We start from the raw sequence: 72,089 nt of genomic DNA, 5'->3' as shown, positions 1-72,089 counted from the left end.
ATATTCCATCAGAGGAGCAGAAAAAGAGAAACAAATCAAGAGCTGAATCCGTTATGTGATGGATGCCAGTTACTCCCGACAGACACCCTATGTGGCGCCAATGGTTCCGGATGGCTCAGTTGGGATTCTATCTGTCATTCCTAATGAAAGAAAAACTGCTGCATGCTGGGCTATTATTCCCATCAATAAAGACCCATAAAGTGCCTTCAACAGAAATGTGAACCAAGCCTTAGATGGACCTTGTGATGATCCCATGAAACTTCAATTTATTGACTCTTTATAGCTTTGTCTTACTTGTTATGTCTTTTGTATCAATTGTAAATGATGGACAGGTAAATCCATTTCCAAAAAAAGTAGTTTTATAGACGTCTCACGGTTTTGTATAAGATCAAGATTAAAGGTCTAGCAGTGTCACTCCAATAAGGAGCTGGTATATAACTTCTATACGTTATTCATACAATATACTTTCCTGGATCTTAGGCTTTGCTCACATTGGTCCCATTCCATCATTTTATGTTGTCTCCGATGAGAAGTATAGCAAAAGCCCAAAAAAGTGAAATATAAAGAAGCAAACCTAACACGCTCACAATACCATTATGAATGTCGGTTCCTCTCACCTGTTATAGACTGATATCTGTGTCCATTCCATTGACTCTAAAGTAAAAAACAAACAAAACACAACACAAGTTTTCTTCCATCATATTTGTTTACTTTGTATCAAAAGAAAAAGTCCTGACTTTTTAATTGGTCAAAAAAACGTAACAGAAGAAAATTTCAATCATAATTTTTCAATGAGGGTGAATGGAGACGGACACCAGATGGAGGATGCTCCATTTGCATTGTCACAATGTCTGTTGTTCTAATCCTATGATGCATGAGAATAACAGAAATTAATAATAGTAGCGTGAACCTACCCAAACTTACATTCTGTGAATTGAAAATTAAATTTTTTAACCTAAACTTTGTGTTGTCCATCAGGTATAGATATTTCTACAAAGAGATCAGGAGTCAGGATGGACATCTAGGTTATGGACGAGTATGATGTCACAGCACAAAGGCTTTGGCCATACTTATGTTTCTCCCATTCCATCTGTAATTCCTGGATCCCATCTGTCATAGCTACCGTAGCTCTGCTATGAACAGAAGCCATATTGCTAGCGTGAACAGAGTCAAAGTAAACCGTAAACTTAAAGAAATGGATTGTTTGTTTATTGGTGTACTTGATGTAAAGAAGATCAGACAGGTTGGAGTCTATCTACTCAATCCCTTAGTCTTGTAGGATATAAGTGTCCTTAGAAGTCACTGAAGCTGCTTCTCTCGCACTCCCCTAGAGAACGGAATATGTATACTTCACTTTTTCTGTGCATTTTTGATGTAGAGTTTGGCACTGTCCCCATTGTTCTGCCAACAATAATCTCAAGTCTATGACCAGTTATAACCATGATTCAGTAATTCCGACACAATCACTTTTCCAATAACATCGGGGACCCGGACTGTAAAGTGTTTTACCATACATTACAGCCATATACTAGGAGAACATTCAATGTAACTTTTATATTTAGAAGCCTTCCTTTTCTATATAGGAGAATGGACACCTAATGTTTTGTGTGTGTCCTGTTCCATTTTTCGGACTTAAAGGGATTCTACCACTAAAACACTTTTTTTTCTAGTTACCACGTCGGAATAGCCTTTAAAAAGGCTATTCGTCTCTTACCTGTGGAAGTGCTCTCCGCCGCGCCGTTCGTTCAAAATACCGGTTTGTACCGGTATGCTAATGAGTTCTCTCGCAGTGATGGGGGCGTTCCCATCGCAGGAGCAGCGATGGGGGCGTCCCCATTGCAGCTCGAAAACTGACCGCAGCGCCGCCTCTCTGGTCTTCGGTGTCCTCCCCTTGCTTCTTCAGCGTACTGTCGGACGCCTGCGCAGTACGCTCTGTTCGACGAAGATTGCTGAACGTACTGCGCATGTGCGAAATTGCGATCCCAGCCATAGTGCGGGCACTAAACTTTCGTGCATGCGCAGTACGTTCGGCAATCTTCGTCGAACAGAGAGCATACTGCGCAGGCATCCGACAGACGCTGAAGAGGCAAGGGGAGGACACTGAAGACCGGAGAGGCGGCGCTGCGGTGAGTTTTCGAGCTGCAATGAGGACGCCCCCATCGCTGCTCCTGCGATGGGGACGCCCCCATCGCTGCGAGAGAACTCATTAGCATACCGGTACAAACCAGTATTTTGAACGAACGGCGTGGCGGAGATCACTTCCACAGGTAAGAGACGAATAGCCTTTTTAAAGGCTATTCCGACGTGGTAACTAGAAAAAAAAGTGTTTTAGTGGTAGAATCCCTTTAAGTTTTGTAACAATTTTAGTAAGCCTTTCCTTTTCCACTTTTTGAATTATTTTTATTAGATGGTGTCAAATACCAAAAGATATACTGTATAGCTAAACCTCATGTCCATGATAAGGAAAGATGAAGAAAGGTCATGTAGCTGTGATAAGAGAACTGACATTGGTTTGGTCCCCAGTAGATGCCATAGACAGTCCCTCCCTCTAGAGCAATAGAGAGGACAATTATGGTAAGTAATGGCTTTTTGACGCCTGATGCCATTATAGTATCTGTTAATGACCACAATCAGAGAACAGTAGCAGAAGGTTGAGGAGACAATGTTTGTACATCTACCATCCAGATAAACTCATTGTTGCATTTTATACTGTCTGTAGATGGTTCCACAGATTTCTTAGGGGTGTTTATTCATGAAAGATGTTCTCTCACTTTTTATCTCACGCTGGTGTCATGTGTTTATCACCTAGATCAGTATAGATGGATTCTCTCATGTGGTGTTTGGAACCAAGCTACATTCTCAGGTGGTGAGGTCTCTACCTCTTCAGGGTGACTTAACACACGTACTGATGTTGGATTGCTACAAAACTCAACATGCTGTTATGTTTCAGGCAGATATAGAGACATTAAAGTGCTTCCCTACTGCCTTGTAAATAAGCTCTCAGATACTACTTTTGGGTAGTGTACCTCTTGGTGAGAGATATTTGACTGCTCGACATACGTCTATGATGCACTCAAAAACATTTTGACTTTGAGAGGAGCCAACTCAAATAGACAACGTACAGCATAGACCAGAGAGGATTATTTCATCCACCCATAAGCATGGGCAGCCCCAGTTTCCATGTCCACCACTCATACACAGATGGCACCTTTATTATATCATCAACCGTCGTTGCCTTTGTGTGCAGTGGTGTTGTAAACTAGACTAGAACTACATTGTCTTGCAATGTGTTTCTACACTAGTTGCTATTTATATAGAATAAAGGTGTGCAAACCCCTTAGGATTAAGGGGCCACACGGTGGCTCAGTGGTTAGCACTGCAGCCTTGCAGCGCTGGAGTCCTTGGTTCGAATCCCGCCAAGGGCAAAAAACCATCTGCAAGGAGTTTGTATGTTCTCCCCGTGTTTGCGTGGATTTCCATCCCATACTCCAAAGACATACTGCTAGGGAAAAATTGTGAGCTCTATGTGGGCTCACAATCTACATTTAAAAAAGAAAAAAAACAAACAAACCCTTAGGATTCATTTAATTTCAGGTTCGGCTGGTTTGGGTCCAATGTTTATTTTGGGTTCATCACAAACCACACCTTAAATTGGCTTAACCCCTTAAGGACCAGGCCATTTTTTGGTTTCGCATTTTCGTTTTTCCCTCCTCACATTTCAAGAGCCATAACTTTTTCATTTTTCAGTTCACAGAGTCACATGATAGCTTATTGTTTGCGGGACAAATTGTACTTTGTAATGGCACCATTCAATATGCTGTGCAATGTACTGGGAAGCTGGAAAAAAATTCAGAATGAGGCGCAATTGGAGAAAAAATGCATTTGCGCCATTTTCTTATGGGTTTAATTTTTACAGCATTCACTGTTTGGTACAAATGACATGTTACCTGTGTTCTACGTGTCAGTACAAACGCGGTGATACCAAATTTATATAGTATTTGAAATTTTTTGATACTTTTAAAAAAATGATAAACTTTGCAAAATAGAAAAAAAAATTTGTGTCATCATGTTCTAACACCTGTAACTTTTTCATATTTCCATGTATGGAGCTGGTTGTGGTGTCTTTTTATGCGGGACAAGATGACGTTTCTATTGATACCATTTGGGGAAAGATCCGATGGTTTGATCACTTTTTATTCAATTTTTTATAGGAGGCAAAGTGTTGAAAAAAACGCTTTTTGGCGGTTTTTATTTTTTTTGCCGCTACGCCGTTCGCAGTATGGGATAAATGTTTTAATATTCTAATAGTTCAGGCATTTTGGAGCGCAGGGATACCTAATATGTTTATGTTTAATGTTCTTTAATTACTTTTATAGCTAATCTAGGGAAAGGGGGGTGATTTGAACTTTTATATTTTTTTTATTTTTTTAATACTTTTAAAAACTTTTTTTTTTCTTGTTATACATTTATGATCAGACCCCTTAGGTACCTTGAAACCTAGGGAGTCTGATCGCTCATACTATTCACTGCAATACTACAGTATTGCAGTGAATAGGAAAATCGCAGCACTTCTATTAGAGGCTGCCTCTGGCATCGTCTAATAGATCTCGTGCAGAGACAAGCCTGGAAGCCTTCAATAGGCTTCCGGCTGTCATAGCAACCGATCACCGCCCTCTTGTGACGTTCAGGAGGGCGGCGATCGGCAAAACATGGCGGCGCCCATGCCGCCTGCGCTGTTTACACACTGCGGTCACGTTTGACCGCAGTGTGTAAAGGGTTAACAGCAGCGATCGGCTCGGGCACCGACCGCTGCTGTTAGTGGCAGGTCCTGGCTGTATTATACAGCCGGCATCTGCCGTGTATGGAGCGAGCTCAGCGTGTGAGCTCTCTCCATACAACCCCATGCGACCCATGACGTACAGTTACGTCAAGGGTCGCTAAGGGGTTAAACATAGTGTAAAACTCTCTTAGGTCTTCTAGGAACCTACCTATCCATTTTCTATCTTTCTGAGGCAAACACAGCCAAATTTATGTCATGGGCTCATGGTCACCGCTGAGGCCTGTGATTGGGCCTCCAGTGGTCACCAGTGAGCATTATTGATGCTTGATCTGTCTATGTCACCACTGAAGCCCAATCTCAGGCCTCAGCATTGTCCCCAGGCCCATGACATCACAGAAGAGCGTTGGACATCTCCAAGAGAGAGCTGAATGCTGCAAGGAGGCCCAAAAGCACAAAAGATGTACTGTAAGGGAAGGTGAATATGAATGTTTTCTTTTAAGAGACCCCAGAGTAGAATATGGCAGCTATTTTAGTCCTTCCAAAACAAATCTCCTTTTGCTTGGTTTTGAACAATCTACGATATTTGGGATAGTGGGTCGAATCCAGTTTGTTGCAAACCAATTCGCCCATCTCTAATACAGAAATATTCTTCCCAAGACGTATTGCATCTAGGGTAAAATATCCCATAATATACAGTCTGGCACCTGACAAAGCAGGCCATGACTCCGGACTGGTTTCTCCACTGCTGTATCTGTTGTAATATGTAAACTTTCCATATTTCACACTATTAATAAATGCAGATTAGACTGTGATATTGGGTGAAGGATTATATTTCATCTCTGACAGCACATGGTGTAAACTTTATGTCACACATAGTTTGTTCCAAAATCCAGGAATATGCGCTTTAAGGAATACGCATCCCGTACAACATGTAAGAAATACCGTAATTCTGAACACATTTCAGCCTGGGGTACTTCATAATGTAAAACACAGCTGGATTTCCCAGTAGACGCTTGGCACTACCACTGAGTGACCTGTCTACAAACCAGCACAGGGTATATTTCAAAGCAAGTTCTTCAGTTGTTCTGCCTGGAAAATTCTTTATGACAACTACAAATGCGCCCAGTTATCTAATAAATTATAGTTGTGTGACTTACGGGGAGTGCCATGTTATTAAAGGGGTTGTCTGGTTTGGAAAATCTATTATAGGGAATGAAGTGTTAACAAGGGGGATTCCGGATTCTGGACCCTCACGTATCTGTCAGGGAGGCGAGCAAGTTTTCATCTGGAGGACCCAACGCATTCACGTATTACATGAAAAGCCTATTGGATTCTGTGTAAAGCCTCCTATGTGAGAATAAAACATGAGCCAGCTTACGTATTATAGTTGATCATCACCTTTAAATATGATTTCTTTTTCCCTAAAAGGGGTTTGCCGCAGTACAATGCTTGCCAATTTCCAATGGTCCCGTAGTATTGACTGAAGCGATGTGTTTATCGTATCACCAGTCCATTCCGACATCCTCATGTCACATGCCACAATGCTTATTTTACCAATGTCCTGGGTGTTGGATTGATCACATATAAGGATAGTTCACTCACATGAAACCTGTTTAATGGTAAGTCCGCACCTAGCAAACGGCAGCCAAAAAATGCTGCGGAAAAGACAGAGGTGGAAACGCGTTGTGTTTTTTCCACATCGCTTTTCAAATAAAGTCCGCAGAGTTTTCCTCTGCAGACTTTCTACTTCTATTATACATATATGGAAAACCCCAACATTTCTGATGGTATAATGGACATGCTGCGATTTTCCAAAACATGGGAGAAACGCTACATAATCGCTATATGGGGCTCCAGCCTAAGGCTGAGACCCCACGTTGTAAAAACGCAGATTTTTTTGTTGCAATTTTTTGAGCCAAAGCCAGGAGTGGATTGAGCAGAAGGTAGAAGTATAAGAACTTACTATATATTTCCTTTTCCCTTTGTAGCCATTATTTTACTCCAAAAAACGCTGCAAAAAAGCTGCATTTTCGCAATATGAGGCCAATTTGTCAACCCAGTGCTGCAGATAGACAGGTTGGGATCACCTGAATCAAACAGTATTCTCAGCTTGTGAATGGCCAAGATATCACTAGTTTTGTCAATATGCAAATGAGCACTTTGGAGCAACGAGCCCTTACCTAGTGACCCTATCTGTGGGCTGGCTTGATATGTTGGGTTCTGGTGGCAAATTTCCTTTCATGTTGAACAAGTAACCTTTATAGATTATTAGAGATGAGCGAGTAGTATTTGATCGAGTAGGTATTCGATCGAATACTGCGGTATTTGAAATACTTGTACTCTATCGAGTACCACTCGCTATTCGAATGGAAAAGTTCGATGCAGAACCAGCATTGATTGGCTGAATGCTATACAGTCGGCCAATCAACGCTGGTTCTTCTCCTACCTTTAGAAGTCTTCTCCGTGCAGCTACCCCGCGGCGTCTTCTGGCTCTAAATTCACTCTGCCAGGCATCGGGCCTGGGCTGAGCCGACTGCGCATGCCCGCGCTACAAGAAAATGGCCGCTTTGACTGTAAGCGGCCATTTTCTTGTAGTGCGGGCATGCGCAGTCGGCTCTGCCCAGGCCCGATGCCTGGCAAAGTGAATTCAGAGCCAGAAGATGCCGCAAGGAGAAGACTTCTCGGAGGATCCAGCCCGACCCTCACTCGTGGACTTGGTAAGTATAATTTGATGGAACGTTGCCTACCCCTGAAACGAGCATTTTCCCCCCATAGACTATAATAGGATTCAATATTCGATTCAAGTAGTCGAATATTGAGTGGCTACTCGAAACGAATATCGGACATGTTACTGTTCGCCCATCTCTATAGATTATGACATATGTTCTCTTATATCGCTGGGCAAGGTTGTGTATTATTTCTGCTCTGTCCTCATCCATTTTCCAACATATGTGGAACTTACACCAATTAATGCGATTTATGCCCATAATCAATAATTGCATCTCATTTCATCATACTTGATACTGAAGTGACACCCAATGGCGTAAACCCATTGATAGGTCTGCCCCATTGTACGTAGACTTGGAGGATAGAAATAATAGGTATGTGTTTTCCTATCCAGTGATAACAGAAAAACAAAACAACTGCTTAAATAAAGATAACCCTACACATATCCATCACCCATGTGCCAAACCTGCCTTGTTCCAGTCATTACATTTACACCTTTAGGTTTGCTCTGTACTTCGTACGTTAAACCACCTTTAAAAAGAAATTAACACCCCCTTGACTTTTTGTGTATAGGGCACATTGGCACCATCTTTCTTTTCCAGGAGACAGTAGTAAATTCTCAGCACCCCATTATCTCTCAGCAACCCCCAGGAATCTGTCAACAGCTACTGTATCTCTCAACACTATACTAGGCGTCTCATCTGCCCCATCTGTCTATCAGTTGCCCCCCATGGATGTGAAGAAGGAGAATTAACAGGCAAGAAGAATGTGGTCTACGGTCATGAGTCAGGAGATATTTGTTGTCCCCCATCGCTTCCTAAACAGCCTGGATCTTGTAAGTGGTAAAATATCAACGTTATAAAAAATGTATAAAATTATAAAATAATTTAAAAAATTTGTAGAATGTAGAATTGTATGACGTTACTAACTATGATACAAGATGGTTTACCACGGCCAGGACATAAAGATTCTAATATATGATACAAGTTATATAAAGGAAATAAAATACATCTAATAAAATAGAATAAAATTCAGAAAAAGACAGCCATCCCTATTCATCGACATGCTGATCACCATCCGTTCCAGAACTGGGAAGGTCATTAAGAGGTCACAGAGAAAGGCAATACTTCAATGGAATACAAATGACCCCTTGAGACTTCATGATAGAGAGCATTGGCTTACCTGCTGGACACTGATGGATGGTGATAATGACTTATAAAAGCCACCAATGCCATCCTTATTTTTTAGGTAGGTGCTTACATTGCTTACGTGTTTTCAGGAGCCTGAGATAATAGCTGAGCAAACAGAAAACTCCGCTTCCATGTGTTGTCAACTTAATGCTTAAACAAACACCGTGGGAACTAAAGCTTTCCATCCTGTCGCATCGCCCCACCATTCTAGAGAAGGATACCATTTATGATGGTCTATAGGTTTATCTTTTGGTATCTACCACCACCTTTCGCTAATGTTCTCAATAGGACAGAAATACGGAAACTAGAACAAAGCAGAGTAGCATGGATCTGAAGCAAAATGTAATATTAGACTTCATGTACATGGACCTGTGCTTTGTCAGTAGACCACACGTTTTTTGCTGGCCCATGGCCATAAACACAAGGCCGAGTATTATCATGGGTTTATGTTGGTGGTGGTGAGCTCTGGGAAAAACCAGAACAGGTCCTATTCCTGTGTGTGTTGCGGCTCACTGAAGGAAATCATTGGGGTTCATGGCGGTACAGGTAGCACAAGGATATTACTCTCCACATTCGGGGGTGGTATGGTGTACATTATTGATCCATGACTGTGAAAAGCAGATCATCTTTTCCCCATTTATCAAAGCCTTGGTCAATGGAAAATGGATGAGACATGGATGCGATTTTAATCCACATCAGTGAAAAAAAACAAAAACCTACTTCCGTTTTTTTCAATGGATCATTGGATTAATGGCCATATCCTTGTTCAGCCAACAGACATTTCTCCCTACTGCTCCACACATATATATCCTTGGCTATGTCTGTAGGTGTTTTCCATGGCAGAGAAGGAGATAGCCACTGCCTGCACATCTGGCAAAATAGCTAGGAACTAGGAATATAGTAGGAGTAGGAGAAGTAGAACAAAGTTTAGCCAGATTTAATAAATTACAGGCAGTTAGTGGTAGAAATCATAGCTAACGCTAGGTTCACACCTGCGTTCAGGTCTCCGTTCTGTGGTTTCCATCTTCTGCATGCAAGAAGACGGAAACCACAGACCGGGTCCGTCCGTGAGCGGCGATGAGCGTTTTATGCTCTCCGCCGCAAAACCAGTTTTTTTAAACCGGACACATGTCCCCGGAGTACTGCATGTCCGACTCTGTGTCTGGATTAAAAAAAAACGGTTTTGCGGCGGAGAGCATAAAACGCTCACCGCCGCTCACAGCCGGACAGCTTTCAAACCCATTCAAATGAATGGTTGAGAAAGAGTCCTGCAGGTTTCCGCCTCCTGCCTCTGTTTTGTGCAGGAAACAGAAACCTGCAGAACGGAGACCGGGCGCAGATGTGAACGAACCCTAAGAGTGATGGAGAGGATCTGTGTTGTGTGAGCTTCTGCTGCAATAATACAGACAGGCAAAGGGTAGGTAACCCTTCCATTGCCAATAATCTAATTTTGTCTAAATCTGTTTTGTAACAGAGCAGTTTGATCTGTGACTGTCACAGAGTGTTGTACACATTATTGTTACATACAAAGTCAGCCCTGTAAAGTCCTGTGGCCACAGCTACCACCACACAGCATACCTTCCAACCATCCCAGATTCAGCGAGACGGTCCTGTATTTCAGGTGCTGTCCTGCAGTCCCAGTTGGTGGGAGGTGCGTCTGCTCCCTGCTTCACCATTTGGCTCCTGTTCATGCTCTGGGAGCAGTAGGTGTGATGTAGTGACGTCACTTACATTGTGAAGACAGAAGAGAAGAATAGCAGGGGAAGGGGTCAAGGTGAGTATAACTTTTTTTGTTTGTTTGATACTGTTAGGACATGAGGAGAGAGACATTATACTGTGGGGGCAACTGCAACTTAATACTGTAGAGGCAGCTTGTAGGGGACATAATACTGTGCGGCAACTGGAGGGGGGCATTAAATTGTGGGGGAAGCTTAAGGAGTACACTATACTATGAGGGCAACTGGATGGTGACATTAAACTGAGGGAAACGGGAGAGGGACATTATACTGTGGGGGCAACTAGAGCTGGACATTATGCTGTGGGGACACCAGGAGAGAATGTAGGGGAAACTGGAAGGGGACTTGATATTGTGGGGGCAACTGGAGGGGTACATTATTTATAATGTGGGGGCAAACCAAGGTGATTGTAGTGGTATTATACTGTGAGGAGGCACAATGAGAAAAGAATGGGAATGGGTAGAGTTAAAACAGAAATTGATGGGGCTAAATTTTCACAGCTATCATCACTGCCATCACCATATGATGGCGATGGCCTGGTCCATCACATTCCACTATACCACTCTGTTGGTGCCATAGTGTTTGCATTAATATACCCCAAACCATTCTGGTTTCACATCTGCTCCCATGAAGGGATAATATGTGATGGCTTTTTCTTTTGAAAAGCCACTTCTTCATCATCACTTTTCAACTAGGCACACAGCCACAAAAGAACAAGACTGTAGGACTTGTACCAAACTTGTTCAAACTGAAAGGAATCTTGGTCCGAAAACCAAAATGAAACAAACCTTGTAAACCCTTGCTTATGTTCCACTCTACAGTAAAATCAAGATTGACTTCATATTCATACCTGACCCAAACAGAATTTGGACTCATTAATAAAGATGATACTATAGCAGTATGTAGCAGTCCCGGATCTTCATTCACGACACCTCTGCAAATGAAAGCCATGGTGGATTGTCAATGGCAGGACATCTAATAGGTGTTGTGGCACCAAATTTCGTTCTCTTAAGAGTCTGGAATGGTCTTGGCAGAGACAGTGGTGCATAATGAAGGTGTCACCTGTATCGGGATGGTTGATAAGGGAATTGTGGGAGCTGCTTGTGCTTGTCAGCAGATCATACAATCATCTCTACAGGCGATCTGTCTGGTCTATCTGAAGCCTCTTTGCTCTATGTACATGCCCTCACATACCCACTGCTTCCAACACCTTCTAACAACTAGGTCAGAACGGCTTAGATGGGGGGCAGTTTATTGCAATGACCATTCTCTCAGTTCTCTCAGCAGGACCAAATATCATTGCATGCACCATAGAAACATACCTAGCAGTCAATGACCTCTCATCAAAGGTACACTACCCAAAAGTAGCCTTAGAGTCTTTTTTCTAGAGTAGTAGTGGCAAACACCTTTACGCCAATCTTGTGTCTAATCAGACTGCACTTTTAGTCATTTACATATGAGATATAACTACATGCCAATTTTTGTAGGAATCTGATATTTCTATCTGGTTGTGTTATTATTTTTGTTATCTTTTTGGGTCTTTTGGTAAATAACGTGTTAGACATAGACTTGTTCTACAAAGATGATTTGAAACCATTTATTTATGTTGGATTTTTTCTACCCATAGGAATACATAGCTCCAGAAATATGCTTTGTGTGAATCCATCCATACCTGTGTTCCAAATTAAATGGACCTTGAGATGCAATTGATGATAGCGTCAACCGATCCTTTGGGTCTCATTCCTTTCATCCTCCTATGAAGCCATCTCCACTGCCTTTGCCTAAGACGCTCTACCTCCCTGAAGTTGGAAACAAGATCTCATACATACTTCTCATAAAATAATGGAAGGAAGTGAAAAAAAGAAGTCAAACACTTACGTGAAAAGACACTTTGACTAGTATTTTGATTGACAGGGCTAGCTTCTGTAAAAAATCCCCTGTCCATCATCCCAGACCTGTCACACTAGGGAGCTGGAGTGAATACAGAGACCATAAGCAAACAGCCCATCTCCAAGAAGGAATGTTTTAAGGAGAAAAAAAAGCCTATTAGGATTCTCCTGACAGCCACACACATTGGATACAATGTTACTCTCCTTTAACTAAACTACTTAAGATACCACTATAGGGCCCTTTTGTTGTCTCTAAAATGTAAAATGTGTTTAATCCTTTAAACCTACACATTCTCTGTGACCTGCGGGCCCAGCTGGCTCCCTCCTGACAACTAAAACAATGATGTTCAGAGACAGGCAATAAATCCACAGATTAACAGTTTCTAATCTGGGCCAGAGAGCAGCTTCTTCTCTACTCATTTTGGGGTCTTTGATCTGCTCTTTAAGCGCTGTCACTGATCCAGAGAGGAAGAACTCTTTTAGTATAAGAAGGTAGGATGCTCTCATAAGGAGGATGATTTCTGAATATCCATATCCAATCGTGTCTAGCCTCAGGTTTCACCTTGGATGTTTAAAGAAGTGAGATGTCTCAAGGTTCTGAGTTGAACTCTCCAGCGAACAGGTGGATGTCCAGTCTGAAGAGGTCATATGTGGTCATAATGGATGTGCAAGCCCACATGAATGGGAATGAACGACGTATAGGTCCAAAATTAGGGCTCATTCAAAGCTGAATTACAATTCTGCACAACCTTTGACATGTATGGAGCCATGATACATACTTGCTGACCTATTGGGATAGCCATTGGTGGGCAAAGCAGATTATTTTTTCAGTATAGCTATGCCTCCGTTCTCACTGACCATTCCCGATTTAAGGGTGGTGCTCTCCCCAAGAATGTGAGTTTGAAGGCTGGGACCATCTCTAAAAAGTTTCATATACATATTCAAGGAGTTTTGGTTCCCGTGAGGCTTCTCCTTGCTTGGGAAATTTCTTAATTTCTTCTGGAAAGCTAGGAGGTCTCATCTTTTTCCAGGAGTCTCCCAGATGTTCTGGGAAAGTTGGCAAGTATTCTTCACCTCCGCATTACTCTGATTCATACAAAGATTTTTTTGTCTGAATTTATCATTGTTGTATGGGAGATATACAAGGATCTCCGTGGTGCAGCTTTCCAGAAGAAATGAAGAAATTTCCCAAGCAAGGAGAAGCCTCACGGGAACCAAAACTCATTGATGTGACGTTAAAGTGGCATGAACCACTAGAGTTCCATTCTTGGAATGGCAGCCTCATAGCACACAGCTCAAAAATTTCAACCTCCGGCATAAATGGGTAGGTACTGCACGTTAACAAAAAGTTGTTGAAGAAATGCTTAGATGGCTGACAGATATTCCTCCCAATTCTCCCCATACATATGCTTACTTCATTCAACAAGTCTCCATGTCTTCTCAATGGGGAGAGGTAGTAAGCCTCTGCCAGACACCTCTTTTAGCGTCTTATCTTCTGACAACAAAGGATCAGACATGTTGAAATTAAACATGCCTGATTCTTCTTTCTCCTGATATCATCTATCATGGGTGAGGATATCTCCATACTTATAAGTCTGGTACCACAACAATCTTCTGTTGTGAGAATGGGAACCTGTTTTTAGGGCACTCATTTTCTTTAAGCTTTGGATTTATTAGGATGGACTGTTCCTTGAACTATATTTTTATATGGTATAGGCCCCTCTAGACTGAAGAGAGATGTTGACAGATAACCACTGACAAGTGTTGTACTGATTAGCGACATGGAAAGCAGAGGGAAGCCACCTAGTGGGTGGTAAGTGATCGGTGGTTGGGATTTGGGATGACCTATGTGTGACTGTACGACAATGCTCTAAAAAAACTGCTGGACGTTTTATGGTCATATTTTCTATATCTTACATTTTTTACATACATTTCTATATTTAGTGGACAATATCTCAGGACTAGAGATGAGCGAACACTAAAATGTTCGAGGTTCGAAATTCGATTCGAACAGCCGCTCAATGTTCGTGTGTTCGAACGGGTTTCGAACCCCATTATAGTCTATGGGGAACAGATACTCGTTAAGGGGGAAACCCAAATCCGTGTCTGGAGGGTCACCAAGTCCACTATGACACCCCAGGAAATGATGCCAACACCTCTGGAATGACACTGGGACAGCAGGGGAAGCATGTCTGGGGGCATCTAACACACCAAAGACCCTCTATTACCCCAACATCACAGCCTAACAACTACACACTTTACACACTCAATACCACCTCTCTGACAGTAGGAAAACACCTTGAAACATGTGTATTTGGCACTTGCAGTGAGGAGAGCTTGTCACCAGCAGTGAATTTGGCCCTTGTAGTAAGTTGAGGTTGGCACCAACATTTGTTTTGAAAATCAGGGTGGATTGAGCCTCTAACCAGCAGAGTTTGGGCAAATTCATGGTGGAGGGAGCCTCTAAAAACCCCAGTTTGGACCAATTCATGGTGGAGGGAGCCTCTAACCAGCCCAGTTTGGGCAAATTCATGGTGGAGGGAGCCTCTAAACACCCCAGTTTGGGCAAATTCATGGTGGAGGGAGCCTCTAAAAACCCCAGTTTGGACCAATTCATGGTGGAGGGAGCCTCTAACCAGCCCAGTTTGGGCAAATTCATGGTGGAGGGAGCCTCTAAAAAACCCAGTTTGGACCAATTCATGGTGGAGGGAGCCTCTAACCAGCCCAGTTTGGGCAAATTCATGGTGGAGGGAGCCTCTAAACAGGCCAGTTTGGGCAAATTCATGGTGGAGGGAGCCTCTAACCAGCCCAGTTTGGACCAATTAATGGTGGAGGGAGCCTCTAACCAGCCCAGTTTGGACCAATTCATGGTGGAGGGAGCCTCTAAACAGCCAAGTTTGGACCAATTCATGGTGGAGGGAGCCTCTAAAAACCCCAGTTTGGACCAATTCATGGTGGAGGGAGCCTCTAACCAGCCCAGTTTGGGCAAATTCATGGTGGAGGGAGCCTCTAAACAGGCCAGTTTGGGCAAATTCATGGTGGAGGGAGCCTCTAACCAGCCCAGTTTGGACCAATTAATGGTGGAGGGAGCCTCTAAACAGCCAAGTTTTGGGAAATTCATGGTGGAGGGAGCCTCTAACCAGCCCAGTTTGGACCAATTCATGGTGGAGGGAGCCTCTAAACAGCCCAGTTTGGGCAAATTCATGGTGGAGGGAGCCTCTAAAAAACCCAGTTTGGACCAATTCATGGTGGAGGGAGCCTCTAACCAGCCCAGTTTGGACCAATTAATGGTGGAGGGAGCCTCTAACCAGCCCAGTTTGGACCAATTAATGGTGGAGGGAGCCTCTAAACAGCCAAGTTTTGGGAAATTCATGGTGGAGGGAGCCTCTAACCAGCCCAGTTTGGACCAATTAATGGTGGAGGGAGCCTCTAAACAGCCAAGTTTTGGGAAATTCATGGTGGAGGGAGCCTCTAACCAGCCCAGTTTGGACCAATTCATGGTGGAGGGAGCCTCTAAACAGCCCAGTTTGGGCAAATTCATGGTGGAGGGAGCCTCTAAAAAACCCAGTTTGGACCAATTCATGGTGGAGGGAGCCTCTAACCAGCCCAGTTTGGACCAATTAATGGTGGAGGGAGCCTCTAAACAGCCAAGTTTTGGGAAATTCATGGTGGAGGGAGCCTCTAACCAGCCCAGTTTGGACCAATTCATGGTGGAGGGAGCCTCTAAACAGCCCAGTTTGGGCAAATTCATGGTGGAGGGAGCCTCTAAAAAACCCAGTTTGGACCAATTCATGGTGGAGGGAGCCTCTAACCAGCCCAGTTTGGACCAATTAATGGTGGAGGGAGCCTCTAAACAGCCAAGTTTTGGGAAATTCATGGTGCAGGGAGCCTCTAACCAGCCCAGTTTGGACCAATTCATGGTGGAGGGAGCCTCTAAACAGCTCAGTTTGGGCAAATTCATGGTGGAGGGAGCCTCTAAAAAACCCAGTTTGGACCAATTCATGGTGGAGGGAGCCTCTAACCAGCCCAGTTTGGACCAATTAATGGTGGAGGGAGCCTCTAAACAGCCAAGTTTGGACCAATTCATGGTGGAGGGAGCCTCTAAAAACCCCAGTTTGGACCAATTCATGGTGGAGGGAGCCTCTAGCCAGCCCAGTTTGGGCAAATTCATGGTGGAGGGAGCCTCTAAACAGCCCAGTTTGGGCAAATTCATGGTGGAGGGAGCCTCTAAAAACCCCAGTTTGGACCAATTCATGGTGGAGGGAGCCTCTAACCAGCCCAGTTTGGGCAAATTCATGGTGGAGGGAGCCTCTAAAAAACCCAGTTTGGACCAATTCATGGTGGAGGGAGCCTCTAACCAGCCCAGTTTGGACCAATTAATGGTGGAGGGAGCCTCTAAACAGCCAAGTTTGGACCAATTCATGGTGGAGGGAGCCTCTAAAAACCCCAGTTTGGACCAATTCATGGTGGAGGGAGCCTCTAAACAGCCAAGTTTTGGGAAATTCATGGTGGAGGGAGCCTCTAACCAGCCCAGTTTGGACCAATTCATGGTGGAGGGAGCCTCTAAACAGCCCAGTTTGGGCAAATTCATGGTGGAGGGAGCCTCTAAAAAACCCAGTTTGGACCAATTCATGGTGGAGGGAGCCTCTAACCAGCCCAGTTTGGACCAATTCATGGTGGAGGGAGCCTCTAAAAAACCCAGTTTGGACCAATTCATGGTGGAGGGAGCCTCTAAAAAACCCAGTTTGGACCAATTCATGGTGGAGGGAGCCTCTAAACAGCCCAGTTTGGGCAAATTCATGGTGGAGGGAGCCTCTAACCAGCAGAGTTGTGGGAAAGCAGGGTGGAGGGAGCCTCTAACCAGCAGAGTTGGTGGAAATCAGGGTGGAGGGAGCCTCTAACCAGCAGAGTTGGGGGAAATCATGTTGGAGGGAGCCTAGTATTAGCAGAATTGTGCAACGCTTATGGTGGATGAGTATGAGGATGCGGAGGAATTGGAGAGGTTGAGTACAGACATGGAGTTTCATGTTGAGTGCTTTACACAGGTGGGCACAAAAATGAAGGCTCTATCCAGTGGTGGTTCATTTTTATCAAAGTGAGCCGGTCGGCACTCTCAGCTGACAGACGGGTGCGCTTGTCAGTGATGATGCCACCGGCTGCACTGAACACCCTCTCAGATAGGACGCTGGCGGCAGGACAGGACAGCACCTCCAAGGCATATAGGGCAAGTTCAAGCCACAGGTCCAACTTCGACACCCAATACGTGTAGGGCGCAGAGGGGTCGGAGAGGACAGGGCTGTGGTCGGAAAGGTATTCCCGCAACATGCGCCTATACTTCTCACGCCTGGTGACACTAGGACCCTCCGTGGCGGCACTTTGGCGAGGGGGTGCCATCAAGGTGTCCCAGACCTTAGACAGTGTGCCCCTCGTTTGTGTGGACCGGTGAGAACTTGGTTGCCTACTGGAGGAACTGCCCTCCCTGCCGCCAACGTCACATGCTGGAAACATCTCCATCATATTCTGCACCAATTGCCTGTGGCAAGCATTGATGCGATTGGCCCTCCCCTCTACCGGAATAAAAGACGAGATGTTGTTTTTATACCGGGGGTCAAGGATAGCAAAGATCCAGTACTGGTTGTCCTCCATGATTTTGACAATACGCTTGTCGGTTGTAAAGCACCCCAACATGAACTCAGCCATGTCTGCCACAGTGTTAGTTGGCATGACTCCTCTGGCCCCACCGGAAAGTTCAATCTCCATTTCCTCCTCATCCTCCATGTCTACCCATCCGCGCTGCAACAATGGGACGATTCGAAGTTGCCCGGAAGCCTCCTGTATCACCATCACATCATCGGACAACTCTTCTTCCTCCTCCTCCTCCTCCTCCATTAAACGCAGTGAAGCGGACAGATGTGTGGACCTACTCTCCAGCTGTGACGGATCGGATGCTATCCCTAACTCCTCTGTGTGATCTGAGTTATCCCTGATGTCAATCAGGGATTCTCTCAGAACACACAAGAGCGGGATTGTAAGGCTCACCATCGCATCCTCAGAGCTCACCCTCCTTGTGGACTCCTCAAAGACCCGTAGGATGTCACAAAGGTTTCTCATCCATGGCCACTCATGGATGTGAAACTGAGGCAGCTGACTTTGTGGCACCCTAGGGTTTTGTAGCTGGTATTCCATCAAAGGTCTCTGCTGCTCAACCACTCTATTCAACATCTGAAACGTTGAGTTCCAGCGTGTGGGGACGTCGCACAAAAGCCGGTGTTGTGGCACATGCAGGCGTTGCTGGAGAGATTTTAAGCTAGCAGCGGCTACTGTCGACTTGCGAAAGTGGGCGCACATGCGCCGCACTTTCACCAGTAGCTCTGGAACATTGGGGTAGCTCTTTAGGAAACGTTGCACCACTAGGTTGAAGACGTGGGCCAGGCATGGAACATGTTGGAGTCCGGCAAGCTCCAGAGCTGCTACCAGGTTCCGGCCGTTATCACAAACGACCATGCCTGGGCCCAGGTGCAGCGGCTCAAACCATATTGCCGTCTCATCGAGGAGGGCATCCCTCACCTCGGAGGCAGTGTGCTGTCTGTCCCCCAAGCTGATCAGCTTCAGCACAGCCTGCTGACGTCTACCAACGCCAGTGCTGCAACGTTTCCAACTCGTAGCTGGGGTCAATCTAACAGCGGAGGAGGAGGCGGTGGCGGAGGAGGAGGCGGTGGCGGAGGAGGAGGCGGTAGAGGAGGAGGAGGAGGGGGGTGTTCTTCTCGTGTCCCTGCCAGGAATGTTAGGCGGGGAGACGAGGTACACCGGGCCAGTTTGGGAAGCAGTCCCAGCCTCAACTACATTCACCCAGTGTGCCGTCAGTGAAATGTAGCGTCCCTGTCCGCATGCACTTGTCCACGCGTCGGTGGTCAAGTGGACCTTTGTGCAAAGCGCGGAACTAAGGGCCCGCCTGATGTTGAGTGACACGTGCTGGTGCAAGGCGGGGACGGCACACCGGGAGAAGTAGTGACGGCTAGGGACGGCATAGCGAGGTGCCGCAGTTGCCATCAGGTCCAGGAAGGCGGGAGTTTCAACAAGCCGGAACGCCAACATCTCCTGGGCCAGCAGTTTAGCGATGTTGGCGTTCAAGGCTTGCGCGTGTGGGTGGTTAGCAGTGTATTTCTGCCGCCGCTCCAATGTCTGAGAGATGGTGGGTTGTTGTAAAGAAACGCCTGATGGTGCCTTTGATGGTGCAGGAGAAGGAGATAAGACAGGACCAGGGGAGGATGAGGTAGAAGTCAACAAAGTGGCGGAGGCAGATGAAGTGGTGTCCTGGCTCGTCCTCTGGAGTGCATCGCCAGCACAGTCAGCAGTGGCAGTGGCAGAGGCAGAGGCAGTGGCAGAGGCAGTGGCAGTGGCGTGAACGGCAGGCGGCCTTTGTCCTGCCGTTGCTGCCTGCCACTGATTCCAGTGCTTGGATTCCAAATGACGGCGCATTGAAGTGGTGGACAGGTTGCTCTTCTCAGAGCCCCTAATCAATTTCGAGAGGCAAATTGTGCAGACAACACTATATCTGTCCTCGGCGCATTCCTTGAAAAAACTCCACACCTTCGAGAAACGTGCCCTCGAGGTGGGAGTTTTTCGGGGCTGGGTACGAACTGGAACATCTTGGGAGATTCCGGGTGTGGCCTGGCTTCGCCTAAGCTGCTGACCTCTGCCTCTGCCTCTAGCTACCCTTTTTGGTGCTGCACCTGCCTCAACATCCACACTACTTTCCCCGCTTGACATCCCCCCTGTCCAGGTCGGGTCAGTGTCCTCATCATCCACCACTTCCTCTTCCAACTCCTGTCTCATCTCCTCCTCCCGCACAATGCGCCGGTCAACTGGATGCCCTGACGGCAACTGCGTCACATCATCGTCGATGAGGGTGGGTTGCTGGTCATCCACCACCAAATCGAACGGAGATGGAGGAGACTCTAGTGTTTGAGCATCTGGACACAGATGCTCCTCTGTTAGGTTCGTGGAATCGTGACGTGGAGAGGCAGGTTGAGGGACAATGAAAGGAGCGGAGAACAGCTCTGGGGAGCAGGGACAGTTTGGGTTATTGTTCTGTAAAGCTTCGGAATTTTGGGAGGAAGGAAGACAAGACTGTTGGGTAATAGGAGGAGAGGAGGCAGAGTCTGACTGGCTGCTGGACAATGTGCTGTAAGCGTTCTCTAACAGCCATTGCAAGACCTGTTCCTGGTTCTCGGGCCTACTAAGGTTTGTACCCTGCAGTTTAGTTAATGTGGCAAGCAACCCTGGCACTGTGGAGTGGCGCAATGCTTGCTGCCCCACAGGAGTAGGCACGGGACGCCCTGTGGCTTCACTGCTACCTTGCTCCCCAGAACCATTCCCCCGACCTCGCCCACGGCCTCGTCCACGTCCCTTTCCGGGAGCCTTGCGCATTTTGAATTCCTAGTTAGAAATTGGCACTGTATACCAGTAGTAAAAATTGTGGGTGCACGTAACCCCAATATATTCTTTGAATTCCCAGTCAGAAACTGGCACTATATGGCAGTAGCAAGAAATGAGGGTATTTGTATTCCCAATATACTCTTTGAATTCCCAGTCAGACAATGGCACTGTATACCAGTAGTAAAAATTGTGGGTGCACGTAACCCCAATATATTCTTTGAATTCCCAGTCAGAAACTGGCACTATATGGCAGTAGCAAGAAATGAGGGTATTTGTATTCCCAATATACTCTTTGAATTCCCAGTCAGACAATGGCACTGTATACCAGTAGTAAAAATTGTGGGTGCACGTAACCCCAATATATTCTTTGAATTACCAGTCAGAAACTGGCACTATATGGCAGTAGCAAGAAATGAGGGTATTTATAACCCCAATATATTCTTTGAATTCCCAGTCAGACAATGGCACTGTATACCAGTAGTAAAAATTGTGGGTGCACGTAACCCCAATATATTCTTTGAATTCCCAGTCAGACACTGGCACTATATGGCAGTAGCAAGAAATGAGGGTATTTGTATTCCCAATATACTCTTTGAATTCCCAGTCAGACAATGGCACTGTATACCAGTAGTAAAAATTGTGGGTGCACGTAACCCCAATATATTCTTTGAATTCCCAGTCAGACACTGGCACTATATGGCAGTAGCAAGAAATGAGGGTATTTGTATTCCCAATATACTCTTTGAATTCCCAGTCAGACAATGGCACTGTATACCAGTAGTAAAAATTGTGGGTGCACGTAACCCCAATATATTCTTTGAATTCCCAGTCAGACACTGGCACTATATGGCAGTAGCAAGAAATGAGGGTATTTGTATTCCCAATATACTCTTTGAATTCCCAGTCAGACAATGGCACTGTATACCAGTAGTAAAAATTGTGGGTGCACGTAACCCCAATATATTCTTTGAATTCCCAGTCAGACACTGGCACTATATGGCAGTAGCAAGAAATGAGGGTATTTGTATTCCCAATATACTCTTTGAATTCCCAGTCAGACAATGGCACTGTATACCAGTAGTAAAAATTGTGGGTGCACGTAACCCCAATATATTCTTTGAATTCCCAGTCAGAAACTGGCACTATATGGCAGTAGCAAGAAATGAGGGTATTTGTATTCCCAATATACTCTTTGAATTCCCAGTCAGACAATGGCACTGTATACCAGTAGTAAAAATTGTGGGTGCACGTAACCCCAATATATTCTTTGAATTCCCAGTCAGACACTGGCACTATATGGCAGTAGCAAGAAATGAGGGTATTTGTATTCCCAATATACTCTTTGAATTCCCAGTCAGACAATGGCACTGTATACCAGTAGTAAAAATTGTGGGTGCACGTAACCCCAATATATTCTTTGAATTCCCAGTCAGAAACTGGCACTATATGGCAGTAGCAAGAAATGAGGGTATTTGTATTCCCAATATACTCTTTGAATTCCCAGTCAGACAATGGCACTGTATACCAGTAGTAAAAATTGTGGGTGCACGTAACCCCAATATATTCTTTGAATTACCAGTCAGAAACTGGCACTATATGGCAGTAGCAAGAAATGAGGGTATTTATAACCCCAATATATTCTTTGAATTCCCAGTCAGACAATGGCACTGTATACCAGTAGTAAAAATTGTGGGTGCACGTAACCCCAATATATTCTTTGAATTCCCAGTCAGACACTGGCACTATATGGCAGTAGCAAGAAATGAGGGTATTTGTATTCCCAATATATTCTTTGAATTCCCAGTCAGACAATGGCACTGTATACCAGTAGTAAAAATTGTGGGTGCACGTAACCCCAATATATTCTTTGAATTCCCAGTCAGACACTGGCACTATATGGCAGTAGCAAGAAATGAGGGTATTTGTATTCCCAATATATTCTTTGAATTCCCAGTCAGACAATGGCACTGTATACCAGTAGTAAAAATTGTGGGTGTATATAGCCCCAATTCTATTGCTAGGGGACTTGCAGGGTATTTCTGGGGTGAAGGTGGGGGGGCACACCGTTGGAACGGGTATCGGGGTATATATCGGGTATACGGGAATACACTGACAGTGTATTCCATTCAGGATCCTGGGAAAGCTGGGTTGCGGCGATTGAGCCCGTCAGTGCCACGTTACACTGACAAGCTTCTCCCTGGAATTTAGCTCTTATAAGAGCTGTTGGTTGTCTTCTCCTTCCTATCCTAGCCTGTCCCTGCCTACCCAGAATCTAAGCCCTAGCTAGCTGGACGGAAACCTCCGTCCTCGGTGAATTGCAAGCTCAGAATGACGCGAAGCTGGGCGTCGCTGTTCTTTTAAATTAGAGGTCACATGTTTTCGGCAGCCAATGGGTTTTGCCTACTTTTTTCAACGTCACCGGTGTCGTAGTTCCTGTCCCACCTACCCTGCGCTGTTATTGGAGCAAAAAAGGCGCCAGGGAAGGTGGGAGGGGAATCGAGTAATGGCGCACTTTACCACGCGGTGTTCGATTCGATTCGAACATGCCGAACAGCCTAATATCCGATCGAACATGAGTTCGATAGAACACTGTTCGCTCATCTCTACTCAGGACCAAAAATAGGGGTCTGGAAATTACAATGGTTTTTTCAAAAATCCATGTCAAAAATCCATGTTGTCTTCATTATATCATATTTTATTTTCTTAAATTTAATTTATTTTTTTGTTCAAATGAGATAATTATTTTTGAAAGTTTTTCTAGAAGTGAACTTTTTTTTATTTTTTCCCCCCAAAACTACCATCCGATCCATCTAGGTCTTCCTCAAAAATTAGGAACTGGAAAGAGAACCATAAAGCTTTCAATTTTACCATATTATATTATACAGTACTATACCATGGCAGGAAATGGACCACAAACTGGGGAAATTCAACAAATATTAAAATTTTGTTTCCATCAACTATGAGGGCATACATTAAAAAAATCATTCCATCAAATCCAACTAAGCCTGGGTTCACATATATCACGTATGTCCGGCCAGTTGTATGTATAAGTTGAAGACAAAGTTGTGCATTTGGACCATTGGAAAGCTGGCATTGGAGCGGTGGCGGATCTATGGCATGACACAACTGTGGCAAAGTATACAAAGTACTGGTGAGGATCATCGAAAGGTTGGCATCTAAATGGCAGGGGAGTTAAAAAGTGATTTTTTTAATTTATATTATTTTTTTATGTAGATTGTGAGCCCCATATAGGGATCACAATGCATTTTTTTTTCTCCTATCAGTATGTCTTTGTAGAATGGGAGGAAATCCACGCAAACATGGGAAGAACATACAAACTCCTTGCAGATGTTGTTCTTGGTGGGATTTGAATCCAGGACTCCAGTGCTGCAAGGCTACAGTGCTAACCACTGAGCCACCATGTTGCCCCCTAATTTTATCACATTTTGTGCTGTTAGGATATTTTTCGTTAAACTCCAGACAACTCCTAATGACCATTACTCAACCCAACCTCCCCCCATGAGAAGCCGTCTACTAAAACATCAATTACCTTTTTCCGTAGGTCATGTATTTTCTAAAAAATGTTTCTTTTTTGTTGTTTGTGCCTACAGTGTTATGTAGATAGAAGACAACAATATCCAACCCTAAGTAAAAGTGAGACAGATGCAATGGGGGCCAGTATGGTGCACTCCCCATGACCTATTAAGCCCTTCACACATCAGTAGGAATAGGAGTTATTGCCTCTCTGCATATGTATGCATTAGGATTTTTGGTCTTGTGCCTTTGAGCAAGTATTAGTGAGTTCCAATGACCCAGGGACAGACATCCTGATCACACTTCTGAGATCACTTTGGGTTGGCTGATACCTATAATCCATACTTGTCTGTTTGCCACTGGTATTTAAAATAAAAAGGATTGTGTTTTGAACTCTCCCACTCCACCCCATATCCAAACAAGGCGACATTGCAAACCGAATGTGACCCTGCTAATCCTCAACTCCCCATTATTGTGTGTATGTGTCCCTCTCTCTCACACACACAGCTCACTGATTGTAATCTGTGCATTTAGCCTCTAATCCATGTGTTTTTGAGATTAGTCGTCAGAAATAGGGTAAACACCAAAACGGCTACGGGTGATTAAATACCTTTTGCATATTTCTCTATAAAATGCAAATTGGAAGACCAAAAAGGTCAACTTGAGAACCACAAGGCAATTCATGTCTATAAATATCTTAGAATTGAGTGGAATGAAAGTGTTGAGACTATTATTTTTGAGTTTCTTGCAATATGTTTTACTATCTTTTAGCTTTCCGTAGGAGCCATGAACCTATTCCTATGTACATTGTTTGTGCACAACTTGTCCATGAAGTTCTGTATACAGTTGTCTATTAACTCGATAGATGGATTGGGTTTCCATTTTTTGGGTTCCCAAGTAACATAGCTGTGGGTCGAATGCTCATTTTGCAGAAAGTCATCTCTCCAAATTTCACCATGCACAGACATCTTTAGTGATGGTTTATCTCCCCAAGAACAAAAGGACAAGGCCAGTGAAATTGAGAGTCAAGGGGCTACCATACACATTATATGTTCAGCCCATACTACTAAAATCAGTGGGTTCACATACATATCAACTAAAGGTCCATCAAGGCCAACAAAAGCAACATTATAATAGTTACAGCTCCTCGATATGGTACATCACCTTTTCTGACCTTCTTCAATGTGTCAATGTGTCCAAGGTCCCCAAGTGGACCCAATGGACACAAACCCGAATGCATATGTGAACTTAATCTAACATAGCTGTGGGCCGAATGCTCATTTTGCAGATAGTTAGCTCTCCAAATTTCACCATACACAGACATCTATAGTGATGGCTTATCTCCCCAAGAACAAAAGGATAAAGCCGGTGAAATTGAGAGTCAGGGGGCTACCATACACATTATATGTTCGGCTCATACTGCTAATAATAGTGGGTTCCCACAACATACCAGCGAAAGGTTCATCAAGGCCAACCAAAGCAACATTATAATAGCTACATTTCCTTGATATGATCTTCTTCAATGTGTCAACCACCCAAGAATTAGGTTACTTGAGCACTCGTCCCTGAAGGTCACATTTCTGCTCAATGGTATGTGCTATCTGACCAAAATTGACATATAACCCAAATGAAGCAAGTGATGTAGACACACCCAAATTCTAATGGGCACGGCACATCCAGAAAGTGTAAAAATTCAATGACTTCTCCATCCAATGAGCTGAAAAATGCAGATAATAATAAACATTCTCCGGGAATAATGCGTGACGTCGTCAATGTAATGTATATCTTAGATGGGATCCATGTAATCAATATCTTTATTTTAACTAGGATTTCCTGGTGTTTATAGAATGAGTCTGTTTCATAAAGGAAAGAAAGATAGAAGATAGAGAGGGATTATTAGGAATATCGATTCTGACCTCATCCATCAAGTTATGTATTTTCTAAGTGTTTTGACAGATTTCACATTCGTACCCTTTTTGGTTGTTAAGACATGAAAGCAATTGTTTTAAAAGGCAGCTGAAATATTATATGAAAATAATCACCAGCTGTAAAGTTTTCCATGGTACCAGTCAGGATATTACACACATTCTGGGGTGTGTCTATAATGATATAAACTGGCACAGCTGTCCCATCACAGCCAAATGGACAAGTTGTTTAACAAGTTGGATATGGTAACTCTCCGGTTTCATAGTGAGGGGTGTTTCAATCATACGTCAGTCTACATCACTCTGACAATGGTGTAGGATGACTATGGGGAGTCTGCCCACTTCCGTATGACTTCCATTAGTATGGGAAGACATTTAGAACCTTTGGCGGCCAATGCTCTGTACATTTGTTGGTTTGACCAAATAAAGTGCAATGGGTTATAACTTTTATGGCCAAGAAATGTAATTCTCTAAATTCTAGGGTTACATAGTTACATAGTTAGTATGTCCATCAAGTTCAACCAGGGGATTGGAAAGGGCAAGACATTCTATAATTTAACGTAAAAGTATGCAATACAAAAAAATGGGCCCCTGTGACAGTTACTGAGTAACATGTGAACGGGAACGGATTTAGCCACAATGCAACTCAACAATTGCATGGGACCTTAAAGATCAGAGAGGCTCCATTGCAATGGGTTGCATTTTGGCTTTCCCATTATCCATTGGATTATTCCAACAGGTAATGGTTGAAATTTATTCCTCTCCCACCCTGCTTCAGTCCATGCCAACCTACCCTTTAGCCTCCAAGGTGTGCCCCATGGCGATGGGTTGCAGTATGGATTTTTTTTGTAAAATTGTCAATTATCTATTGGATTATTCCAACAGTTAATGGCTAAAATTTACACCTCCAAGATCCAAGCTTACTAAACCAAGACTTTCTAGTCTTGATAAATTTTTTCTGACATCATCTGTCGAGGTAGACTTGTAGGACCATGATACATATAAGTAGTTGACTGGTTCTACATTCTGACAACTTTGCTCTAATGTGTATGGGGACCTTTGCTCTCCCTATCTAAATTAAAGATGCATATTTGACTTACATATGCGTTCGGTATTCCGTTCAGGGAGTCTGCATGTTGACCCCCCCCCCAATGGAATACAAACGCATTGACAAGTGGTGAGCTTATGAAAGCACACGGACCCCATAGACTGTAATGTAAATGTTTTCTGCGCGCTGCCCGCAGGAGCCATGCAGAGAGAAGAGTACTTCATGAACTACTTTTCTCACTGCATGACTCGTGCGGAGACTATTTGTAAAACACACAGACCCCATTATAGTCTATGGGGTCCGTGTGCTTTCAGTGCTCATCGCTTGTATAAGCGGTCGGTATTCCGCATGTGGACCCCCCGAACAGAACACCAAATGCAGATGTGAACCAGGACTTAGCTGAGTACGCATGTATTGCAGGGAGGTAAAGGGAGATATTTGTTAACCAATAGCTATCTTAAGTGTACTGCTAAAGAGCAGACTCAAAAACACACATACGTACTGGACATTTGCCAAAGTGAATATTCAATTGATCGAATGTAACATTAACTATATCTTGGAACCTTGTATTGTAATTTTCCCACAAGTTTTGATACCTTGTAAGAGAATCATTCTCCAAAATGACAAATGACAATTAGGAGCTATTGTCTATAGTGAGTATACATCACCTTCCCATTTATGATCTTATCTCCTTGCTGCCTCTAAGGCATATTGAGCTAATTTACTTCGGGATAGATCAACATTCTCATGTTTTTTGTTTATTAACAGGTAACAATTTCGGATAATTTAGAGGTGAAAAGAATATAGATGTAGGCACTCTTTTATCATACATATAGGTTGTTCCCCCACTCACTAAATTAACCATATAAACACATTATACGCAGGACATCCACAAGCTGAAAGAGTGATATGAACAAACTAGGATTCTTTTTGTTCTTCTTTGTCTTTTTGCTCTATATTGGTTTTCTCCAAAACTAAACTCCTCCATATTGAAATTCCAACACCAAGAAGGAAAAGTCTTGGCATTATGGAAACTACAAGATCTATAGACATGTCAAAGATATGGAAATTATTACAAATTGAAACAAAGTAATCAAACAAAATCTTGATTTATTCCATATTGAGTATGGGCACCAATAGCAAGAAATACATACAAGCATTTAACCATCTTGGCATGCTGTCAATGTCTGTGTAAGGTTATGCCAAGCAAATGAGATTGGCTGGTGATGGTTCCCTTTGCAATTGATGACCAATGATGTCCCAGATGTGATCAATGGGCAACAAGTCTGTTTTTTTTTTTGCCTTCCTCTGGATCAACTCTGTAGGGATTGTAGGGTTATAGGTTGGACTTGATGGACTGATGTCTTCATCCAACCTCATCTACTATGTAACTATGTATACTACAGACCATAGGTCTTGCAGCTTCTTCTCCTAACATCCAGGACAGGGAAAGATTCAGTACACTGACATTACTCTGTATAAGCCTTTGACTTATCAGATATATGAAAAAAAGATTGTAACACCTTGTAATTGTATGGAGCCATGTAGGCAACACTTGACTTATCATAGTCCTATACTATCAATCCCATTCCGTCAGTGCTCAATCACCATTCTATCAATGGCAGGACATTATCAACAGGTATCTTGTCTGGGTCGTAAAAATTCACTTTCCCGGCAATCGTATTCACTTTCCCGGCAATCGTATGCAATGGTAAAAAAAAAAAGATAAGATGATCTTCGCCCTTTTGTGAAATTTGGCTATATATTATATGGAGGACAAACCTGAATGAAGTGGTTGGGTCTCTTATCTTCAGACACAATGAGCCATTTTATGAGACCTTACGTTTGTAATTAACTCTTCATTTCTTATAACATTGATAAATAAAGCTAATGAGCTGAGCTGCTATCTGATAAGATAATGTCCATCACTCTTAATAACATTCTTTCCCAGAGGCGGCATTGCACAAGGTCTCTGTATAGAGGGCTGTTGTGGTTGTTCCTTAGCCTTAAGGTATATATAATCATTCTAGACCTCACTAATGATGTTATCTATGAGAAGTAAGTGGTGATCTTGAAATAAACCAAACTACTCCATTCTGATCATCAAACATACTTGGAATACCCAACAAAATCATCCGGTGACTTATCATTTTAGAAGATCCTAAAAAAAACAAAAAAACAAAACAAAAACCTTTTAAATAGCTATGGATGGTGTACAAAAAACAAAGGCCTACTCACTTTATCACTCCACCACCTTTCCTAATCAAACAGTTTCTGGACTCTACAGCCTTCTAAAGTGATGACATCCCCAAAAAGCGATTGCCATGACTCTCAGTACTCCGGGATGGTTATGGAAGACAAGTGCCATATGTAGACTGGACGATATATGGCCGTGGCAGTGTAGTTGAGATGGATAAATGTCTTTGATGGACAAAACCTTTGAAATAGCAACATACCACTATAAAGAATCCAGTTCTGGGTTCTGAACCTCCAGTTGTGAGACCAAATCCCTGAATCTTAGATACTGTTCAAATCAATGGGAGGGGATCTGCAGTACCTGGTCTAACCACTACACAGAGTGCAGAGTTTTTTGCTTCCTGCTCCATTCTCTCTGCATCACCTGCTAAGATTAGTGGTTGTGTTTGGTGTTAGACCCCAGCAAATTGAAATTGTTGACCTATCTACAATAGGAGGTGCCTTCTCTATTTTTATGTATAAGATAGATTTTTTTTTTTAAAGCTGGAAAACCCCTTTAAAATAATTTGTGGACACAATAGCCTGTAGGGGTCCAGTCTTTTCCCTGGATAATTTTTTTATTGTATTTTTAGAGTGTACATCTCCACTTAGTTTTCTTCTTGATTGCCTTCCTTGGCTTGCCATAATGGGGCCGTTAGACCCCTACTTTTCTACTTTTCAAAATGGTAGGGGTCTTGAAGGTGGTGTACATTCATACCATATACAATACCATTGTCTACCTAGGCATATGATCCCATGATGTGACCACTTTGTGATTGAAAAATGGATGGCCATCCCAAGTGCCACAGTAGTCCATGAATTCATTAAAAACATGGCTACCTAGTGTCCAGCGCCACCAGGACTGTGTGTATATATGGAACCATATAAAGTACCAATAAAATTCCATATTATTAACTGAAGTCAAAAATACAGTACCATATGGAATTTCAGTAGTACTTCAGTGTATATAGTACTGATTTTTCATATGGTTCTATGGAGGACCAGTATTAATGCTGATTAGGGTTGAGCGATCGTGTTCAGAATAGATTGGATTCCGATCGGCGATTGAGAAAATTTCATGATCGCGATCGGAATTCCGAATACGATCTTTTTAGGTGGGATCGAGATCGGTACTATTTCCCACAATGCTTTGCTTAGCCTTCACACTGAGTATACGCTCCGCTAATTCTGAGTGGAGTGTATACTCAGTGTGAAGGCTCCGCTGTGGTTCCATAGGAATGAATGGAAGCAGCCAGCACACAGCCTTAATCCCCTGCGTGCCGGCTGCCTCCATTCATTCTAATGGGAGACTAAACTAACATCTCTAGTAGCTACTTACCTCCAGAGATGGCTGCTCTGGTCCCGGTGTTCTCCTTCTTCTTTGCCTCACTGCCGCTCCACGCTGCTCTTCTCGCCTCACTGCCGCTGCCTCCCAGGTTAAAGTTTAAAGAGCTAGGAAGGTGGGGCTTGTGGCTTAGGAGAGTGTGGGCGGGTACAGGGCGGGGAGACGTGACGTCTCCCCTCCCAGTACCCGCCCACGCTCTCCTGACCCACCCACAATCTCCTAATCTGGGAGACAGGGGGCAGTGAGTCGAGAAGAGCAGCGTGGAGCGGCAGCGAGGCGAAGAAGAAGAACACCAGGCACCAGAGCAGCCATCTCTGCAGGTAAATGGTCACCAGGGGGGACTAAGTAGCCGGAGGATTAAAAAAAATTCCTCTGGCTACTTAGTGATTCATTACACAGTTTGGATTCTAACAATTAAAGCGTTCAATTGTTAGATTCCATTCTGTATAGTGAATAGGATTGCTTTTAAAATCCGATCTCCGATTAATAAAAAAATCCCATTGACTTGCATTGGGATCGGAATTGGGATCGAGATCGGGTTCGAATGAAAAATGATCGGAAATCGGATTTTAAAATCAATCCTGAAAAGTCAAGATCGGCTCAACCCTAATGCTGATCAATATATTCCATAGATACAAAGTATACCAGGATACCATTAAGGCTGAGTTTAGAGCGAGATATGGCCATGGCTGGTGAGAAATCTATGAAAAAGTCAACTCTGTTCTCTACTTTAGCAGACGGCTCTGTAGAATATTTCCATATGACTTTTCTGAGTATAAACCATCAGCAGGTGAAAAATAGACATCCGACCAGTTAGATTTCACCATTTATTTTGTATGTGCGCTGTATAGGGTACAGTGATGACCAGACCCACATGGATGCTTTCCTTTTTGTCAAGATGTGATATCTGAGTAGCAGCAAACTGTTCACATTCCAGTGGAGAATGTAAGCTTGAACATGTAGCATGCACAAATAGCTATGTACTGTACGTTTGGCCAAAGCCAAAATGAACTGATAATCACCAGACCAGTTCTATTTTAAAAGTGCTGAAAATGATCTGAGAATGAACAGATCTGGACTATTACAAATCACTATTTCTCAAATTGTCTGCTGGTTGTGCCTTATACTATCGCTTCCCCGGTTCAGGTAAAGTTTAAATTTTAAAATAGAAGTTAATTGAATTTTTCTAACATTAAATATTTATTATAATATTCTAAGTACCAGGAAAATTACCTAAAACTCACCTCGAACCTCAAAAACTAAAAGTATCCTAAATCAGATGGACCAAAGCAAAATGAAAAATTCATTAAATTTGATGTTTTTGAGTGAATTTGCAAAATAATAATAATAATGATAATAATAATTATTTATATAGCACCATTAATTCCATGGTGCTTTACATTTGGGGGTTACATACAATACACAGAATATACAGGTAGATATAATACTAACACCGACTGGCACAGTGGGGTAGAGGGCCTAATAGTAATATCAAAAGACTCAAAGAGATCTTCCAGGCCATCACAGTATCCTGGAGATGGAGAAGGTCACCCTTATTGGCAGCCACACACATCCTTAGGAAAGTATTGTACTAAGGCATGATGCTCCTGTAAGAACATGGTCCACCTATAAGCCACCAAGACATGGAGAAAATAATAATAAAAATATTGTTACAAAAAGGTTCTAGAATTACCCTAAGCCTATCTTGATCTCTGAAAAATATACATATCATAAGTCAAAAGGACTGAAACTAAAGGTAATCCCTGACTGGTCTGAGTGGTCACGTGAGTCCAACAGTTTCTAGTGGTGCACTGGCACCAGCGCCGCACCTCCCATGAGGCGACCTGAAGCGACCGCTTCAGGCGGCGCTATGCCAGGGCCCCGGGGAGGGCGGCATTTTTGTTTACCTAAGCCAGTCCAGGACAAGCTGTCCTGGACTGGCTTAGCGTCACTGTCACCGATTGGGGAGGGCCTGTGGACGCAAAAATGGAGGTCCTCTACCTGCCTGCTCACTGCCTGCTAATGCCTCTCCGCCACGCCCCCTTCGCTCTGCCCCCTCTGCTCCGCTCCCCTCCACTTCGTCCCGCCCCCCTCCGCTCCGCCCCCTCCTTCTTTCTGTCGTCCGCCTCGGGCAGCGAAAAAGGTAGGTTCACCCCTGCCTGGCACGAGGTGGAATGGGAGCAGAGTTGGACAATGTAGCTATGGGAATATATGAGTATGCCCACCACGGCCACCCCACGGGTTACTCCAAATCCTGGAAACCCCTTAAAGCCATTACATGTAAATAACTAAAAAATGTGTGGTCAATAATAATTAAATTGTGTCTAATTTTTCTTAACATTATCATATATATATATATTTTTTTTAAATCATGAATAATAATTATTGATACAAGTCCTCATTATTGGTGATATCATGCAAAGAACTATGGTATACTCAATACTAGGGGCACTACAAGTTCTTCATGTACTAGGATCACTTCTATAGGTGTCAGGCTCACTCCACTCACTCCACCTATCCTATCTTAGGCAGGCCTTTGAGGCATCCAAATTTTTGCTTTTGTTGTTAGAATTGTTTGCCGGCTTCTTAAAGAATTTGTGGAACGCGTTTCTTAGACTTCACTAAGTGTCCACTTACACAGGCCAATTTTCATTACAATTTGTGAGCTTCTGAGTGAGTGTCGCTAGAAAGCAAGAAAAAGATCAATGATAAATGACAAAAATGCTGTATAAAAACATTGTGGGGTGTATGGCATATAAAATTCTCAATTTGTTTTTGATGCAATTTTTCTTTCAATATTACCCCCCTCACAATGGAACAACATATTATTTCTGTTATCACTGCCCCCACAAAAAAATCAAGAAAAAACTTCTTAATTTACCATATATCCCAAATCTTCATACAGTTTCCCCCTTTGATCATATCAAATACTGTAAAAAATTTTTTACCATAGAAAATATTATCCATGCCATATAGTACTGGTTATATAAATAATATACCATTCTTCCAATTTTATTTTTTTTTATGTTGAATAGACCTCGGCAGTTATTACAATAAATTGCAGAAGTTTTTGGTCAATCAATGATATGTTTGTTTAATCCAAACAGGAAATACTTTGGAAAAAACTTTAAAATATTGCAAACTCTTTTCAAAAACACTAAAGACGATATCCAAATTTTTTGATTGAAAATGCGTTTATTCACAATCAGTTGTCAAGCAAAAGTATTCACAAAGTACTGCGACGCAGCGCATATGATACACCACTTACAATACTTGCATAATAAATTACATTACTTTTCCCATACCTCATGGGGCAGGGCAAGGCAGAGACCCAGAAGAAATCTCCTGAAAGACGATATCCAAATTTTTCACCAAAACCTTTGCTCAATAGAGCAAGTCCCCACATAGGTATAATGGACCCAGTTTTTCCACATTTCCCTTTATGGCCTGGATATAATCCACTTAAAGGGATTCTACCATTAAAACTTCTTTTTTTGTGGATAAGACGTCGGAATAGCCTTTAGAAAGGCTATTCCTCTCTTACCTTTAGATGTGGTCTCCGCCGCGGCGTTACTTAGAAATACCGGTTTTACCGGTATGCAAATGAGTTCTCCCGCAGCAATGGGAGCAGGCCCCAGCACTCAAACAGCGATGAGGGCGTTCCCACCGCTGCCAGAGAAGTGTCTCCAAGCGCTGCCTCCTTCTTCGTCCGCCGCATTATGTTCAACGTCTTCTTCCGGCGCAGGCTCGTTACCTAGCAGAGCAGAGCAGACTATGCAGGTGCACAGGCCATGGGAAAATGGCCACTAACAATACCGTGCAAGTGGCCATTTTTCCGTGACCTGTGCACCTGCGCAGTCTGCTCTGCTAGAAGTTACGAGCCTGCGCCGGAAGACATTGAACATGACGCGGTGGACAAAGAAGGAGGCGGCGCTTGGAGACACTTTTCTGGCAGCGGTGGGGACGCCCTCATCGCTGTTTAAGCACTGGGGCCTGCCCCCATCGCTGCAGGAGAACTCATTTGCATACCGGTAAAAACCGGTATTTCTAAGGAACGGCGCGGCGGAGACCACGTATATATATATATATATATATATATATATATATATATATATATATATAGATACAAACATCACAGAATCCCAAAATCTGAAAATTCCGTAGAAAAAACCCCCCTGACGTCAGCCACTCTCTGTGATAGGCAGAACAATGGGTGAACCATGCAATTATCTAATAGGGAGCTAAGCAGTCCGCGTACTTGGCCAGGTCTGAGGATCAGGACTATTGCTGCCTCTAATCACCACTTCTGGTAATTGGAAAGTTAGATAAACGAAGACATAAATTACTTTCCTCCTCCCTTTTGTTTTCCATTGGAGAAGCTCATTAAAAATGATCTACAACTTATCTACTTTGGGACAGACTCCTTAAGGAAAACAAAATATCCAGACCCTTATTCTTCTACTATAAGGCTAAGGTATTTCTAAGTGTCTTATTGCTCTTCTCACCTCAAGGAATAAACATTCCCGTTAAGTGAGGATTCGGGCAAATATATAATCTGGTGATATTGAGAAATGTGTGTTGAGTAGAACGTTTCCTTAACCTCCTGAAGAACATACGCACAGTCACCATCTTCCTTGACTTCCGACAGTACATTGCCATAAACGAAGGAACAAATTATGATTTCACGCCCCTTTAAAGAGGTCATCCAGGTCAACATTTTTCTCCAAAAACAGCACCGACCTTGGCCAGGTCTGGTATTACATTTCATTCTGAATAGAGTAAATGGGTCAAACTGCAATACCAGAAAAATCCCATAGATCGGAGGGGAGCAGAATGTGAAATTCCATACCCTGGACAGTCCCTTTAAGGAATGGATTTGGGTCAATTATTTTATTTTAATTTTTTCACTGGATTTCTATCCCATTTATTTTTTTAAGAACATATCTGTAGGTAATATCTTGGAGATCTTTATTACCTACTTATCTCTACACACCACTTGCTCCACAACCTTCGAGACCTTCTACTGGCCCATGTCTTCATCAACCACTCTTCCAATTCAAGCTGCTTTGTGGAGCATGACCTGGTTGGCCAGTCTCCCTATGAGCACAGTCTAGAATACTATCTTTATTATGTCTTCGCCAAACCCATGAGCGTCCTTGCATATCACCTTCAATCACACAAAAATTTCGACTAAAACAAAGATTGTTTTAAATGTACCTATATAAAAGAAAATAGAAATCCCATGGAAATCCATAGTGTTGTGGCCCCTGGCCATCAAACATCATTGGCCCCTTACCAACTCTTGGCATCCCTACTGATCATTTGTTTGAACAGGCTGTGGGGCTTGGTTGGTACAAGAGAATCCTCGAATGGGCCCAAGCTCTGCCACAATAATGGACCATCACATGTCAATAAACCTTGGCAGCCATTAATATAAATTGCAGAAGTTTTTGCTCATTTAAATCCAAACAGGAAGTACTTTGGAAAAAATTGCAACCATGCGATGTATTATATGTTGTATTACAGTATGATATGATCACTATATGGCGCTATATTATTTATATACTGTATTACAGTATTATGAGTACTCCATGGTGGTATATTTGTATACCATATTACAGTATTATATGAGTACTGTATGGTGGTATGTTATTTATATACTGTATTACTGTATATGAGCACTGTATGGTGGTATGTTATTTATATACTGTATTACTGTATATGAGCACTGTATGGGGGTATATTATTTATATACTGTATTAAAGTATGATATGATCAATATATGGTGGTATAATATTTATATACTGTATTACAGTATTATATGAGCACTGTATGGTGGTATATTTATATTCTGTATTACTGTATGATATGAGTACTCCATGGTGGTATATTATTTATATACTGTATTGCAGTATTATGAGTACTGTATGGTGGTATATTATTTATATATTGTATTACAGTATGAGTACTCCATGGTGGTGTATTTTTTATATACTGTATTGCAGTATTATATGAGCACTGTATGATGGTATATTATTTATATACTGTATTGCAGTATTATATGAGCACTGTATGATGGTATATTATTTATATACTGTATTGCTTTATTATATGAGCACTGTGTGATGGTATATTTATATACTGTATTACTGTATATGAGCACTGTATGGTGGTTTATTTTCTATATACTGTTCATAGTTTATTTTCATCAATTAATAAAATGAAGTTAATGAAGAGAAATGTAAATCCCATCAATAATTTGGTATGACCGCTCCTTTACCTTTCCTCAATTGTTCTCAGTACTTGCAGACAGTTTCTGAAGGAGCTCGGCAGGGAGGTTGTTCCCGCCATCTTGGAGAACTAAGCCCGGATCTTCTGTGAATGTAGGCTCGCTCCAATCCTTCTGTCTCTTCATGTAATCCCAGACAGACTGGAGGATGATGAGATCAGGGCTCTGTAGGGGCGGGGTCATCACTTCCAGGACTCCCAAAAGCAAATATTGATGAAATTTTAATTTTTTTTTTTTCTTCATCATCATTTAATTTTCGTTAAAAAATAAACTATTAGCCCTTCTAGTTATGAGAGTATTCTTACGTTGCAACATTATTTCCACACCTGTCTAAAATTTTTGCGCCATAGTGTAAGTTAAGCAGTACTTGTGCTGTTGTTTCTAGCAAAATAATATGCAAGGGGGTCAGGTCACAGATCAGGCAATAATCCATCCCTTTATAGAATTCCTATATTATCAATATTCTCCTTATGCCGCATGTTGATGTTCTACCAGATTAAGTTGCTTTTCCTCGACTCTCCTTCGGTCTGATAGGGAGCCTGTAAAACCTGCTATACTCTGATTTATGTCCGTACGACCGTATACTATCCCTATCAGTGAATTCCTCAGCTAGATTCCATGAAGTTACACTCAGACCGACGAAAAGTTGTTTCCCCCCCTTATATAAGTTTCCCGTGCCCTAATTTTACAGCCCCACCACAATAAAGCGACTGATCTCCCAAGGAGCGAGTCCTTAACACGCGGGCAGTCCACAAACAGATGTGTTACACAGAACACACACCATGTGAGGGGGCACGGCCAGAAAACAAAAATTCTTTATCACTTGGGGTTATTCTGTAATAAACTGCAACACAATGGTCGCGCATAATCTGAGAATAATGTGAAACCGCTACATTCGCCAGCACATCTTACATTTTGCAATGTGATGGTGGTTCCTGAATAGTGGAGAAAGGGTGAGTTGTAGAGAAAGATGTTTTACCGAGCAGGCTATCCCATAGGAACCCTCACAAATAAACTGTGTTATTCCTAGTCCAGTCCAGGGCTTGATCGTGGAATTCTCTCTTTGGTCCTTTGATACTTTGTTACTAGGGTTGAGCCGATTTTGACTTTTCAGGATCGATTTTAAAATCCGATTTCCGATCATTTTTCATTCGAACCCAATCTCGATCCCAATTCCGATCCCCATGCAAGTCAATGGGATTTTTTTTATTAATCGGAGATCGGATTTTAAAAGCAATCCTATTCACTATACAGCATGGAATCTAGCAATTGTTAGAATCCACGCTGTGTAGTGAATCACTAAAGTAGCCAGAGGATTTTTTTTTAATCCTCTGGCTACTTAGTCCCCCCTGGTGTCCACTTACCTCCAGAGATGGCTGCTCCGGTGCCTTCCTTCTTCTTGTCCTAGCTGCCGCTCCACACTGCTTTTTTCCCTTCGCTGCCCCCTCCCTGCCAGGTTAGGAGAGTGTGGGCGGGTTAGGAGAGTGTGGGTGGGTACTGGGAGGAGAAACGTCACGTCTCCCCGCCCTGTACCCGCCCACACTCTCCTAAGCCACAAGCCCCGCCTACCTAGCGCTTTAAACACTAACCTGGGAGGCGGGGCAGCGAGGCAAGAAGAAGGAGGGCACCGGAGCAGCCATCTCTAGAGGTAAGTAGCTGCTAGAGATGTTTAGTTTAGCCTTCCATTCGAATGAATGGAGGCAGCCGGCGCACAGGGGGTTAAGGCTGTGTGCCGGCTGCTTCCATTCATTCCTATGGAACTGCAGCGGAGCCTTCACACTGAGTATACAGCGTATTCTCAGTGTGAAGGCTAAGCAAAGCATTGTGGGAAAAGATCACCAATCTTGATCCCACATAAAAAGATCGTGTTCGGAATTCCGATGGCGATCATGAAATTTTCTCGATCGCTGATCGGAATCTGATCTTTTCTGAAAACGATTGCTCAACCCTATTTGTTACTTTAGGCAGAGTTGATCACTTTGGCTTACAGTGTTCCTTTAGTGGCCTGTCCGCGAAGAAACCATTTTTTTCGTCCGGACATGCAGGACTTTGTGTCCGGTTAAAAAAACGGTTTCCAGGTGGACAGGCAGCAGGCGGCACAATTGGTCACTTTTACAAAAGCATTCCAGTGAATGCGTTTTAAAACTGATCGCCGGGTTTCCGTCCCCTGTCCAGTTTCACCAGGGCTGGCGGAATGCACAAACCAGACACCGAGCGCAGGTGTGAAAGCCCCCTAAACTGGCCTAATAGGGGCATTACTTTGTACCATTGAGGAGGTAGTGTCTTGTTATTGTCCCCACATGGTATTGCCCACTTGGTCCCACTAGCTATAGGGTACATGTACACGCATGGTATAGTGTTTAAGCTAATCCCTGTGTGTTTTACCTCAGTTGCTATTTTGCCAGTTGTTAGAGGAACACGAATACTTCATCTGGCAGTGCGTAGGGGAGATTTCAGCAGGTAGGAAGCCCAGAAAATGTGATTAGGGAACCTGCCGACTGAATCCAGCTGTACGTTACAATCGGAACATGCCAAAGCTGTTAGCTTATCAGTGCTCGAGATAGTTGTAAGTACCTGCTAGATGCAGAAAGCATTTGACAAGGCCAGTGAGAGTTGTAGAAAAATAGAACCTAAAATAGACCTTGGGTTGCAGAACTTCATTTAGGATAACACCGCTGATTTAGGTTTCATGCCTGAATTTGTTATGGGTTTCACGATAGGACGGTCTTCATAGCTTGTACTGTCCAAGAAGGCGCGTGTTAAGTCTGATTCCTTAAGAACACACGGTAGCATGGAATATAGTCTTGGTGTATGTATGAGCCGGATAGCTGTGCCATTGCAAGTCTGCCCTCTAGTGGGCGTTATCTGGATTGACACTATGACTGATTGGTCAGTGCGGTATTATTTAGTGTTTCACAATGGTAACTTAATCAAACTGCTTATGATTCAGTAACTATATACTTTGTGTATCTTTATTGAAACTGTTTGCTAATAATAAGGACATATTTACTTATCAACATCTACAGATGGCACAAAGTCAGAATTGGGGTGACTAGGGGTTCACCCCGGGTCTACAGCCTACTATGGATTCGAATGCTTCCCTGTGTACAGTCCAAGCCTGCCTGGGATCCATGATCGGTGCTGGGACCCCCCACGATCAGCCATTTATCATCTTATACCAGCCTGATGAAGGAACCAAGTTTTTCCGAAAGCTCGCAATGTCATTATTCCATGAAAAACAGCCACTTCCAGCCTAAAAAACTGCCTTACACTTAAAAAGAACAGCAACCAAGTCGTTGTGAAAGGTGTCACGTTGATAAATTTGTGTGTGAAAGCCTAGTCTGAGAACGGCCCTCGCTCCGAACCTCCATCTATCAGTCCTCGCAGAGTGAAATGATATATTTTATCTACATCTATTGTATTGTTTGTTGTATATAGCTCCTCGGGACGTATACCTGCCAGCTCCACCGAGAAACACCAACAGGTGATTTGTATACAAAGGCAGTGAGGCGTGCGCAAACAATGCAATGCATCATAAAGCCGAATCACTGCAGATCAGCCACTACAAACACAGAGGATTAGGTTTCCATTGTAGACAATGTGATGGCTCTACTTATATGGCCTACAAGCGAGGTATTTACCCCCTAGCAGTGTCATGGGAAAGAGGGGGTTATTAATTTCCATTTCATCAATGCAGCATCTAGACTTTTCTACGCCATGATGTATGTAAGTCACTGAGACTTGTATATGTCTGCCGTTCTTTCCAAAGAGTATATACAGCAGTATAGCATGTGTATTAGCTAGAGGCACTGTCTGACAAGTGTATACAAGGTCTAGGCGCCATCTTTTCATAGTATCATTCTCTGAGCCTTATTATCCTAAACCTGACGCAACATGAAACATATGAGCCCTACATAAGATATATCATGGCCTTCCAGTAGAATATTCCATTTATAAGATAAGATAAGATAATCCTTTAATAGTCCCACATTGGGGAAATTTCAGCATGTTACAGTAGCCTAGTAATACAGATACAGGATAATACACAGTAATATATTACAGACGTAGACACACATATGCTGAGAAGAGAAGATATACTAGGAGTCCATAGCAGCTAAGAAACGGAAGAAGAAAGAAGGAAGACTTCATAGTCATAATCATTAGTTCTCTGTGCGGAGTGATCTTCGCTTGGTTTGATGTAGATTATACAGCCTGGTCGCGGTTGGAAGGAAGGACTTGCGATAGCTCCTTCTCACACTTGGGGTGAAGCAGACGGTCACTTACAGTGCTGCCAAGTTCCATCAGGGTCCCATACATGGGGTGGGATTTGTTCTCCCGCATGGAGGTCACCACGGACAGTATCCTTCTGTCACCCACCACCTGTACTGGGTCCAGGGGGCTCCCCTGGACAGAGCTGGCCCTCCTGATCAGCCTGTCAAGTCTGTTTCTGTCCCTGGTTCATATACTGCTCCCCCAGCAGGCCACACCGAAAAAGATGGCTGAAGCAACCGCAGAGTTGAAGAAGGCCCTAAGAAGTGTCCCCTGGACTCCAAAGGCCCTCAGCCTCCTGAGCAGGTAGAGTCTGCTGTGACCCTTTCTGTGCAGCGCCTCCAGGTGATCAGCCCAATCTAGCTTATTATTGAGGAGCACACCCAGGTACTTATAGGTCCTGACTATCTCAATACATGTTCCTTGGATCTCCACCGGGGTCGGAGCACTTCTCCATTTACCAAAGTCCACCACCATCTCCTTGGTCTTCCCAGCATTAATCCTGAGCTGGTTCCGCTGGCACCATTCAACAAAATCCCAGTTTAAGTCTCTGTATTCCCTATATTATAGTATCTTTATTCTTTATATATTGTAGAGGGGCTTTAGTTCTACCCCTGGTCAAAAAAAAGTAGACCCTTGAACATCCTTATGTGCTTGTCTAACATCTTATTCGAAAATCGACAGCAAATTTCTCATGGGCCTCATCATGTGGCAGCATGACGGGTGGCTAAGGAGTTACCATTGGGGCTCAGCAATAGCTGTTTGTATTCCAACCACATTTTAAAAATGGCAATAAGCGATTTGAAACTTACTACTGAATGTTGCAACCGAGGCAGATGAGGCCTTTACTTAAAGGGCTTGTCCACAGAATATGGAATAAGTGTCATATCACTTGGGGTCTGACCAATGGATCACCCAGCGATCAGGTGATAATATAATGTAATAACTCTGCGAGGTGCGGAGATATAGTAAGCAGTAATACCTTCCCTCAACTTTTCTGGCTGGAAGATAACTGAAGAGGACCCTGAGGGAGTTCTGGAAACAGCAAAGGGAGTCCTGGAGAGGTGAGGGCCTTCCCTTATTATACTGTAGTTGCTTTATTGGTTGCAGAACCCACAGTGTGCAGTTTCCACTCCAGAATGGCAGTCACAGACATTGGGCATCCAACTACAGATTGTGACCTCACGCATCCACTCTAAAAGGCTATCATAGTGCACAGTAAGACCATAATGGAGGTCTACCCACTTCAACACTGAATCTGGTTTTTGTCTCGGATGCAGTGTTATCAGAGATTGGTCTTGGGGCTACAAGGGTAACTCCACGAAGAGGGCTTGACAAGGGAACATCATACTGGTCCCACTCCTGGGATTATGGTATGGGGTAGCATAATGTACTGTGGCTGGACCCCTCTAGTCCTCATTTCAGGTTACATTAATTTGCTCATAGAGCCAGTGGTATGGACATTTCTCCAAATTGTCCCAGAAATCGTTTATCAACAGAACAATACCAGGCCACGAGTTGTTCGTGCTACAAGGGACAGCTTGGTGGCCTAAACATGCTACTATGGCCTGTAGTGTTTCCAAAATTGTCTCCCATCAAGCCTATCTGGGATGTCATTGGTAAAGGGATATAAGTGCAAAGAGAGCTGCCAGCGCCCAGTCTTGATGATTTGTGGACCCAACTGCAATGAGTGTGGTATAGTATTCCTAAGACAACCATCAATACCTTCACCGATACCAGGCCAAGGTGTGTAAGTATGGGTATTTCTGCAGATGGTGCTGGTACTCGATATTGAATAAATCTTTAGCATTAACATGTCTGTCAATCCTGTGATTTCTGGAACTCCATGAGTTTTCCTTCATGGTGTTACAGTTTCATTGATGAGGAGTATATACAGCACACACATTATACATGGAAAATAGCTAAAAAATTTTGCTAACTGAACCGTGGGCGCTCTCTCTGCTAACTTGGCTGGCACCAACAACGAATAATAGACAATTCCTTTAACTGAATACCCCGTAGTATGATTTGGTTAGAACGTCCCATTACTCTTTCTATGCATTTCATCAGCACTTTTTAACAGTAACGTTTTCTATACAGTCATTGCATCTTGATGAATTATTACAAGGAGTCCAACTAGAGGACAACTTTTTGGTTGATTGGACAGAGTTGCTATTTCTGCTGCATCTTGCAAGTATGGTTGGAAAACAAATGTAAATCAATAGGGACTGACATTCCAAGTTATTGCATAACTGATTATTGACTTTGACAGGATGATTATTAATGGTCTGGTATGAGGTTACACAAATAATGTCTCATCCAACCTTTTATTTCATTACAATTGCAGAATTTTCGCATATTGGACTTATTCAGTATTGTCTTAGAAAGCCGCTTAAACGGTGAATTGTCTACTGTGAAATTCTAACTTTAACTTATTACTAAATACAACTTTTTTCTAACAGAGAGTCAAGGTTTCTATCACATAAGGGACATTGGTCCCATTCAGTTGTCCTCAATAATGTTTTAATACTGTTTTAGTCATTTTACCAACGTCACTTTTTTCATTTTCCTATTTAGATCTAAAAAACATGATTTGCTTTGGTTAAGTTCAATTTTGCTATCTGAAACTTCCATAAAAAAGTCACAAATCATATTTTTGGATTAATATCCGGTCTGGGCATCAAACAATGAAGGCTACTGACTTTAATTTGTACACCGAGCTGTAATCTTATGAGAAACCAAAGCAATAACTGTCCAGAAAGATCTCATAAAGATAAACTACAACATGACAGGTATATAAATTATTTGAAGAACCTTTCCAAGCGTCTACACCTAAAACATACACAACAATAATCCTGCCTATTAGTATAGTACTGAAATAAAATGAGTATTATAAGAATAAATACAAGGCACGCGATGGCAGGATGGAGGCGTCTGAAATTTTCATTCAATAATCAAATGAAAGATTGTTGTATCAGCATAAGATCTTCCATTTATGAAGAATCTTTGTTTGAGAGGCTATACCCAAAAAGATCTCTCATGTGTCAAGTGTCATTGAAAATGTATGGCCAGTTAGACCAACTGCAATGGCCATTGTGGACCAAAATATTTGTGGCTGCATATGCAATAAGGTTGTTTACCAGGCAATCGTTCAGTCAATGGTTATTCAGATATCGACCTAATTTTTTGTAGCAAAATGGTGGCACTTTTTTGTGGACTAGTCTTCCCTAAACCCTCTTTCTGGCTATGTATCTGCCCTATAACTGAGGCATAAGATCATAAATCTGGTGCAAAAGGGAAAAAAAAGTTGCAAAAATCAGATGACAAAATTGTGACTTTTTTATGCCTTGAACGTCAGGACACTGACCTACAAGGCATAGTAGATCTCCCCAATGGTGTGCAACAGCAGGTGAGTTGTTCATTATGTGGTACAATATTTGGTGTCTTTTGGGCAACGGTCCGGATCCCAGATGAGATACTGTGAGGAACTTGTAAAGCTTGGTCTCCATTGAAGAGACCTCTGAAAATTGAAGTGGGCACCTGACAGATACTCAACAAATCCCATTATAGACAATGGGGTCTGTTGGGATCTGTGCGTAACTGCTGTTGTAGCAGTTCTGCTCTCCGTTGTTCAGGTCCCCAGACAGACCTGAATGATGAAAAGCCTGGCTCTAGTGTGAACCTAGGGTAACACTGTGCATCATGGTGCCCTACTGTCTCCCCACTAGAAAAGTGACCATCTGATCATCCACCTAGCTCCAATCCTGTGCACGTGGTGAGCGCTCTGCCCTCGTACCCTACTGTATACAACGAAACACTTCACATATTTGTGAAGAGTAGAGATGAGTGAGTGGTACTCGATCGAGTAGGTATTTGATCGAATACTACGGTATTCGAAATACTCGTACTCGATCGAATACCACTCACTATTCGAATGTAAAAGTTCGAAGCAGAACCAGCATTGATTGGCCGAATGCTATACAGTCAGCCAATCAACGCTGATTCTTCTCCTACCTTTAGAAGTCTTCTCCGTGCAGCTTCCCCGCGGCGTCTTCTGTCTCTGAATTCACTCTGCCAGGCATCGGGCCTGGGCAGAGCCAACTGCGCATGTTCGCTTGTAGTGCGGGCATGTGCAGTCGGCTCTGCCCATTCCCGATGCCTGGCAGAGTGAATGAAGAGTCGGAAGACGCCGCGGGGACGCTGCACGGAGAAGACTTCTTGGAGGATCCAGCCCGACCCTCACTCGTGGACTTGGTAAGTATAATTTGATCGAACGTTGCCTACCCCTGAAACGAGCATTTTCCCCCCCATAGACTATAATAGGGTTCGATATTCGATTCAAATAGTCGAATATTGAGGGGCTACTCAAAACGATTATCGAACCTCAAACATTTTACTGTTCGCTCATCTCTAGTGAAGAGGTCTAGCATAAAAATCTATAATGCTATAATCTACAGTCCTTATGACATATAATAACACATTAAGCCTAGAAAAAACCCTCCTTCACCAAGCAGAAAGTCACCCCTTGCCTTTGATACAGTGCAATATCTACTTCAAAGTCCATCCTTTTATGTCAGAGAATTCCACACCCAGTTTATTTTAATGCCTCTAATGTCATTAGGTAAAGGTTTCTCACTGCAATAATTGGAGGAAAAGTAGCAAGATTTACAAAGATCAATGGCCCTCGAATTGCAAGGCATAACCCCTGAGTGACCTGGAACTGAGTCTTTTGTAGTCTGGTACTGATGCATACAAGCCCTGTTGGAAAGCGCAAACTCATTTAGAAAATGTAGTATCCTGCTTGTGTCTTTGACATGATGCCAGAGAGCATGTGTGGATGGAATAAACTTATGAGGGATGTGACGTCACATTCTCGGTTATATTGGAAAGATAGAAGTGGTAAATGGTATCAATATCTAATGACATATTGTGTAGGGGGGCATAGAGAAAAATGGAATCTGTGCCAAAGCCATAGGGTGGTAGTGAGGCTGCAGTCACACTTGGGCGCTAGTGCCCTGGATTTTTCTGATGTTAGGGAAATTTTTGGTCTTCGGGATAGGTCATCTCTACCAGATTGGTGAAGGTCATCATCTGCACCAAGCAGCCTCTGGGTACATGGCTGAAATCAGAAGGCACCATACACTGTATACTTGTAGACAGAGTTAAATACAACAGTCATGGCTTTGTACTACATCATTCATATATTATACTGCCTAGGGGTCATTATAAGGCGCGATGTGTCATTGAGATGAACATATATTATATGGCAGGGGTAGGGAACCTTGGCTCTCCAGGTGTTGTGAAACTGCAACTCCCAGCATGCATACTTGCTTTGATGTTCTTGGAACTCCCATGAAAGTGAATGGAGCATGTTGGGAGTTGTAGTTTCCCCAGCAGCTAGAGAGCCAAACGTTCCTTACCCGTTATATGGGCACCATAACTGGGAAAATATTAAGACCTTAAGGGGCCATTATACTGTGTGAAGGCCAGTAAGAAACATTATAATATGTGGGGGCCACTAGGGGACATAATACTGAATGGGGACACTTATGGGACATAGAAGCCATTATAATGTGTGGGACACCAAGGGAATATTACGTTGTGTGGGGCCACTTAGGTTACAATATGGTGTGGGACCACTTTGGAGGAATTATATTATGTGGGGTCAATTAGGTGACATTATAATGTATTGTGGGAACTATAGAGACATCCTTAGATGTGTTAGAAATTGAAGGGCACAATTACTGTGTTGGGGCACAAAAAGACTCAATAAGAATGGGCGGGATAAAAGGGGACAGGATTAGGGGCATTGCTTAACACAAAAAAAATTCACCAACACTTGTGCCACCGCACGTGCTTAACCTTTGCCTTGGCCCCAGAATAAATCTGTGGATGAAAAGGAAGACACAAGGTACTTTACAAAGCATATCCAATGTCATGATGAAATTTTATGGAGGACCAGAGGGTCGCTTTAAATTTATATCAATACAAGGAGATTGAAGCGCCGAGATGAACAAAGGTCCACGGCTAAAAAATTCTAAAGATATTAACCAGTATATACTTTCAAGAGAAAAATAGAACAAAATGGCGCTCAATGGTGTTGTATATTGCAGTCACATTAAGTAGATGGGCCACCCACCTAGCGTCTGAGCTAGAGCCAGATATAAAAGCAACACCTTGAAATGAAGAATACCTTGTAATGAAAAAGTAGGTGGTGGAATGACAAGAAACTCATCCTAATTGATGATTCTGACTCTGCTGGTTTCTCGACTTAATAAGATGAATAGCGCCTGAGACTTGGGGACTGAAGAGAAGAGAGGAGCACTGCCAAGGAAAATGGTAATAGATACCTCAGTATCACAAACATCTGGCTCGCATCAATTCTTTGTAACCCCGTACGTCGCACGCTGCACTTTGATGTACCCTGTCTTGTTATGTAATTTAGTGTAAATTAATTTTAACTTGTTGGTCGATGTGTATTTTCTCCTGTATGGTTGCTGGTTATCATTGCCAGCAGAGGTTTACTTTGGATGTGACCGTCCGAGGTTGACAAAGTACAATTTATGGTGTATTTTTTAATGCGGTTAGCTCAATGGTTTGTCAAAATAACACGAATCACTATGAAGTATTGTTAAAGAATTTAGTGTCTGAGTCACTTACTATTTAGAAATGTGTTAGTGTAGAAAGCGATACCTTCGGATTCCATAGTGACATGGAAATTTGATGGTGCCACCTGCGTACTGCTATGTCAATTGCAACGGTATGAAACAGTCTGGATAACAAAGCCTGAAGGAATCTAATGAATAATGGCAAACTTTTTCTTTTTAAGATGTATATGGCAGAAAATTTTTTGCATGCGTACATTTAGCACTAATGTGACAAGTGTACTCCAGATCATGAGCTGGGGCTACACATGTCTTCAACAGAGTCTTCATTTCCTTTAGTGACCTAACTAAAAGCTTGCCTGGAGGTATGGGGCCATTGACCACCAGCTATCTCATCTTACCATCTAAGGAACACTGAATAGTCTACATACTGTTTAGAATGGGCAGATGCAAAGCAGTTTGTCAGACCCCAGCATATCAACCCAGCCCTTCAGATAGATAGAATTTGGATATATAGGTTCTTATGTTTTATAGATAGGTTTCTAGGAGCCCTGACAGTGTTATACACTATGTTTTATAGAGAAGTTCCTAGGAGCCCTGACAGTGTTCTACACTATGTTTTATAGATCGGTTCCTAGGAGCCCTGACAGTGTTCTACACTATGTTTTATAGATAGGTTCCTAGGAGCCCTGACAGTGTTATACATTATGTTTTATAGATAGGTTCCTAGTGGCCCTGACAGTGTTCTACACTATGTTTTATAGATAGGTTCCTAGGAGCCCTGACAGTGTTCTACACTATGTTTTATAGATAGGTTCCTAGGAGCCCTGACAGTGTTCTACACTATGTTTTATAGATAGGTTCCTAGGAGCCCTGACAGTGTCATACACTATGTTTTATAGATAGGTTCCTAGGAGCCCTGACAGTATTCTACACTATGTTTTATAGATGGGTTCCTAGGAGTCCTGACAGTGTTATACACTATGTTTTATAGATAGGTTCCTAGGAGCCCTGACAGTGTTCTACACTATGTTTTATAGATAGGTTCCTAGGAGTCCTGACAATGCTCTACACTATGTATTATAGCTAGGTTCCTAGTGGCCCTGACAGTGTTCTACACTATGTTTTAAGCCAATTTAAAGTGTGGTTTGTATCAAACTTGCTCATCCCGAAAACCAACTGGGGACCTGAGCTGTGGAACATGAACACAAAACCAATCTTGAGAGGTTTTCCCATCGCTAGACAAAACTTTTCACATTTTTATCTTAAAGGGGTTTTCCCATCTCATTGTTTCAGCAGATTTCCTGTTGTCTCTTCTCACTTACTGTGCCCCCCCCCCCCCTTTTGCTGAAGTATCACAATACTTATGCAGATAGACAATATACACATGCTTGTAGAGAATGGCTCAGTATTATCAGTGCATTTACTGTCAGGGTCTGGGGTTGCTAGGTAAGGTGGCATAGACACAAAAGTCCAGATTCTTTAGTCCAAAAACAAAGGTAGAGTTTATTTTCACTCAAAAAAGGTAGTGCAGCAACAAAAGGAAACAATACAAAAATAAATACCTGCCCGACTAGGCTCTAACTAAACATAGAATAGGTTTACATCACCTAGAATAACAGAAATCCAAAAGCCAGTAGAATCATTCAGGACACAGCTCCAAAAATATGACCTCTCTGTTTGCTCTCCAGCCAAGCTCTGCCCAAGTGTTGCTGCTGGAGCAACTTCTTAAGCCTCCTTAATGAGGAGACTCTCTGTAGCTGAGTCGCTGCCAGAACATCCCCAAAGTGTGGACTGGAGGGGGTGGAATGACAGGTCCCACTACCATCCTACCTGCCATTCCTAAAAATCCAGCCCAATAACTGGAACTTTGAAATAACCCTCAGCAGACAATAGTTATCTGCTGAGAAATGTTCTTTCTGGAGTGTTCTCATCTCACCCACCTTAGTAGTCTGGGTGAGGTGCACACCCCCTCCATTACCTGAACAGCCATTGGCTTACATTACATAGAGAGATAACAGACTAGGCTTTATCAGGAAACTGCAATTGACTGAACTGATTGTCCTGTCAGCAGACAAGTGAGTGACATCACTTGTCCTATCTCACGCTTCCGTAGTTATGGTAACGCTGTGTAAAGAACGGGAGGAATAAGTTCACATAGCAGTCAAACAGAGCAGCATTTCTAAATATATTTAGGGAAAGTCTTAATTTACATAAGCTACCAGTATAGATAGGATCCTTGAGATGGGACAACCCCTTTAAGGTTTCGTTTTTTTAAATTAGCCAATACCTAAAAATGGATTTCAGGTTCCTCTTGGAAGCCTTCTGAACAAGAAGTTGGGTGTCCTGATCTGCTTAGTCTTCTGTAATAATCACTGTAAAGGTGAATTTTTGGTTCTCTTTTTAGTGTAGATGGGCAGATGGTGACTCCCTTCCTTGTATGCACTTAGGGTATCATATACCAAGAGAGAATGGGCAGGAAAGTCCATAATTACTTCATATTTTATCCTCAAGGTAAGTAAGATTAAAGGATGAAAACAGTCACCAAGTTTGCCTTCATGGTAGTCCATGGTGTTCTATAAACATGCTTTATAAGTAAGTATTATTCAGCTCATTGTTGTAGACCATTGTATGTAAGAAGCCGTGTTATCACACATGATGCCAGGTGTCTGACAGTACTGAAGTTAGTCATATAAAAGCAGCCACTCACCTTATTGTGGCATTTATTTCACTGGCATTTGGCCCATTTTATAAGCTACGAAATAAAAAGAATAAGACTGGAATTCTTAAATCCTTACAAGTTTTAGAAATGTTTGTACCCGTTTTGAGGCACTTTCTTTCCTGGATATAAAAGATAGGATTTTTTTTTAAGCAGTCTGAAATATTTTTAACACCTGGGATAGTTGGCATCAGATCTGGTCAGATGTTACATAAATAAAATTGAGTTTGAGGACTCAAGGACATTAGCGAAAATGAGAAGGAGAATAGTATATCCACCTCTGAAAACATTTCCACTCCATTTCTTTCAACACCCTCTGTTTGATCTTAACCTCAAAACATGTTATTAAAAATGGTGAACTTTTTTCCAAGGTTTGATTTTGGGGAATGTATTAAGCTTCAGAACTGAAATTCAGCTTACTATACCTGACCTAGTATTGCCTGGTTTGCTTCATACATGTATTGCTTTATGTTATTTAATATTAATATAGAGAATTAACCCTACATTATCAGCATTCTATGACATGGACACGAGCATCCTTTTTCAATCCCTGTGCTTAGATTGAAATGTTCGATGTACTGGTGTAGGCTTGTTGATCAATCTGGTGGCATCACTGGTTTCTCCCTCGCCATGTCCATGACATAAAGATGGAGTAAAAACACTATTAAATGCTCATACAGATGGAAAAGTTGTATACCCAATGATAAACCTCCACCAATGTTGTCACAATATAGGTATGGTCAGAAGCATGGCGGCTCCTTGTTTAGCCCAGTTGCCTTGGTCCCGGATTTGGATACAACATCTCCAAGGAGTTTTATGTGGGACATGGGCTCTAAGGCAGCTTTTGCACTTGATACCTTGAGAACTAGGTACACCAAATTTGTGATACAGTGGATGTCTTTCCCCAATGAAAATCTACAATTTCAATATTTTTCCTGGGTGGTCATTTTCAAAATTCTTTATATACTCATAGTAGGGAGCTGAAGAATCTCATCGCATCAGTCCATCAGGACAACAAGAAATAATAGGGAATTAACTTGAAGAATCCAAGTCACCACCGTTGTCATACCCACCCATGTCATATAAGCAACCCTACTCATAGTATCATAGGCTATAGCGAGAAGCATGGCTATAACAGATCAAAAAGTATACCTCTCTGGGGGAATCCATATATAAGTTCAAAGTATTGTACAGAATGAGCCCCCGAAACCACATACAATAAAACTGACCTGACAATTACATGCCATTGGAGCTAGAATATCACCATAAACACTTGGTATATAGGTGTGAATTAGGGGAAGATCATTCATGATTTTCTTTTTGTCTGAGTTAGGAGGTCACAAGGTTACAGGAAGGTTCAGGAAAGTTTTCCAGCAAAGTAACAAGCCCCAATGACCTACCTACTGTCCTTGTATAGAACACATCAAGAGGGAACTGTAATGGCCAATCTAACCACAACGTAAGGAAATGCATATGCAGTAGTACAGTATGGATGGCCACACACATTAGACGTCGTACCCACCGATTTAACTGAGCATCTAATGTTTGAGGTCTCCCAACTGTGCCCCAATGCTAGATGCTGGGGGGGGAGAGAGGTGATGAGCAGGTTGGACCCCAACATGACCAGTATTAGGTTTTAGGAACTTATGTATATTCTGTAAAGTGCATGTGTATGAGAGATCGGGAAACATGGCTGTTGGCCAACAAAGGTCCAGCCTCTTTTCTTAATGTACTTATTTGATCCCAATTACTCTGTTTAAGGGTATGTTCACACAGAGGAAATTGGTCAGGCAGAAAAAATCTGCTTATGAGAGAATCGGTTCTGATTGATTCATCCTGAATTTTCCAACAGTGGCTTGGAATTTTGGGGTTTGTGACCAGATATTTATACTGACTTTGTGTTACCTCTTCTGGGCCTCCTTGCAGTGCTCTGTACTCTCTCTCCTGGGTGACGTCACGAACCTGGGGTCACTGCTAAGGTCCAATCATATGGGGCATGAAGAGCATCATGACGTTCCATGATGAGGACATGATGAGTGTAATATTTTCCCTTCTGGTTCTATCCGAACCAAAGGATCTATTAGTCCGTACCAGAGACAAAACACATCTTCAGAGGTTTGGCCATCTATATCCAGGATACTTCTGCACCACGGCTCCCTCACTATAAACCTTCAGTCCGACACTTGTAAAACACTTCAGTTATTTTACATATGGAAATAGGAATGCTCCTCTCAAGTCATTAGATGCTTTACCCTTATCTGTCTGTGCTCTGTGTACAAGATGCTGGAGTACAATAAAGTTTATTTAGAAACAGTGACATAGACAGCAGTGCCACTGAGGAGCATTATATTGTGTTGGGGAGCATATTACACCATGTGGTGCGTTATATTCCATGTGTAGCCATTACTGGAGGCTCAGGGTTGCATATTATACGGTGTGGGACCACTGTGGAGCCACTTTGGGGGGCTCAGTTTATACTGTGGAGGGCACAGTGATGCATTAAATACCATGTGCAGCATTATATTGTGTGTGTGTGGGAGGGGGCTCAAAATTCCTGCTGGCAGCCCTGTGTGCTATGTCTGCTTTACAGTTCCCTCACTATAATCTTGCACATATGTGTAGTGCACCATGGTGTTACCATTCCCCATACAGCACTGTCCATGAACTGGCAACAGAGCTACCCTGTTGGGTGAGCCCAAAGAACAAGTTTCTCTGGTGGGCCCTATACCCTTCAGTCCAACACTAGATAAGTGGGATCTATTATATATAAGTGAGAACTATTCTATATAAGGGGGGTCTTATTTATAAGGGGGAGCTATTATATATGAGGGCTATTATATGGGGGAACTATTATATATTGTAAGCCCTCACGGGCAGGGCCCTCTACCCCACTGTGCCAGTTGGTCACTGTTACTATTATATCTACCTGTATATTTTGTGTACTGTATGTAACCCCCAAATGTAAAGCACCATGGAATTAATGGTCCCATAAGAAGAAGAGTCCCATAAGAAGGGGGAACTAGTATATGTAAGAGCTTGCTATTATTGTTTTGGGTGTGAAAAGGAAGCATTATTAAAGGGGTTGCTGCATTGCCCACTTAGTTCACTGAATATAATGGCATTGTTGGTATATGAGCATTTGTCTTAATGTAGATTGTGAGCCCCATAATGGGATCACAATGTACTTTTTTTTCCTATCAGTATGTCTATGTAGAATGGGAGGAAATCCACACAAACACGGGGAGAGCATACAAACTCCTTGCAGATGTTGTTCCTGGTGGGATTCGAACCCAGGACTCTAGTGCTGCAATACTAACCACTAAGCCACCATGTTGCCCCCGGTATATCAATATTTGGGACACTGATTTTAATTGTGCCCAGGGGCACACTTTATCTACAGCCGGCCCTGGTTGCAGGATAACTAAGTTATCTTTGTTTACGCCTACAAATTGTCCATGTAGTTCGAGCCTTAGAAAAGGAACTAAAACATATAAGATTTTTTTTCTCTTTGTCTTGCAGCAATCAAACTAAAGTTAAATTGTAAATTTACAATTCCATTAGTTTCCTAATTTTTGGTCTAATGTGCTCATTTTGCTCCCAATAACGGATCATTTTTACTCCCAATTACACATCAAACACAAAAACAAACACAACAAACCTGAAACACACCGAGGTCTCATATGTAAAGTATGGCATGGTTACTTAACATATGAACAAGTTGCAAGTAGGTCTATGGAGAAAGGTTGATGGGGACAATTAGTAAGGGCCTGAAAACAATCTCAGTAGAACCACAAGGGCATTGTTGTGGAGGCCGCAAGAAAGTGTCAGGTTGAAAGGGGGGAAAGTGAGTCCCATTCATATTCACAGCCCTTATTTGGCTTTATGACTGCCTGGGGCAAATTTTCGTCTCTTTGCTATGTTACAAGTAATTGTGAATTAGCTTTCTTTGTTCTACATTCTCTTTTTCCCCCCCAAACTGTCTTCGCACTCATTTGCTTGATGTACACCTGCTAAGACAGTAATATCTTCTCAAAGAAGTTTCGTAAGCTTTGCAGAACCTTCTCAGAGCTGTGAAGTGAAACGAATTTATGCAAAAACTCAACAATGACAAGAAAGTCTTGATCAGATGGAGCAATATACATGTGTCCGGTGTTCAGCACACATAGGCGGACTCCAGGCAATGTACAGTTAGATACTCTCTTTCTTTAGGAGTCCTGAATGGTGGGGTTCAGGGTCTTGGAGGTTACTACAGACTGGTCAGGTGGGTTATGTGAAATCCGTCTTGTGGTCACTACAACTATATGAGATGGTTTTATTACAGGGGTTATCCAGTTTCTACGACTGGACCTAACCTTAGATAGATACGACAACAAGGACCCCGGATATCACCGATACCAAAGCAGCAAAATCAGTGGTGTAACTTAAGTCTTGTGGGCCACGATGTAATCTTTTGTCCGTGGCCCCCGACCTCATTCTTGATAGTGCTGGTTACAGGTACTAAGGAGTTTAATCCACCTTAGTGTGGTTACAGTAATCTGTGGGTCTCCTTGGCTTATGGGCCAGATGGAAGCAGCAATCTCAATAGTGATCCTAGTACTTATGGGTCCCCTAAGACTCCTGGGCTCCGGTGCGATTGCAGCCCCCCAAGTTATGCCCCTGAGCTAAATCTTAGAAACTGGATAACCCATTTAAGAGTCTGATTTCTATTTTTAAGTCATATTGCACATTTTTAATCAGAATCTTTCAACTTTTAGTCTTCAAAATCATTAAATACTCAATTCAATATGTTATTCAAAATTTTTTGAATACTTAAAGTATTTTTGAAAATCGTTTTCCCTCTCCATTACTGTGATTTCTATGTAGGTGATACAGTTTTGGATTGCTGGGGGAAGGGCAAGGACCTGTGATATGGGCATGGTAGTGGTGCTCTTTTTTAATTTCCATATTTGATGTCTCAATAGTTTTTGTTTTTTTACACATTGTCCCTCACTTATGTTCATAATAGACCTTTGGGGGTATTTTAATATTACTTTTTCATTTTTTTTTTTTTTTGCTGATTTGCGATGTAACTGGGCTTGGCACATAAACAGGAGGTACGCAGCCTCTTAGTACGGTGTGCAACACATACCGGGTCCACATCATGGTGGCTTCCATAGCTGTCTACATAGCTTTCATTGAGAAGTGTGCATATAGTGATGGACAATAATAAACTCTCCCTCCTTTCCCTTTGGGATGTCCGGGTGCTACTAATAGCTGACGCCTTGCTCTGCACAATCTTGTGTAGCTGATCAGGGTCCATGGACAAGGCCAAGTGGGCATCCAAGTTAAAGGCCGAGTTTATCACTGAATGCAGTTGAGTGACACTCGGTGTAACATCCAAGTGTTATCCCAGGGCATTCTGTGATACATTCATGTCTATATGGCTTACACTTTAGATAGCTGTTGACTAAAGAAAATTTAGCAAAAGGGTATTTGTTCTGACCCCCATTCACACATTGCAATGGATAAGAGAAGAAAGCCATAGCTACTGGTGCGAGCTCAATTCCTCAGAGAACAGAAGAATTAGGCATGTTGACAATCGGATCCTTCTCCTTCTCTCCTTAACATCTACCATTGGGGGACAATCAGGAGACCTTCATACACTTTAGATGGGGCACCTGTCCCCTCAAAATCAATCAATGTGGAAGACGTTAACATAAAGTGTATGGCGTATTTTAGATAATTGGCCTCAAGATAACGTAAACTTCTCAATATAGGTAATCTGAGGACTAGAAGGAGAAGCATAGCTAGGGGAGAAATGGTGGGGTATGTTCTCGGGGGGCTGGGGGCTCAATAGAGAGCCAACGAGTAAGTCTGTCTTTACCATTGTGTTTAGATACATGGAGGCAAACTGAATCCTGGCCTCAGGTAAAGACAAGTCTTGCTCTGAATTCTCTGTTCATGTCCTTAGGACACAGATAAGAGGTTGAATACAATACCAGGAGCTATCAGCTCCATTATTCAGCCTTCAGCTGGTGATGTCTGTGGCAGGGAGGCGCAATGAGTGCCAAAGGTTCGGCATATCGAGGTTTGTTTTTTTGTTTTTTTAGTGTAACACTGATAGTTGAGGGACCAGAGGAAATCAAATGATGGAGGAGCATTAGAGGGCCCAGTTTCTAAAAGTTTGCACAGCACCCCTCAATGTATTAAATTGGCCCTCATCCCTATAGGGCACGACTACAGCCCTTAGTAGTTGGGTCTCTGTGACTGACACGAGGAGGAGCTATGGGTGATAGGAAGATATATAATGTAAGAGGCCATTCACATGGAGGAAAATGGGGAGGAATTATTATTATTATTATTAGGGCAAAAAATAAAGTACATTAGATTAAAAAATGTGACTTCTATGCCTACATCACCGGTTCTACTCCTCTCCCTAGCGACACAAAACTCTATGTCACCTACAGAAACATTACTGTGACAGATAGGGAAAAGTATTTTATAAAATATTTTAGTAGCACTCCATGTGAAAATTGTGAAAAACACAATTTCCCCCTTAATTTTTCCCCCCCAAAAAAGCCCCGAATTATTCAGGATTATTTGAACTACCAGAATGAAAGAAATGTTATAAATTTCAAAACCGAATAAAGTGGTTAAGTAATAGCTATTGAATTACAGGTTGTACAACCAATATTGGGAAAGTGTTAAAGTGCTCTGAACGGAAGGGTGATGGTGCCCTCTAGTGGTACTGAGAGGTATTCAATTGCTTTAACAGCTGTTCCATTCATCCACAAGCCATATAGAATTCGGAGCATGTCTTATTTTATTATTTCATTTTGCTTACTTATATAGCACCAGCATACAAACATTGGCGATAAGTGTCCCATATAGGGCTCACAATCTAAATTCCCTATCAGTATGTCTTTGGAGTGTGGGAAAAGACCAGAGTACCTGGAGGAAACCCAAGCAAATAGAGAGAGAACATATAAACTCTTTGCAGTTGTTGTCCTTGGTGGTCCTTATCGAATAAAGATGTGAGATAGAAGTGGGTCAGGTTTGTAGGTTTTCTTGCTTGTACACGCTTTTTCAGGAATGTACATACATTTTCTGTGGGATTATGGTCGGAGATTCGTCACGGTCACTCTCTTATATGCTCTTTGTTGCCCTTAACAGCGTATTGTTCCTGTAAGCGGCCGAACAGACATGCACGGGTGGCGCTACCCAAAGCGCGATGGCAGAACCGACTGAGCATTCTGATATATGCGCTGCCCAAAAAGCATATGCATTTAACCCCTTTGTGTCTACCAAAAAAAAAGGCTTATTGGTTATCAGTAAGGGATTAAGTAAACATTCATGTGGATACCGTATACTGGATCTGATCTGTCTACAACTAGGCTTCGGTTCAAAACAACATATAATTTTGGCTGTTTTTTTCCATGAATTTGCTTCCCTTCGAGGCCTATTATATTGGGATTAATTTCTTCATAATATGAGAAGCATAACCAGCTTGTATTGTCTAAGGGTTTACTCCACTATACTCAGGGTATATTCACGGGAATATTTATAGCGCCTCATACATCATCATTCTCATCTGTTACAATCACACTAGAGTCAGTTTGTGCTCAGAACATGATCCCAAACATGAAGATCAACTGAATCGGAAATATTCTCTCTTTTCAACATATTTTATATTGAGCTGCAATGTAATTTTTATTTTTTTTTAGTATTTTATTATTGTACTTAATATTTTATTGTTCATTGTTTTATCATTAAATGTTATTTATTTAACAAATTTCTCCTTAGCTACGAAGTACGAAACCATGTGTTAACATTTGGTGTTCAAGTAGACAACCAGTCTCTACCATCGATGGAAAAGTCTACGAAGCTGTAGAATTTTATTTGACATATTAAATCATTCCGGCTGAATTCGATGATGTATAAAAACCTACACATGGGGCAAAATATGTTTAGAGTCACCGTCTTCTGTCATCTGTAAAATATTTGGAACAGTAAAGTATATAGCAGAAGATAACCAGCATGGAGACATGAAAGACTGGTCAGACATGCTTGGAGTCTTTGAAGAAGTAAGTACTTAATTCCGGATTCTGACCATGTCTAACTATTCATACCTGAAATACACTTGTGTTTATTTTTACAGGGGTCCAGAACTCTTCTATAAAATTCAGATTTAGGCTGCTTTTACACGAATGTTCCACTTACGGGTTATAAAAAATGGATGTTGTATGTCCTAGTGTATTCCAAATGATGCACACCTTTCATTTTGGGCATAATGAGCAAACGGGCAAACCTGGTTGGGGTTGGTGGGGTTGGTGGCCCAGTGCCCTGCTCGCCCCCTTGTCACTGCCCGTTTTTTAGTAAAATATTTAAGAAAATAACCAATATCAGTAAAAAATATTGATACCAAGATCAAATTGATTTTCATTAGATATCAGTAAGTAATATTTGGTGGCCATCTACATCCTTGTGGTTACATCTTCTCATGTTCATTGTCCACTATTGAATATTTAATTTATGTAAAATAATGGGAACCATACCATGTAATGTCTTATGAACATGCTATACTATATACCTGTCTGAATCTTTCACTAAATATGTGTTTTTCTACAGAAGGCCATGTATACAGTGGCATCAAGGAATGACTCACATGCAGTCCAATTCACAATCCTTTGTTTCTCCGATTTTCCTAAACTTCAAGTCCCTCTTTTCATAATGTTTTTAACTATCTACCTTAATATAGTCCTGGGAAACACTGCCGTCTTCATGGCGGTTGTCTTTGATTCTCATCTTCACACTCCTATGTACATCTTTTTGGGTAATCTTTCAGTTCTGGATATTTCCTATACTTCTACCATTCTACCCAAGCTTCTTTTTATGCTTTTGACTCAGCACAAGATTGTTTCTCTCGTTGGTTGTATAACACAGATGTATTTTTTCCTTTGCTTTGCGTGTACGGAAATGATCCTTCTTGCCGTTATGGCCTATGACCGCTACGTGGCAATCTGCCATCCGCTACACTATACCCTACTCATGAGTCCAAGAACCTGTCTCATTGTGGTCATCTCAGTATGGGTTGCGGCTTTATTAGAACCTGTTTCATTTACCGTTTTAGTCGCCAACTTGTCATTCTGCTCAACCAACCAGATTGATCATTTTTTCTGTGATGCCTCTCCATTGCTAAAGCTTTCCTGTAGCGACACCACGCATGTTAATATGACAACATACATTTTAGGTGCACTGGTGGGTATGAGCACATTCATGTTGACTTTGGTTTCTTACATCTACATTATATACAATATCATGAATATTCACTCTGCAGGTGGAAGAAGTAAAACATTCTCGACCTGTGCGTCCCATCTCACCTGCGTACTGTTATTTTATGGCACTACTCTTTCTTTGTATATGAGACCTACATCAATGTATTCACCAAAACAGGACAAATTTTTCTCTCTTCTCTATATCATACTGATCCCATTGCTCAATCCGGTCATATACACTTTGAAGAATAAGCAATTTAAAGAGGTGTTTAAAAAACTTATGAATATTTTATGTTTTTCCAAGGATAAGTAACCCTAGATTGCCATGAAAAATATTTTGAGAATAATTTGGTGATTGGTGGTGGGTCTGGCAGCCTTGCCCTCCAACAATCCTAAATAGGAGGAGCAGTGGTGAATGTAGACTCTTTGCTGTCCTTTGGTTTTCACTGGTGCTCCCATTGAAATGAAGGCGTATCTGCATCTACAAAGGAAATTTCACAGTGGCTGCATTCACAATGGGGAGAAAATCCCATTCTCAGTGATCAGACCTACACCTATGGATAAAGGATAAATATTTTTCATGGCATAACCCCTTTAAGATGCTGTCTTTTCACATTATGTAGTCTATATAAAAGTAGTAACAATGATATTGATTCTCTAAGATAGCCTTCCGAGTTTCGTACAAATGTGTAGTGTCTGAACTCTCCACAAAGACCAACATCTTTCCCTCAGTGTCTTCCTCCAAACTTAGGTCTCTCAAAAATATATGAAAAGATTGCCACACCAGTTCAAAGTCAAACAATATAGAGGATCATGTCCATGTGAAGGACTTTTTGTTGTGAAAATTTTTGGTATGTTCAAGGGGGTTAGAAAGCTTCAGCGAGATATGGGACAAGCAAGATCTGGTAGATTTGTTAAATCTAGTGTTGCAGTGAAGACAAAGAAGGATATATAGTAAATAACTGAACAGTAGCATTCAGAATATTTTCCTAATTGCAATATTCAGCCATGAATCCTAACATCCATGAGGTTATTGGGCCTCGGCGGTCAAGTGGGTCACACCGATGCCATGACATCAATAGCCTTGACTATTCTATGTTGCTTTTATTGACCATATATTGCTTTTTCTTTCATTGTTTGCAATACTTATATCTCCCTGTTCAGCTTTACATATTCACTCACCTCCGAATACTGTATATGTATATATACTGTACATCACAACGCAGAGCAATAAAATATAACTGAAAACTAGATACTATTGAGGTGTGGTGTCATCTGTGCAGCATTGCTACTCTACACATGTACTGTCTGTCTGTTTACATCCCTATTTAATCTCTCTTCAGGATTGTAAAAAAGCATAAGATCCATAATGAGTGACTCTACCACCTCATCAGAGGCAGAGACACCAATTCATCAGACATTCCAAAATGTATAAAGCCCCCATGAGTAAATATAAAACTTAAATTGTATTCAATATTCAATAAACTGGATAAAATGATCCTAAGTGGGATCAAAACAAACAACGAAGCCAATGGACAATACCCAACCTGGGTCTGTGATGGGTTTATGGCCCTAATCACAATGCAGGGTCAGTTATTGAATCCCTCAGTTAGTATATGAACAGGGTGGATCAATATCAGCTCCAGGAGGAGGACAAGTTCCAAGTCAGTCAGGGAAACCATATTCTGCCCCTTACAAAAACAAATAACTTCTGCCCTTAAAAGGGCAGTGCCAAATTGTACCTTTACAAAAAGGATACCCTATCAGTCCCTATTTCTTTCCTGGTGTGTCTACACCAATCATCAGGGGACCTAACTCAACCATTAAAAAGCCGATAGTGATGGGTTAATGACAGGTCATATCCACAATGGTGACTATGATACAAAAAGCTCCCATATTGGGTAATCAGAGAGTCCCCCTTATACAAAACAACAAACCAGGAGGAGATCAAAAATCTTGCCTCTCAGGCTAGATACAAATACATACTGGATAGGACAGTTGTGTGAGGGGAAGAATAGGGATTGTCATGGCTGCCTCGGACCTGGTCCTCCTCCTGGACATAGTTACATAGTAGATGAGGTTGCATGAAGACACCACTCCATCAAGTCCAACCTATAACCCTACAATCCCTACAGTGTTGATCAAGGGGAAGGCAAAAAAACAACCCCATGAGGCTCATGCCATTTGCCCCATTTCAGGGGAAAAAAATCCTTCCCCACTCCAATCTGGCAGTCAGTATAAAAACCCTGGAAATCTAGAGTCCATAACCTGTTATGATATTGTCCCACATCTGATTGGGTAAGATCCACCATGTTTGTATACTACCTGTGGGATTCAATAACTGAACCTTCATGGTGATTGGAGCCATAGCCTCATTTTTCAGTCCCATTTTTGGAAATTGTCCATTGGCTTTGTTTGTTGTTATCTCATTTGGTACCCTCTCAGGAGTGCCCTCAAATGTGCCTTTAGGTGGATGGAGCAGTAAAACCTTTGGACTTCCTATTTCGGATAAAATATATCTTGGTGGGAAAACAGAAGCAGAGGCCTTTCTGTAATAGGCTCAATTCTGCAGGAGAAAAGTTACTAGATGAAATGGTCACCACTAGGTTTTTCATATTACCTGTGATCTTGTCTGTGCTCTTTGTGGGTTGTGACCATCTCCTTCCACTCATCTTGGTTGGTTTCAGTATGTTCTGCCCATTATTTTGTAACACCCTAACAAAAAAGTAGGCATCTGTTGGGAAAAGAACTTCCGATCCCGAAGTTTGATGAGCCCTTCTCTACTGGGTTTCTGATAAGAGTCCTTTCATTTTATACCCTTTCCAGTTGATAATCATAGAAATTTTTGGCATTTGGTTTATTCGGTGTTTGCTCTAGGAATCCTGGAGGGTCTTGGTGACATTTACAGGTGGATGTCCATTTCTCATCATAGAGTTGATGGCAAATTTACATAGAGAAAATCTGAGGCGGCCATTTCTTTCACACTCGTACTCCTAGAGACAGAATGGGCTCCTGCATCTTTTTATTAACTTTTTATTTTTGGTCAATTCTGAGAGAACCCCTTTAAATTCTGTATTCAGCAATGTTATATATTTATTAAGTGGAAATTAACGTAACTTTCCAACCAATACACCTGATTTCTAGACATTATAGTTATTTGTGGATGACTCTTCAGTTAGCTGCCTTGACTAATTTTCCCCCAATAGGCGTATTCTACAAGGACTAATTTTTTATAATGTGATGTGAAAAAGCTTCAATTGTCTATAGGCTTGTTCCTCTGATACATTCATTAGGATATATAGAAGCTGATTCATATTCATGATAAACCAAGTGCCACCATTCCAGTGGAGAGTTTATGGATTCCAAACTTACTTCCTCTATTAAGGGTGAGAATCACCAACTAAAACTATCTGTTTATATACCTATATGAAGACACATGACGTCCCAATGGTTCCAGACTTTGAATACATAGGTGTGCTGACATACAGTACCTCGATATGAGACCATATTTCAGGGGTATTCTCCACAAGACGACAAACCAAGCACCACCAAGTAAGTAGCAATTTCCTAGGTTCCAAAACTACCTTCCTTATTAAATGTGGGTATTACCAATTAAAACTGTGTTTTTGACATTTCTGTTTTCATGATCTTTTGACTTTTTTTGCGTCATTCATAACATAAATTTAGTTTTTTAGTATTTTAAGCTCTTCTAAGTATCAGAGGTCTAATCCACATGCCAATAGTCTTACCAGTAATTGTTGATCGAATTGTCTTTTGTAACATTGGATCTCCTTATACTCAATGTTACTTAGGGAACTATTGATTGTTTTGTGTACTTTATATTGAAAAAAGTCTTTGGCTTATGTGACATTACATGTCAAAAAATTCCCCAAGATAATTGTATTTTCTTTCTATAGAAGACATGTCTGAAGTCACAGCAGGGAATAAGTCTCATACAGTCCAATTCACAATCCTTTGTTTTTCTGATCTTCCTCACCTTCAGATTCCTCTTTTCATGATATTTTTGACTATCTACCTCAATGTAATTTTTGGAAACACTGCTATTTTTTCAGCAATTGTCCTTAATTCTCATCTTCACACTCCTATGTACATCTTTTTGAGTAATCTTTCAGTTATGGATATATCTTATATATCAACCACTCTACCCAAGCTTCTTTTTATGCTTTCTACTCAACACAAGGTCATGTCTCTCGTTGGTTGTATGACACAGATGTATTTCTTTATCACCTTTGCTTGCATGGAAATGATCCTTCTTGCCGTTATGGCCTATGACCGCTATGTGGCAATCTGCCATCCGCTACACTATACCCTACTCATGAGTCCAAGAACCTGCCTCATTGCCATCATCTCAGTATGGGTTGCTGGTTTATTAGAACCTGTTGTGTTTACTATGTTAGTCGCCAAGTTGTCGTTTTGTTCATCAAACCAAATTGACAATTTTTTTTGTGAACCCTCCCCATTGATAAAGCTTTCCTGCAGTGATACAACTCTGGTTAATATGATAATATACATTTTAGGTGCACTGGTGGGTATGAGCACATTCATGTTGACTTTGGTTTCTTACATCTACATCATATATAATATCTTGAACATTCACTCAACAGATGGAAGAAGTAAAACATTCTCGACCTGTGCGTCCCATCTCACCTGTGTACTGCTGTTTTATGGCACTATTGTGTCTATGTATATGAGACCATCATCAATGTATTCACCAAAACAGGACAAGTTTTTCTCTCTTCTGTATATCATACTGGTCCCATTGCTCAATCCAATCATATACACTTTAAAGAATAAGCAATTTAAAGAGGTGTTTAAAAAACTTATGAATATTTTATGATTTTCCAAGGATAAGTAACCCTAGATTGGACTTTATTTCAAATGGGTAATGCCATGAAAATTATTTTGAGAATAATTTGGTGATTGGTGGTGGGTCTGGCAGCCTTGCCCTCCACCAATCCTAAATAGGAGGAGCAGTGGTGAATGTAGACTCTTTGCTGTCCTTTGGTTTTCACTGGTGCTCCAATTGAAGTGAAGGCGTATCTGCATCTACAAAAGAAATTTCACAGTGGTTGCAATCACAATAGGGAGAAAATCCCATTCTCAGTGATCAGACCTACACCTATGGATATAGGATAAAGGTGTCTAACTTGTAACAATAAACTAATAGCAGAAACATGGAAAATTTTGATCAGGCTTTAAATATCCCTCCTCAGCTGCTGATAGGTCCAGCATCTCAGAGCTCTGACCAGCTTCAGAGTCAGTGAAAGCTTTACTTGTTGGCATGGCAACCTTAACCCCTTCCCGCCGATGGCATTTTTTGATTTTCGTTTTTCGTTTTTGACTCCCCTCCTTCTAAACCCCATAACTTTTTTATTTCTCCGCTCCCAGAGCCCTATGAGGTCTTAATTTTTGCGGGACAAATTTTTCTTCATGATGCCACCATTAATTATTCTATATAATGTACTGGGAAGCTGGAAAAAAATTCAGAATGGGGTGGATTTGAAGAAAAAATGCATTTCTGCGACTTTCTTACGGGCTTCGATTTTACGGCGTTCACTGTGCAGCCAAAATGACATGTCCCCTATATTCTGTGTTTCGTTACAGTTCCAGGGATACCAAATTTATATGGTTTTATTTACATTTTGACCCCTTAAAAAAAATCCAAAACTGTGTTAAAAAAATTTTTTTCTAAAAGTCGCCATATTCCGACGGCCGTAACTTTTTTATACGTAAGTGTACGGGGATGTATAGGGCATCTTTTTTTGCGGGGCCGGGTGTACTTTTTAGTTCTACCATTTTTGGGAAATGTCCTTGCTTTGATCACTTTTTATTCAAATTTTTATCAGAATCAAAACAGTGAAAAAACGGCGGTTTGGCTCTTTTTACTATTTTTCCCGCCACGGTGTTTACCGAACAGGAAAAATATTTTTATAGATTTGTAGAGCGGGCGATTTCGGACATGGGGATGCCTAACATGTATATGTTTCACAGTTTTTAACTACTTTTATATGTGTTCTAGGGAAAGGGGGGTGATTTGAACTTTTAATACTTTTTATATTTTTTTATATTTTTTTAATTTTTTTTTGCATTTATTAGACCCCCTAGGGGTGTTGAACCCCAGGGGGTCTGATCACTAATGTAATGCATTACAATGCTAATGCATTGCAATGCATTGCAAAAAATCATCCTCTCTTTTGCAGGCTGCATAGACCAGCCTGCAAAAGAGACAATTTGCAGACAAGCCTGGGAGCCTTGTACAGGCTCCCGGCTGTCATGGCAACGTGACGTCGGCCCTGGAGCATGCTCCAGGAGCCGGTGATCACCGGCAAAATGGCGGCGCCCATGCGCCGCCGGGAAAATGGCGTCTCCGGGGACCGATCGGAGGCATTAGAGCTGGTTGTCTACTGCTTAAAGCAGTAGACACCCGGCGGCTATGGCGGCCGCCTGGCTCCCGGGCGGTTGCCATAGTTACAGACCCGACATGCGCCGTACTATTACGGCGCATGTCGGGAAGGGGTTAAAGCAATAGTAATGAGCAGTGCTGCAGTGAGGAGAATGCATACCAAGAATCCTAACATCGATGAGCTAGCGGTCAAGCGGGTCACACTGAAGACATTACATCAATAGCCTTGACTATTCTATGTTGCTTTTATTGACCCTATATTGCTTTTTCTTTCATTGTTTGCAATACTGATATCTCCGTGTTCAGCTTTACATATTCCCTCACCTCCAAATATATGTATATGTATATATACTGTACATCACAACGCAGAGCAATAAAATAAAACTGAATACTAGATACTATTGAGGTGTGGTGTCGTCTGTGGAGCATTGCTACTCTACACATGTACTGTAAATGTGTTACTTTATTTTTATAATGATCATATAAGCCTTGGTATATAAGGGCTCAATTTACACCACCTTTGCAGCCTCTTCTCTGGACATAGGAATCATCCTCAATGAGGATAAAATTCTCCTCCAACACAATCTTGAGGAGTGACACGGAGAATTCCTTCTGATCGTCTTTCAGGAATGACTCACTGTAAATAATCAGGTAAATAATTTGGTGGGAGCCAAGATACTTTTTCCATGATCAGGGCATGGACACCGACTATTTAGAAAGAAAAAAATCCAACTGTGAAGGAATCAGTGGAGCTGTGTCTACTAACAGAGGCTAAGAAATGGAGATAGTGTGGGCAGTGAAAGGTCCTCTCTAAACTTGTATTCAAGGGACAGTCTGTTTACATCCCCTTTAATCGCTCCTCAGGATTGTAAAAACGATAAGATCCAAAATGAGTGACTCTACCACCTCATCAGAGGCAGAGCCACCAATTCATCAGACATTCCAAACTGTATAAAGCCCCAATGAGTAAATATAAAACTTAACATTTATTCAATAAACTGGATAAAATGATCCTAAGTGGGATAAAAACAAACAAGAAAGCCGATGGACAATACCCAAACCTGGGTCTGTGATGGGTTTATGGCCCTAATCACAATGCAGGGTCAGTTATTGAATCCCTCAGTTAGTATATGAACAGGGTGGATCAATATCAGCTCCAGGAGGAGGACAAGTTCCAAGTCAGTCAGGGAAACCATATTCTGCCCCTCGCAAAAACAAATAACTTCCGCCCTTACAAGGACAGTGCCAAACTGTACCCTTACAAAAAGGATACCCTATCAGTCCCTATTTCTTTCCTGGTGTGTCTACACCAATCATCAGGGCACCTAACTCAACCATTAAAAAGCCCATAGTGATGGGTTAATGACAGGTCATATCCACAATGGTGACTATGATACAAAAAGCTCCCATATTGGGTAATCAGAAAGTCCCCTTATACAAAACAACAAACCAGGAGGAGATCAAAAATCTTGTTTTTCAGACTAGATACAAATACATACTGGATATTTGGAGTGAGAGGGACAGTTGTGTGAGGGGAAGAATAGGGATTGTCGTGACTGCCTGGGACCTGGTCCCCTCCTGGAGATAATATTGTCCCACGTCTGATTGGGTATGATCCACCGTGTTTGTAACATAACCGTGGGATTCAATAACTCAACCTTCATTGTGATTGGAGCCATAGCCCCGTTTTTCATTCCCAGGTTTGGGTATTGTCTATTGGCTTTGTTTGTTGTTATCTCAATTAGGACCCTCACAGGAGTGCCCTAAAATGTGCCTTTAGATGGATGGAGCAGTAAAACCTTTGGACTTCCTATTTCGGATAAAATATATCTTGGTGGGAAAACAAAATCACAGGCCTTTACGTAATAGGCTCAATTCTGGAGGAGACAAGTTAGATGAAATGGTCACCACTAGGTTGTTCATATTACCTGTGATCTTCTCTGTGCTCTTTGTGGGTTGTGACCATTTCCTGCTACTCCTCCAGGTTGATTTCAATATGTTCTGCCCATTATATTATGACAAAAAAGGAGGTATCAGTTGGGAAAAGATCTTTCGATCCGAAGGTTGAGGAGCCCTTCTCTTAAGTGGAACTGGTTGAAGTTTCCACTGGAGTCCTTTCATTTTATACCCTTTCCAGTTGATAATCAGAGACATTTTTGGCATTTGGTTTATTCTGTGTTTGCGCTAGGAATCCTGGAGCCTCTGGGTGACAATTACAGGTGGATGGCCATTTCTCATCATAGAGTTGATGGTGAATTTACATAGAGAAGATCTGAGGCGGCCATTTTTTTTCACATTCATACTTCTAGAGGCAGAATAGGCTCCTGCATCTTACTAAGAGGACACAGGCAGAGAACAGGGCTGACACCCTGACATTTTGTTTAACCTTTTGTTTTTGGCCAATTCTCAGAAAACCCCTTTAAATTCTGTATTCTGGAATGCTTTATAGTTGATTAAGTGGGAATTAACGTAACTTATCAACCAATACACCTGATGTCTAGATATTATAGCTATTTGTGGATGCTTCTTCAATTAGCTGCCTTGACTAATTTTCCCCCAATAGGCGTATTCTACTAGGAGTAATTTTTTATAACATGAGGTGAAAACGCTTCAATTGTCTATAGGCTTGTTCCTCTGATACATTCACTAGGATATATAGAAGCTGATTCATCCCCACGATAAACCAAGTGCCACCATTCCAGTGGAGAGTTTATGGGTTCCAAAATTACTTTTCCGTAAACAGTAAGGGTGAGAATTACCAACTAAAACTGTCTTTTTTGCATATAAATCTATATGAAGACACATGAAGACCTAATGGTTCCATACTTTGGATGCATAGGCACTAGATACCTCTAGATGAGACTATAATTCTACAAGATGACAAACCAAGCACCACCATGTCAGTAGCTATTTTATAAGGGCCAAAACTATCTTCCTTATTAAATGTGAGTATTACCGACTAAAACTGTGTTGTTAACATTTTCTGTTTTCGTTTCAAATTATCAATCACTATTTTCTAAAATTACCACATTGTACCACAAAGTATAGTAATGTAAAGCGTAACTAGAATTTTGAAAAACTTTAGACTTTTTCAGCATTTGTGTCATTAATATCATAATTAATTAACACATTTTATCTAATTTCTTCGAAAACCTACATTTCTTTATTCTTTGCCTTGTCTTTCCCTATTTTGAGCTGTACACTTTTTCTGTTTTGTATGGGCTCGTGTATAAAGGGTGGAGGTTACCTCAAACGGTTATATCTCTGCCTTTTGAATTCAATGAGTAATGGACTTTAAAGTGTTTGCAAATGGACTAAAACTTCCCATTGATGGGCATCAATTGCTTCTCTAAGATCATTGCTGATATCTTTCCTTTTAGGCATTGCGTTAACACACATCTGACTTCTTCAGACCAGCAAACTGCTAAAACATTTTCTTTTATAGAGATGGTCACACTTCCATTTAATCAAGGGCTTTGGATTGACACCACCAAGCTGCTACATACCCTCTTAGTTCCTATGGTAGCAGTACGGGTGTACTTAATTCTTCACACATTGTAACATAAATAATGACACAATGAAATTTGTATTGTGATGTTTTTCATGTGAGGTTCTATTCACTTAATTTTAAGACCTAAATTCCAGATTTTTTTTATTATGTCCTAATACATAAAATCATAGTATTCAAAGAGAGTGTAGTTTTTTTTCATGTCTGATGAAGTGTGGTTCCTTTCCTCCAGACTCAGGCCGTCGGACGTTTTTTGATCCTTCCTGTGTATCCTCTGGCAACCTTGGGGGCTTGCTAGATCCCACTGCTGTTTCCACCCAAAGAGGAACTCCCTGTTGATCGGTTCCATTGTGAATTACAGTGGTTGTGGCCCAGCTCACAACCTGCCAAGGTCAGAAGAATTCCTATTCTACTTATCTATGATTTCCTGCCAAACAGTGTTACACTATGTATTGCTCGGTGTTGGTATTCTTTTTTGTTTTATTTTAGTTATATTGAAAAAAAGTGTTTGGCTTATGTAACATTACATGCCAAAAAAATTCCCCGATATAATTTCATTTTCTTTCTATAGAAGACATGTCTGAAGTGACACCAGAGAACAAGTCTCATACAGTCCAATTCACAATCTTATGTTTCTCTGACCTTCCTGACCTTCAGATTCCTCTTTTCATAACATTTCTAACTATCTATCTTAATATAGTTTTTGGAAACACTGCAGTTTTTTCGGCAATTGTCTTTGATTCTCATCTTCACACTCCCATGTATATCTTCTTGAGTAATCTTTCAGTTTTGGATATATCTTATACTTCAACCACTCTACCCAAACTTCTGTCTATGCTTTCTACTCAAAAGAAAGTCACGTCTCTTATTGGTTGTATGACACAGATGTATTTCTTTATTGTTTTTGGCTGCACGGAAATGATCCTTCTTGCCGTTATGGCCTATGACCGCTACGTGGCAATCTGCCATCCGCTACACTATACCCTACTCATGAGTCCAAGAACCTGCCTCATTGCCATCATCTCAGTATGGATTGTTGGTTTATTAGAACCTCTTGTGTTTACTATGTTTGTCGCCAACTTGTCGTTTTGTTCATCAAACCAAATTGATCATTTTCTTTGTGATCCCTCCCCCTTACTAAAGCTTTCCTGTAGTGATACAACTCATGTTAATATGACAACATACATTTTAGGTGCACTGTTGGGTATGTGCACATTCATGCCGACTTTGGTTTCTTATGTTTATATCATACATAATATCATGAATATTCACTCCGCAGGTGGAAGAAGTAAAACATTCTCGACCTGTGGATCCCATCTCACCTGCGTACTACTATTTTATGGCACTATTTTGACTTTGTATATGAGACCTACATCAATGTATTCTCCAAAACAAGACAAGTTTTTCTCTCTTCTGTATATCATACTGATCCCATTGCTCAATCCTATCATATACACTTTGATGAATAAGCAATTTAAAGAGGCTTTCACAAAATTACCAAATGTTTTATGTCTTCTGAAGAATAATTAACAATAGATAGGACCTTAATGGATGTCACCATAAACCACTTTGAGATCATGTGTGTATCCAAAATCACGTCTTGGTATAAAATTATGTAATAGCAGATACAAAATTGTTGCCACCTAAAACCAAATAAAAAGAGTAAAAATTCAATCAAAGACTCTTTGCACTGTGTGCCACACTAACCATGGAAAACAGAAATCGGAGAAGAGAACTGTTTGAGAACTTGAGAACCAAAATTGTGGAAAAATATTAACAATCTCAAGGTCCATCTCGAGAAATCTTGATGTTCCTTTGTCCACAGTGCACAACATAATCAAGTCGTTTCCAACCCATGGCACTGTAGCTCCCTGGACATGGAAGGAAGAGAAAAATTGATCAAAGTTGCACTGCAGGATAGTCTGGATGGTGCTGGCAAAATTTATGGCTATTTGAAGTATATTCTAGTTTTCATTTTGTACATACTAGTCTCCATTTTGTATTTTGTAGTCTCCAGTAGTATAGACTCCATTTTGTGCCTAAAGCAGAATTCAACAAAACTTTACAAGCTTCCATACCTTTGATATATTAGTTATTTTGTTTATTTCACAGATCTATGTAAACAAATGTATGTGACAGGGGCGTAACTTGAGGGGGTGCAGAGGGCGTAGTT

General features: G+C 41.8%; 3 protein-coding genes across 3 annotated transcripts; all 3 read left to right on the top strand.

Annotated features, from left to right (window-relative positions):
* Positions 1–59,343: 59,343 nt before the first annotated feature.
* LOC142183104 (olfactory receptor 5AR1-like) lies at positions 59,344–60,297 on the top strand. Its single transcript, XM_075258020.1, has one exon. The coding sequence runs from the start codon at positions 59,344–59,346 to the stop codon at positions 60,295–60,297; it is 954 nt and encodes a 317-aa protein (XP_075114121.1).
* A 3,609-nt stretch (positions 60,298–63,906) lies between these two features.
* On the top strand, positions 63,907–64,842 carry LOC142183107 (olfactory receptor 5AR1-like). The gene has a single exon (XM_075258023.1). It carries the CDS (start codon positions 63,907–63,909, stop codon positions 64,840–64,842), a length of 936 nt encoding a protein of 311 aa, XP_075114124.1.
* A 5,650-nt stretch (positions 64,843–70,492) lies between these two features.
* Positions 70,493–71,446, top strand: LOC142183145 (olfactory receptor 5AR1-like). The gene has a single exon (XM_075258090.1). It carries the CDS (start codon positions 70,493–70,495, stop codon positions 71,444–71,446), a length of 954 nt encoding a protein of 317 aa, XP_075114191.1.
* Positions 71,447–72,089: the final 643 nt, after the last annotated feature.

The sequence above is a fragment of the Leptodactylus fuscus genome, chromosome 10 (assembly GCF_031893055.1).
Source record: "Leptodactylus fuscus isolate aLepFus1 chromosome 10, aLepFus1.hap2, whole genome shotgun sequence".
In the NCBI taxonomy this organism is placed as follows: Eukaryota; Metazoa; Chordata; class Amphibia; order Anura; family Leptodactylidae; genus Leptodactylus; species Leptodactylus fuscus.
The sequence above is the reverse complement of the archived record's forward strand: the minus strand, read 5'-3'. Positions and strand labels throughout refer to the sequence as shown.

Bases quoted from the DNA above. Each gene is read 5' to 3' on its own strand.
- LOC142183145 (XM_075258090.1), top strand. From the start codon at position 70,493: ATGTCTGAAGTGACACCAGAGAACAAGTCTCATACAGTCCAATTCACA.
- LOC142183104 (XM_075258020.1), top strand. From the start codon at position 59,344: ATGTATACAGTGGCATCAAGGAATGACTCACATGCAGTCCAATTCACA.
- LOC142183107 (XM_075258023.1), top strand. From the start codon at position 63,907: ATGTCTGAAGTCACAGCAGGGAATAAGTCTCATACAGTCCAATTCACA.